The 60,948-nt window shown below is 46.3% G+C and overlaps 2 protein-coding genes, 1 long non-coding RNA gene and 1 pseudogene across 3 annotated transcripts; 3 read left to right on the top strand and 1 right to left on the bottom strand.

Moving 5' to 3' along the window:
- Window positions 1-16,045: 16,045 nt before the first annotated feature.
- On the top strand, window positions 16,046-17,356 carry LOC142001477 (nicotinamide N-methyltransferase pseudogene; annotated as a pseudogene).
- Window positions 17,357-22,660: 5,304 nt separating this feature from the next.
- LOC142001476 (nicotinamide N-methyltransferase-like) lies at window positions 22,661-27,893 on the top strand. Its single transcript, XM_074976732.1, has 4 exons — window positions 22,661-22,692; window positions 23,162-23,310; window positions 26,573-26,780; window positions 27,378-27,893. The coding sequence occupies exons 1-4, from the start codon at window positions 22,661-22,663 to the stop codon at window positions 27,811-27,813; spliced, it is 825 nt and encodes a 274-aa protein (XP_074832833.1). The 3' UTR covers window positions 27,814-27,893.
- A 7,613-nt stretch (window positions 27,894-35,506) lies between these two features.
- Window positions 35,507-44,816, top strand: LOC142001625 (nicotinamide N-methyltransferase-like). The gene is made up of 3 exons (XM_074977055.1): window positions 35,507-35,703; window positions 38,791-38,998; window positions 43,355-44,816. The coding sequence occupies exons 1-3, from the start codon at window positions 35,544-35,546 to the stop codon at window positions 43,779-43,781; spliced, it is 795 nt and encodes a 264-aa protein (XP_074833156.1). The 5' UTR covers window positions 35,507-35,543; the 3' UTR covers window positions 43,782-44,816.
- Window positions 44,817-51,548: 6,732 nt separating this feature from the next.
- LOC142001655 (uncharacterized) lies at window positions 51,549-58,756 on the bottom strand. The gene is made up of 2 exons (XR_012642542.1): window positions 58,272-58,756; window positions 51,549-52,007 (listed from the first exon to the last, which is right to left on the bottom strand). It is a non-coding gene; the product is annotated as an uncharacterized LOC142001655 (long non-coding RNA).
- Between the last annotated feature and the right edge of the window lie 2,192 nt (window positions 58,757-60,948).

Raw genomic sequence — 60,948 nt, 5'->3', positions numbered from 1 at the left:
GCACTCCACCCATACAGCAGGTAGACTTTCCTCCCACCTGTTCCTGCTCCCCAGAGCTCCCTGGGCTGGTGGGAGGGAAAGGGCACATCAGACCTGAGTAAAAGCCAAGCAATGCCCACAGCCTACAAGCACAAGCTATTTCCCTCATCTTGATGTGCCCAGAGCAGCACCTGCAGGGCGGAGGTTTTCCAAAGACACAACACATCTGAAGTCCCCCTATCTTGCAACAGGCACTGGTGAGCTAACTGCCCTGGGTGACTTTGAAGTTCTACCCCAAAAAGATTCGCAACTCGGTGTTCCTTACCAGACTCTGCCTGTTTCAACCTTGAAGCCTTGACGGGAACTTCTACACAGCATTTACAACACACAGTGCTCTGGTTTAACCCCCCAGCTGGCATTGTGGGTCATGCAGCTGGCTAAAGCCAATAGATCCCAAGTGTATTTTGGGAAATAAAATGTATTTAGCTAGATGACAAGGAGGGGTGTGATTTTTCAAGTCCTCCTAACATGATGAAATTACCACCTAATGAGCGAGAGAAAGAAACTGCAATTCATCTGCTGCACCTTTCATGCAATCCTAAGCAGTTATGTCCTCTTGATCCATTTGATTCTTGTTAGTCCCTCCCTCCTTTCTCTCACACAGACCTGCATCCACACATGCATACAAGCAGTGCCCCTTACACAAGGAGTGTGAAATCACTCTCCATGTCAACAAAACACAGGGGATCCCGTGTCCATCGCAGATCAGTATTCTTTACATGATTACAACTCTCTAAATTTCCGTGCACTTGCTCCTGATTTACCACACAGTGGCTAGGAGCCAAGGCAGATCCATTTCGACACACCTTCTCAGTGACTCACTTTAAAAAAGAAAAAACCACCAACAGAAAAAAAAAAAATCTTTAAATTCCTTGTTATTGATAACAAAACCCTCCAGCTTCCAGGAGCCTACAGGATTAGCTATCAAGTAGTAATTGCCCAACAGAAGCCAAGTTCTCATTGATGGAAGCTACCATTGCTCTCTTGTTTTCAATGAATCACTGCCCATTTGCTGCAAATGGGGATTTGGCCCTTAAAACTAGATGCATGCATTGCTATCAGCCTTCCCTGGCTGTTTGAGTGCTTCCCCAGACACTGAACCAAAGACTAATGTCACTAGATAATATAAGCATTTCTCTGCTCTGCAGTTTGCACAAAAGCAGTACAATAGGAATACAATTGAAAACACTTGACAAATCGCGATTCTGACCACTGCAACAATCGAACAGGTCTGTCTGGAGATCAGACTGCTGTGCACATTTGTACTGACTACAATTGTGTTATGAGAAACGCAAGCACAAGTCCTGGTAAACAAAGCAGGATTCTTCTTAGCGAGGTTGTCTCATGTAATGTTACATAAAGCACAGCTACAACTAGGTCCATCTCAAAGGGCTGGATAAATATTTGTGTATCTCTCGGTGTGCTGGAGCAGAGAGTGAATAATGCTCTCCCATTGCACCAGATGAGCCATGACCCCAGGCCATGCTGATAAAAGTAGAAAGTCTATGATGCAACTTGTCTTTACAAAATGCACCCTTGGGAGACAGAACTCACTTTCTCTTTGCAGTAAAATAAAATATGCCACATGTAGTCCTGGCCTTAGAAACCGCACTGCACTTTGCTGAACGTGATGTTCAGTAAGTAGTGAACTATCTTGAAATATGGACATTTCCTGCTTCCCCCCCAAGCTCGTGTAGAGGTAGGGCATGGTCTTCTCCACTTCCTTTCTAAGGTCTGGTTTACCGCTAGGAGTAATCTTGGTTCAATGGTGGGTTTCACTGCACTGTTGCAGCCCCTAAATGTAGCCAAAAGCAAGTTGGGCGTTGCAGGTGCTGCAAACCGAATTGGTGCTTGTTCCTGTCTACATTCAAAGAAGCCCTTCTCCTGCTTGTTCTCAGAGCTGGATCTGAGCATGCACCAGAGAATCCTGAACACATCCACCACCACACAAACATCAGTCCCATCCTCTCCCCTGAGCGTTACAGAGCACAGCCCTCTACAATAAAAGGCAGTCAAACTTGGGGCCAGCGGGCTCAATGACACTTGTACCTGCATTTAAGGGATCACTGCAGAGTGCTTCCAGGAATTTCCTCCTCTCTCAGGTGCAGAGCATGCCATCTCTTCCATGTGTTCAGTGCCCCGTAGCCACAGTAGTTCAGGGTTTCCTTCCAAAATTAGTCTCATTGAGACATGATACCCCTGGCTGGGTCATTGGCAGTGGAGATCCAACCCAGCACCTCTGGATCTATGACTGAGCCTCTGTGACACCTAACAACCCAGCTCTCTTAAGCTGAAAGGCTGTACAGATTCATTACCCTCTTAGTGTATGTATACACACGGATTAAAATAGTAAGGCTGTTGGCGACTGAATGCCTAAAACAGCGAATGCTGCAGAAAAGGAGGTTGGTTCAGGAGTTAAACTAGGAAAACAACTTAAAATTACTTCAAAAAAAGTTAGATGTCTTCAAGGTACCAGGGCTTGATGAAATGTACCCTGGAATACTCAAGGAGCTGCTTCAAGGGGTATTTGAGTCATTAGCTATCTTCAAAAAGTCACGGAAGACAGGAGAGATTCCAAAAGACTGGCAAAGGGCAAACATACTGCCCAGGTGTAAAAAGGGAAATAAAGACAACCCAGGAAACTGGAGTTCTGTGAGCTTAACTTCTGTGCCAGGAAAGATAATGAAGCAAATAAGAAATCCAACTGGAAACATCTGGAAGAGAACAAGGTTCTAAGTAACAATCAGCATGGATTTGTCAAGAACAAAACACATCAGACCAACCCGATATCTTTCATAGATAAGATAATGAGCCTTGTGAATAAGGGGAAAGTGGTAGACCAAGATTTTAGTCAAGCAGTTGATACAGTATCATGACCTCAACAATAAACTCAGGAAAACAATGTAGATGGGACTCCCACAAGGTGGGAGCTCAGCTGGTTGGATAGGCATTCTCAGAAAGTAGTTATTAATGGTTCACAGTCATGCTGGAAGGGTATAGCAAGGGGGGGTTCCATAGGGATCATTTCTGGGCCCAGTTCTGTTCAATATCTTCATCAACAAATTAGATAATAGCTTAGAGAATATGCTTACAGAGAGATTGCAGATGATACCAAGCTGTGGGGGTTGCAAGTGCTATCTGGACAAACTGGGGAAATGGTCTGAGATCAATAGGATGAAGTTCAATAAGGACAGATGCAAAGTACTCCACTTTGGAGGAACAATCAGTTTCACACATGCAAAATGGGAATGGACGATCTAGGAAGGAGTACTGCAGCAAGGGATTTGGGACTCACAGGACGACAAGCTAAATATGAGTCAGTGTGATGCTGCTGCAAAAAAGGCAAAGGTGTTTCTCGGACACATTGACAGGAGTGTCAAAAGCAAGACACCAGAAATGATTCTTGTGCTCTGCTCAGCAAGGAGTGGCCTCAAGTGGAACATCATGTCCAGTTTGGGGCTCCACGTTTCAAGAAAGATTTGGAGAAATTAGAGAGTCCAAGAAGAGCAACAAAAACTATTAGAAGTCTAGAAAACAGGACCTGCAAGGGATAATTGAAAGAATTAGGTTCTTTTAGTCTGGAAGAGAGAAGACAGAGGGGACAAAAGAGCTTTCAAGCACCTAAAAATGTTACAAGGAGGAGGGAAAAAATATTCTCCTTAATCTCTGATGATAGGGCAAGAAGCAATGGGCTTAAGTAGCAGCACAGGAGGTTGAAGCTGCACATTAGAAAAACTGGAATAAATTGCCCAGGGAAATATTTGAGAGCCAGTGAGACAATCATTTGTCAGGGATAATTTGATGGTGTTTGGTCCTGCCCTGAGTGCAGGGGTCTGGATTTGATGACCTCTCAAGGTCCCTTCTAGTATATTATCTGGTCAGCTGTGACCATTTCGCTTCATGGGAAGACTATAAATCTTTGGCCTGTTACTTTCTGCTGCAAGTTCCCTCATGAGCCCTGCAGTGACACAGAGCGAGAGAGCTGCTTATCTCTCACCTCACCCCCATTCCTTAAGCACAGCTATAGCGGTCATTATCTGTTGTACAACCCCTGCATTGCTGACACTGGCCGTGCGTGTGCGTGTGCGTGTGCGTGTGCGTGTGCGTGTGCGTGTGCGCACACGCTTCCACACTGACCATGCCAACATCTCACCTCACAGGCCAGACCATCATCAGGTGTCCCTGACAGGAATGGTTTCCTGTTCCCGTCACGGGTGGCAGTTGTGTTAACCCAAGACACTTGCTACTTGGTTGCACCTATCTCAAGGGTTTACTGTACAACAGCAATGAGCATGGTGTAAGGAAGTCAGACTCCAACAGTGGTTTTTAACCAGTGCGCCAAGAGAACTGTCTAAGTGTGCCACAAAATTTCAGCAATTTCCCTTCACTCTGGCTCTTTCTAGAGCCACAGTTGGGAGGATGGTGCAGAATCGGTGACCCCACACCAGCTGCGGCTCAAGCAGCAAGGCTTTGTGGAGTCACCCTGAGGGGAAATGTTGACCCCACAGGATCCTGATTGCACTGGAAGCCAACTGAAATGCTGCTTCCCAGCCTGAATGAGCTGGCGGAGAGCCCACCCCCACTCCCTGCCGTGACAAGTGAGAGTGAGGGAGGGAGCCTGCTTGAACAGGGACATAGTTCAAATGCTATATCCTGTGTTCAACAGGCTGGCAAGGAGGGGAACCTGCTTTCAGCAGTTACTGGTTTACTCAACATCTCTAGCACAGCATTGAGCAGACTTTGAAAATGTCTGTTCTCAACATTTAAGACTGTATTCTGAAGTGGATGTGAAACATCAAGACTTTTGATCCTTGTTTAGCTTGTTGCAACATATTATTGCATTCAAAGTGCTCTAGTATGACAGTAACCATAGCAGATGTAAGTAAATATGGCATTTATAAGCAACTGATTCCATTGAAAAAAAGTGGGAGTGCTGTGGAATTGTTTGTCTCATTGAAGTGTGCTCTGCTACTGGAAAGTTGGGGAACCACTTGACTAGAAGGTAATTTGTATTGATAGTATCTGGGGTGTCTACCAGAGATCTACCCGGCCTCCAGGTAAGACTCGAAACACCAAACACTTCTTTTCCTTAAATGAGAAGCTAAGAAAGCTCAGTGGGACTGATTCTCCCCTGCCTCACACCTTGAGTTACCGACACCTGTACAAACAACGTTAAACACTAAGGGCTTGTCTATACTTACCAGAAGATCGACATGCTGGCAGTCGATCTTCCTGAGTTTAATTTTGCCTGTCTGGTGAAGACGTGGCAAAAATCGACCTCTCTGGGCTTTGGCCCTCGATTCCTGTATTCCCCCCTATCGCATGGAATATGGGACTTGGACATGAGTCTATGGAGGCTCCGTCTTCACTAGGGAAGTAAGTCGATTCCAATACCTTAATTCTAACTCCACAAATGCCAAAGCTAGAATTGCATATTTGAAATTGACTTATTCCCCAGTATAGACTTACCCTAAAATAGCAGAATAGCAGCCCTTTGCAGCCACTTCCTTCATGCCAAAACTTCTATAAGGCTGCCCCTTTGTGAAGCTGGAGTGCAGACTGGATAGCATTAGGCATCAGTGGAAAAACAAGTCCAAATTCCTCATCCAGCATAGGCCAGACTCAGAAAAATCATCAAGGTTTCCTTATTGTTTTTCAAATCCTCATAAAAAGCATGCACCACAGCTACTGGAAAAATTTCTATTGGATAATCCCCCTGCCCCGCATAACTGAAAATGGCTTTTTAATGAAAGGGGAAGGTGAGAAAAATACCTGGGCTTGTCAAAAAACTGGGGGGAAATACAACTTTTCCTAAAACCTGAACATTTTCAGCAGAAATATCCATTTTTTCCCCCTCAAGGAAAAAAATCCTTTCCCAACCAGGTCTAGCACACAACTGTAACTTTCACCTTTGCAAAATCATCTTGAAACTACATGTGGTCTTGGGTTGCAACACACAACTCCCTGAATGGCAGTACAGCCTTCCACCAATGCTTCCTGAAGGATGTTGCAGAGTTCTTGAGACATCCCCAAGGAGCTGTTTGAAATTTCCCTTTGTGAAATGCAATGCCCTGTCTCCTCTAAAGCAGTGCATCTCAAACTTAAAACAGTCACATTCCCCGATAGGGACTTCAGCCTTACCAGCATACCCCACTCCCCAGTGCCATCCCAGCGCTTATCTCCTGATTTTTAGTAACTATTCTGCTGCATACCCCTTTAAATCCTTTCGCGTAGCCCCGGTGATATGCATACCACACTTTGGGAAATGCTGTCTCTGTTTTGGAGGAAAAGGGGAGGACTCAAAAGAAAGGGTGGCCTCCTTTTCCAAAGAGTGTGCATTAATGGAGATGTTTGCCGCATTTCTCTGTCTGCTTACTTCACACCATTCAGTTGTCTTCTATTGGGCCTTGCATCTCTGCACAGGGATTAGCATTTAGCAGGACCTAAAGTGGTATTTTGTCTGCATTCATCCCTCCTTGGAGTTCCCATTCTGTGCTGGCAATAGGTGCTTGCTAAATATACAGCACCAGTGTGGATATTTCTTTACAGTTAAATATTTTACCCCCTGCATGGGTATTTTTCAGTCTATGCTCTGTAATACAACACAACAAAGGAAGCTGGGTTTTACCTTGGACCTGTGGGAAATCCTTCCCTATGACCTCCAATGTGAGAAGCCCTGACAACACCGGCCTACAAGAAAGCCACTCCCTCACAATAGACAAAAGGGCTGGATCACTCCACTCCTGCTTCCTTTGGTGGCTTTAGCCAGCGTTTTATTTGAGCTGGCAAATCATGATTTTTGCTGTCTCTCTCATCACCCACTCTCCCTCTGACGCAGGGAGAGTGGGACACAGTCCTGAACAGAAAGATAATCACAGATGTTGAGTACTTACAGATCCCCTTTAAGTTAATGGGAGCTGAAGAACTGGTTTGCCTCTGAAGCTCGGGCTGCTTTTAGAGGCCCCTTCTGAATCCAGGGAGTGGGGTTGATGGGGTTACGCACCAGTTTGAGGCGACAAAGAGGAGATGCTGCACAGAGCTCAGATCCCCGAGGCTTGGCGGAGGCTTTGTGTGGTTCCCTGCCTCTCCCTCCACCCCAGCCCCTTAATGACAAATTTAATGCATTAGCCAGTGAACTAACCAAGAAACAAGTTACATTCAAGCCAGCGTAAATATCAAAGTGGTGTTTCTATCAAGCCGGGAAGCACTTAGGAGAAAAAGACAATGGAGCCCTAATGACACCTTTAGTTCAACCAAAGTGAATTAGGGAAAATGGCAATCAGACAGCTACAGCTGAGATCTGAATAGGGCTGGTGACGCAGAGAGATAAAGTGAGAGCTTTCCAGAGAGCAGGCGCTGGAAAGGGAATGGCTCAGCACCAGCCACGGCACAGAAGCGGGAGAGGGTCAGTTCTGTACCACCACCAGGTTGGCAAAGAAAGTCAGGTAAGGGAGCCAAAATGGAGAGGTCCCCCCAGGACCCACTAAGATTTTGCAGCCAGAAGTACCCTTGGGCCCCTCTTTTCTTTCACCTAACTATTTTTTAAATCCCCAATCCACTTCATGCAATTTCACGTCAATAGACTATCCTGGGAGAAACACTGGAGCTGCTCTCTGGGATGAGAGCAGGGGATATTTCAGTCCAACCCATCAAGCACTTTGGATCTGGCTATATTCTATGGTACTTGCTGGCATTCTTGGGAAGCTACAACCTTGGGCAGCCATCCAGGGGAGAAGCTTGTTGCTGCTGAGCTGTGGGGAATCGTGCCACAGTCACTTGATTCTTGTCACCCCACGCTGAACATACGGAGATCAGAGGCTTTGCTAACAGGGCAGAGAAGGGGTAATGGGCTGGTGACAGAAACTGAGTGTGGAATCTATGAACCCATTGATGCTATCAATTCGAGCCATGGCCAGAAAGAAAAGCTTGTGGCACTCAGCTTCCTAGAGGTCTCACTGCTGCCTGACTCAGGCCTGAGATAGCCCCTATAGAGTTAGCCATCCTTCTCTTAGCAGCATCATGCTACCATTACCCTACAGGCATCCTGGAACCCTGCTCCAGCAGGGTGCATCCCAGCAGGAGAAGGCAGTTTCCCCTGGCCCTTTCCAGCAGCAGAGGGAGGGGCCGAAAAATTAATCAGTTCATCGCTCCAATGGGACATGAGGGACAGGTATCCTTCATCCCTCAGTGCCTGAGCCAGGCCAACTATCCGAGCGCAGAACTCTTTCAGAAGGGCTATAAGCAGTGCAGCACAAGACAGGGATAGAAACAACAGTTCTTCAGTTGAACTGACCCCATTTCTCCGGGTTATGTTTCCTAAAGGAGCCACTAGCAGCCTCCATCAGGGCCCAGGCTGGCAGCAGTTTCTGCACCTCTGGCTCCCTAGGTACAGAACTGCAGTGATTATCTTTGGAAAAGACAATGCTTTGGGGTTTGGGCAGGGAAAGGTCCCCTTCCTTCACCACGGCACATGGAATTCTGCCCGTCCATAGTTTCACAAGCACAGTGCACTTCAGCCCTGGGAGTGCTGGCATTTTGCAGAACATTTACAGGGAACCACAGAGAGAAAGAGGTGGTCTGAGCACAGAACTGGAAGCCAGGAGGCACTCAAATACCAGCCCTGCTGTTGATCCCCTCTGTAGATCTCAGCAGGCCAGTCTCAGAGAGAGAGAGAGAGAGAGAGAGAGAGAGAGAGAGACTCATTAGGTGATTTGACACCATAAAGAGGAAATCAGTTGCAGAGCTGCTATTACTACTCAGGTGTTCCTGGGCTCCTAGTTCTTTTCTCAGGCAACACTTGCCCTCTCTCTCTTTCTTTCTCCCTGCCCCTCATGCCTACAGAGGCCCCTGTGCTAGCAGCAGCCGACCTATTCGGAGACCGTCCCTGACCCACAGGCAAGTCGCAGCCTAAGATGGCCCCACTCTCAGTGATCGAAGTCCCTGCTCTGAGCAATGCTTTGGAGGCCCAGTGAACACCTTTGGGCGTGCTCCCGGCAGCCAGGCCTCGAGCCCCACATGAGTGCTGCAGAGGGAGTTGGAACAACTGACTCAATATGTTTCAAGTGGCACTTGGCTCAGGCCCCCATCGCATGTCATCACCTCTTCCTCCGTTCATCTTAGGAGCCCCCTGTTCTGCCCAGAGCATTAGCTGGAGCTGCCCAAAAAATGGCATAAGTGATCACAGGGGTGATTCACCACCACCCTCTGCCAGAGAGCAGCAGTTAATTCCAAAGAAAGAGTTGCCATTACCCAGGCCGGACACATTCAGAGTACCAGCTCCACCATGCCCAGTGTTCTAGCACCACCTAGTGAGAGCATCCCGGCAGCTCCTAAGGTGTTCGGAAGCATGCACACAGCCAACCGGACAGTTACCTCCCCTGGCTTTGTGTAAGGTGCTGGGGGGCTTTGCTCTTCATCCCGCCCCGTTTCTGGCCAGGTCTGTGCTGGGGTTTCGGCCACTGGTGCAGAGCCCCTGACGTGGACACGGTTTGGTTTCATGTCAGAGTAAGCTGCATCAGTGCAGCTGAAATTCCAGTGCAGACGAGGCCTAAGGGTAAGAGGCTTTGTGTCCTCTCCACAGAAAGGCTTGTGGGAGCCAGTCTAGCATGAGGTACCTGTCCTTCTGGGAACTGCACAGAGGTGGCCCCATCACCTCACTTCTCTTTAGCTTTTTGTGAAGATTTTCTCAGGGGGCATGCATTTCAGGGACGGCTGTAGGTCCCAGCAGAGCTAGACAAGAGGTAAAAACCAGATAAACAGTGGCACCCAGATTCTGCCACACACTGTTGGGAGCATTAGCACAGGACCAAAGAGTCTATAGCAGTTTTCCTAGTGCAGATATTTAGTTCCTGCATTGCATACTATTTACTGCCCATATGGAAATTAATCAACTTCATGTGGGAGACATTGCAGTGCTGTTTTCACCAGTGTATCGTACTGGGGGAAACTCACAAAGTGGTTCTTTTTGTGCTTTATCATCAGACCAGGGATCTATTCCCAGTTGTGCCACTGATCTGCTAAGAGACCTTGGGGAAGTCATTTCCTTTTCTGTGCACCTCCATTTCCTTCTTGCAAGATAAAGATGCTGATTGTATTGGCTTACATATCACCAGATGTTGGGGGCTTGTGTTTCTAAAGAGCTGTGAGTTTCACTGTAGTCATCTGAGTCAGTCTGAATGGCAGGTCATAGCTGTGCAGTTCTTGGCACTAAAAAGACTAAGATTTTTGCAAGTTTCACTTTTTAGCTTCCTTTTTTGGTGGGTACCAGCAGGACTGGCTGCACATGCCCTCTGTAAAGTGGGATTCATTTAGGAAAGGCACTTGAGGCCCGAATGTAGGAATAGTTAAAAGTCTCAGAGGCGTAGGCATGTTTCTGTGAGTCGAACACAGCCCCTGCAACCAACATGGCCCGTGACAGCTCTTTAAAAAAATAAAGGCCAATTATATATCTTTTGAGTTTGTAATGAACCTAGAGTTGATGGATCATTTCTGTGCCTGCTGTAATTGCTCACAAGATGACATGTTGGAAATCAAGTTTACCAGCTGCTATGCATTTCCTTTCAGTTTAACATGATCCTTTACTTCCCCTTAGTGGTGAGAAGAGAGAAAGCAGGATGAAAACCTATCAGACTTCTCTGTCCTCCTCTAATACAGTGTCATCAGTGCGCCACACGGCTACAGGGCCCAAGGAGGTCACATGCGGGACAAAAGCCTGCAGTAGCCAGCATTAGAAGGCCTGATCTCTGAGCAACAAAGCAGGACAAAGGGGCCACGCTTGTGAAGACAGAGCACTGAGTGAGACGCAAGTGTTCTGGGTGTGCAATCCCACCACTGCCAGACTCTTTGGTTGAGTATGGGACAATCCACCTCCATTCTGTGTCTCATTTTACTCACACTGGCTGTTGTGATCAAGGCAGTGAAAACCCTCGATGACCTTTTGCAGGGCCTGTGAAACAGTGCTTCGTTTACCTGGCCTATCTTTGCCTTCCACAAAAACCCAAGCTGTGCGGGGCGCTATCCTGGGGGGAGCTCGCATGATAACGTGCTGTGGTATTTGGTTTGTAGAGTCACTCAACTGGTCTAACAACGTATCAATAAAAAGTACAGATGCAGAGAACTTGGCTATTTAAAAAAAAAACCTGGCTCCTCATGGCAGGGCATTTCAGACTTGCCCTGCTGTTCAGGGCTACTTGGAGGATTCATTAGCTAGTGTTTGTTGCAGTGCTTTGAAGAGGAGAAGCCCTTTAAAATACTGTTCACCTGTAAATCGGACCCTCCCTCCCGTGTCCATGTAGTATGGGCTTGGAATAGAATGCAAAAGGCCTACCAAGTCTAGAACCCATTCCTGCTGCTGCCATTGACTTCCCGAAGTCTCTTGCCTTCTCTCAACACCAGGCACTAATCAGCGACAGTGCATGAGGAGCCTTAAATCCCATGGGAAAGAGCACAAGAGCAGAGTAGTCAAATTACAGTTTCTGGAGAGGTTCAACAATTTTCTACCAAAATGCTTTTTCCTGGCAGCAAAATGACTTTCCCATCAAAATAGAATTCTTTGGCAAAGCCATCAGGTTTTGCTGGGAAAAATGAAGACTGAAGCTTCAAACTGAAGACGTTTAGTCACCAAACTATTCCCTGTGAAAATCTGAGGCTTTTACATCTTAATGAAAATTTTCATTTTGTTGAAATTTTTCATGGGACTGAGACAGCAGGTTAGGAAATTTATTCTATGGCAAATTCCCTTCAGCTTTCTTGCAGGGGCAAAATAAAAAAAAGCAATGGGTGTCCCTTATTAATTGATTCCACTTCAGTAGAATTCTCCTTCACCATTAAATGATCACAGACAGAACTGTAATCTTAGAGATTGTCCATAATTACACGTGGGGTACATAGCATGGCACTGAGGTCTGGTAATGGGATTAAAGCTGCTCATATTACAGAAGCAGCTAAGCATGAACAAAATAGACATACAATAAAAAGCATGAACTGCAATGGCAATCACCAACAGAACAGAGAGGAAAAAAATCACTACACGGCCCGAAGGACACTAATGTTTGTCCTTGCTGCCTTTCAGGTCACCAGAGGAAGGGAAGGGGTGGAAGTGAAGCATCACAGAAAGAGACTGCGTTGTCTGGGCAGCTGATGGAGGGAGTGGAAAGGCACCTGAGAAATGCTGATACAACCCTGGGGAAGGAACATGGGAGAGCTCTAGGAGGTCTCATCTAGGCCAACCTCTAGGGCCAAGGCAGGCTTGTCTCCAGAAGGGCACGGTCTAGTCTCAGTGAAAGCGATAGGAGATTGAAGGTTTGATTTTCAAACTGGAACTAGACTGCTCTGAAGAGCTAAGCCTTGCTCTGAGGGCACAGGGAAGAGGCTGAGCAACTCCAACCTCAATGAGGCTTTTTACAGCTTATGCCAGAAGACTTCAGTAGCTGAAGTACACTAAGAAGCCAGGCAGCACCTCTATTCAAACAGCAGCTTCATTTGATAGAGGACTCTGCTCGCCACTCCCAAGAGTGGTGTCTTCTCTAAGGCTTCAGACCTACACATGCTCTGTTTTGAATTTGTCTGTGCCTATTTGGTGGCTCAGAGATCACAGGGCTCCTGACTATGGCCAACGTTCTTATTGACACTTCAGTAAGTAAGTAATAGGGTTCTTCTAGGAAGAACATACATTTGTCTCTCTCCCACGCTGTGCCAATGGAGAACAATGCACACCCAACAGGACAGGCTGCTGCACTCACTGCCAGGACAGCACCTGCTCCTAGTGAGCCTGGAGAATCACTTGCCAGACCAGAGCCCCTTCCCACTGACACATTGTCTCCCTCCACCTCTCTTCCTGGGTCCATGGCCCCCCTCTCACCCCACAGACTGCTGCTGCTGCCCTCACTGCCTTTTCATGGCACCACACTCCAGCCAAGTCACCTGATTTCCCCTTGCAGCACTGGAAAGCCCCTTTGCACCAAGCAGGCCACAATAGTTTTCCTATGTGCTGCCTCATAGCACCTCTCCCTCAGTGACTGGCAGAGAAACCCCAGTCTGTACTCTGCTCAGGGCTCCAGCTAAAAGACCTCCAAAGCCAACAGTCAAGGGCTGTTTCTGCCTGGACATTACTGCTTTCCCCCATCCTACCTTTCTGGCTTGTCTTCAGTGAGTCCACCAGCAAAACCACACCTCCTCTTTCTCCAGAGAACAAGGACAACCACCTCCTGCCTTTATAAACAGTCTCAGTCTAGCTCATTCTCCCTCAGCTGGGCACCCTCATTTCATCAGAGAATTGCTTAACCACCTGATTACTCTCCACTGTGGCCTGCTTTAATTAGCTCCCACCTCACTCTGCATTGACCCTTTCTAGGCCAGAGAGAGGTGATTTCCCCATCACATACACCAGCTTAGTTTGGATGAATAAAGTTTTTAAAGGTGCCCCAGTTATTCCAAATCCCACTGAGCATCCATCATATTCCACGAGTCACAGATTTTGCATCCCGAAGGGGCAACTATAAACATGTAGTTTGACCACCAGCCACACAGCTTCATCCAGAACTCCCTGCAGTGCAGAGAATTATTCTTCTCTTCTGCCTAAGTGAACATTATAGAGTCCGACAGCTCTGGCTGAAGTAAAAGAGCTTAGGAGGGTATCAGTTGCTGATTCATACTTCAAGAAGAATCCAATTTGTGTGGCCACGGTCCAAGAGAAGCTGGAGACCAAATAAGCTGATCACGCAGTATTTTCGTTTCACCCTTAGCCTCTGTGGATCAACTGCCCCAACTGCACAATCCCCCCAAATTTATGTCTACAAATATCCTACCAAGAACCACCATAGGGTGACAGCTGTCAAAATGAGCTCAGCAACTAAAAGCTGCAAAGTAACAATTGATCTTTTTGATTATAAAAACTGGGAGCTGTTAAGGACACTGTGCCTGGGACAGGGGACATTTCCAAGAAAATGACCTGTTTCCCCAAAATATACAGACTGCAACAAAACAGCTTTTCTAACAATATTTATTTTATTGAGAAACATTTGGTGAACCTTTACTGTGACCTCCCTTTGTAAAGTGGTTTGTGTTTGTTCTTTGCTATCTGTGTTCCCTGTAAACTGGGTACTTGGGCTGTGCCCCAGGAGAGATTCAGATGCCGCCTAGCTGATTACCAGAGCCCCCCCAGTGAGCAACATGCATTCCTATTGCTGGTGCACATCCGCCCATGCCTCGGTGCACATAACAAAATTTATTCTGCCCGTGGATGGAAAAAAATGGAGGGAACCCTGACTGCTATTATAAAAAGCCATAGGGTCCAACTAGCTAGGCACTAGCCACATGCGGCAATTTAGCAGATTGAGCCTGGCTAGATGTCTTAAGCAATAAATATAAATTCAGAATAATGGGGCTAGCTCACTATAGCAGTAGACACCAGGGATTAAAAAGCTAATCCTCCCTAGGGATTTCTTGGCTCCCGTCAGGTGCGGCAGCCGACTTGGCTACCACCCCTGACAGGAGAGGTTTCCCCACGCTTAGCTGCCGCCCGTGATGGGAGCAGGGAAACTGCTTCTGTCAGAGGCAGTGAGAATCAGGCTGCTGTCCCTGAAAGGGGAGGTTTTCCTGCTCCTGTCAGTGGCAGCAGCCGAGAGCCAGGCTCTTGGCTGCCCGTCACTGACGGGAGCATGGAACCTGACCAGCGCTGCTGCATTGGTCAGTTTCATGGCTCCCCGAGTTATGGGCAGATAGACTTACATGGGGCTGTGCAAGAATGTGACTTCCACGTAAGTCAGAGGTCTACTGTATGTAGCAAATTTCCCCTTAGCTTTCTCCTGGGAGTGGAAACGAGGCTTTTTTTCAATAGTTCTGTTAGAAACCACCACTGCAGTTCAGTTAGTGAACTCACTTGCCAGCATCTCTTATCAACTATTTAATAGGATGCAAATTTTAATACTGTTTACAAAGCTGTTGGGTTGCAGATGCCAGCTATATTGAATCATTGCATTTTTTTTCTATTATTAGCAATTAGCACAACCCTGTGGACACATTGTAATCCTGGGGATTGTCCTTAAGTACAGTAATTTGTAAAGGGCAAGTGCCTGGCTCAGGAGACAGGTAATTGAATTAGTTTACTGTATGGAAGATGCTCTGAGCGGAAACGTAAATGCAATAAAAAACACATATTATGGTATCAAACTAGAATTAAATAGGGCCCAGTGTTTTTAACTAGACAGGAGAAAATCAGTCATACCTGCTACTTGCAAAAACTGATATTTGTCTTTTGCTCCACATGAATTAATTTATACTTTGCAGGGGAAGCATTTCTGTGATGACACGAGGCGAAGGCCAGTGGTGAATTAGTTCCATGGTGAGAAGCCTTGTAACAGCGTAGTAAATGATCGTTATCAAAGGCACTTCTGCCTGATGTATAATACGGGTTGAATCTTTCTAATCTGCAGTTCTCTCATCCAGCAACATTCATAATCTGACTTGACGACCACTTTTCATGGGTGTGCCCAAGTTTCCTGCAGTCCCACGAAGCTTGTTTAGAGCCACCAGTGCCGGCTGTCAGTATTCTGTGCTGTTGCTTAGTTCTAATTTACCCCTAAATGTCTTCTAAGAGCCAAGTAAGCAGAGGAAGTGTTGGTAAAGCTGCCAGACAATATTGATCTCCTCTCATCCGGCAAATTGTTTGGTTCGGCACCAGTCAGGTCCCCAGGATGCCACACTAGAAAGGTTCAACCGGTAGTATTCTTATATCTACAAAAGAGTACCCACTCCATATTCATTGTCTATGCAGTGCCTACATTGCCATTTTCTACACTGCTACCTGGGGTAGTATAGATATATAGGAGTGTATCTGATAATTTGCACATCAAGAAGCACTGCGAACTTGGCATCAATGCTTGATAACATTGACATCAACAAGCGTTTGGCTCTTGCTGCCAAGAGAAGCAAGAGTTAGCTGATTGCATATTAATACTTCGAGAGCTAAGTATCACTGAGACCAAGTTGCCTTTAGTCCTCAATTAAGATGAAACAAGCGCCAAGCATTCTGTGTTCCAAACCAGATGGGGTGAAAGGGGACACCCTGATTGACACTGGCAGCGGCCCCCACCATCCACCAGCTCCTCTCTGCCTGTGAGTCCTTTAAGGAGATCGTCGCTTTGGATTATTCAGACCGGAACCGCTGGGAACTGGAGAAAGGGCTGAAGAATGAGCTGAGTGCATTTGACTGGACTCCCATGGTGAAATACGTGCATGAGCTGGAAGGAGACAGGTACAGGGGCTGGAAAGAGCAGGTTGCCTAATCACTTGTGTATTGCTCAGTGTCTCTAGGCAGCATCATTGACTTATACTGATCAGCTGGCAGGTGTAACGCAATCTGCGCTGAAGGCAGGCAGATCTTTTGGAGAAAATGAAGAGCAGGAGAAATGTGGTTTTCAGATCTGGTGGGATTCTCTATAGAGTGACCACGGGGTCTCAGCAGCAGGCACTTAGAGGAGCTCTGTCAGTGGATTTTGACACTTTTTTGAGTCTACAATGCACCATGATTTTTTGCTTCAGTTAATTTACCCAGCGGCAGATTTGTTAAAACTCCAAAAGTCAGATGAGGTGGCAGGACAGGGGTCCATGGAGAAAGTAGCCAGTTTTCGTGATCCTAGGCGCAAACTGGGATGAGTTCTGAGCAAAGTGGGGGTGAACTAGAACCTGAAGTTGCTTGGCATTCCAGCAGACCTGAAAAACTGAGCCAGAGTAAAGGGGACTAAAGAGAAAGTTAATCCAAGGTACTACAAACAGACGTCACTCTATCAAACAGTGTTTTCTTCTGATGCTCACTCCTATAGTACAGAAAGATGCTGCAACTGCAGGTAACCATTTGGAGTTCATCCCTTATTGGGTATGTGTATGTCCCTGCAGGGGAAAGGAGGCTGAGAAAGAGCTGAGGTTATGGAAAACCATCAAACGAGTTCTAAAACATGACATCCACAAAAGCAACCCCATGGATCCAATCGTCCTCCCTCCAGCTGACTGCCTGATCTCTTCACCGTTCTTGGAAGCCGCTTTGCCAAGATCAGAACACATACCGCACCGCACTGACGAACATCAGCTTCCTGTTAAAGCCAGGAGGAAGCTTGGTGCTAAGTGGAGCTTTGACCTGCAGTTTCGACGTGGTTGGCCTGAGGTTCTCTTCTTTGGTCTTGAAAGAAGGGAAGCCCTCAGTGAAACTGGCTTCAGCATTCAGGAGTTTGAGGTTCTCTTTCGGGATGATAATACCATCAATGACAGCTCTGATTTCTTTGGGATGTTCTTCATTCTCGCTTACAACGAGGATGCGGTATAAACTGTTTCCCTCTCTGGGAACAGCCTGCTTGCTGCTTTATGATTTTACCTGGTTTTCTTTGTTATATTATTTTAGCTTATGTTTTTGCACTGAATACTTTCAGTAGGCATCACAATTATATTTGGCTATAATGCAAGGAACCTACAGGATTGGTCTGATTAGTTACAGGAAGTCAACAAAAACCCTTGTAACTACTGGCATAGATAAATGGCTTTGCAGTTACTCTTTTTTGACTCTGGGGAATGCGTTTACCCAAATTTTGTGACATCCTGGTAACCACAAAGTACACCACACATAGTGGTTCAGACAAAAGGTAAAGGTTTGAGGATGAGCAAATCAGCATTCATATGTACGGGTATGCTGTCGATATGAAAGAACATGCTTGTCTATAGAGTAAGCGTGCCCTAGGATTTGTCTGGTTGGGGAAATCAGATTTGGGCATGGAAGGTTAGGCACTGATATGAATACTCAGTATACTGTCAGGATCATGTAAGGGGAAAACCACCATGTGTAGGCATCCTTGTTTTAGCTTCACATTCTCTTTAGTTGAGCTATCAGCTGAGGTTTGCAAGAGAACTCAGCTACTCAACAGTTGACCAAAACCACCATTGTCTTGGGATGGAGGAACCTAGCTACCAGACTCATTGGGTGTGCCAGAGACAAGGCTGGTCTTTTGTCTCCCACTCCCAGCTCTCCAAGGAAGCTTACGAGAGTGCAAATAAAAGTGGCATTTGTGAAAGGATGGTATGACAAGAGCCTATAGAACCGTGCTACTGCTTTATGGGTCTGTAGTTTGGAGCTTTGATAACTCTTCCCTTTATTTTAATAAAAGCCTTTCAAACTTGGCTCTCCTCTCAGGGTGAATGTCCTTTCCACCCAACCACCCACCAATGGTCTGTTAACAAAGTACTGAATTCTCTACAGTGTCTCATTCTGTACCGGCTGCAAAGTGAGATTCCTTTCGGGGCTTTTAACCTGGCTGGTATTTGTGAAAAGCAAACAGGTTTAAAATAACAGCAAACTGTACACAATGTCAAAAGACAAAGACTGTAGGGCTGAGTTCCCCAGTTGACCTCAGCTTGCAAGTATACAAAAGCGTTAAAAAGCTGAATGATGCAACTTTTAATACTGTTCACAAACCAACTGGAATGCTAATGCATCTATCTTGCATTTGTTACTACTAACTAGTTCTTCAAGCCCCATAGACATCTTCTATAATCCTAAGGATTGTCTTTAAGGGCTGGAATTTGTAAAATGTGATTGCATGGCTCCGGGGATTCTGAATGGAATTAGGACATCTTGCTTTAGGGAAAAATTAAAAATGAATAGAAATAGAAGCATAATAATAAATAGCTCTGCGGGGGGGTATGAATCCTGAATGGAACAGGCTAAATGCAAGAAGTGATACAGGAAAAAAATCACCAACACCTGGTACCTGGAAACATTAATATTTCTCTCTCCTCTGTGCCCATTACTTTACACGTTGCAGGGGAACAGTCTATATAAGGACATAAGGTGAAGGTCAGTGGTGAATTTGATTCAGGGTGTCAAGCCCTACATAATCTTAATAAGGACAACAGCATCTGTAGGCAAATACCGCAGGGCTGAGTTTCATAGCTGCTCACAGCCTGCGGGCATATAAAAGTGTTAAAAAACAGAGTGATGCAATTTTTAACACTGGTTGCAAAGCTTTTGGTTTGTTAATGCCATCTGCATTGCATCACATTGTATTTTTATTTCTAATAATTACTGACACAAAGGGCATGCCAACACAGAGATAAAAGACCTGTGTCCTAGTTGTGGCCAGCCTGACTAAGATAACTCAGGCTTGTGGGGCAAGGGCTGTGGAACTAACAATCGCTGGATAGACAAATGGGCTCAAGATGAACCCTGGAATTTAGGACATTCCACAAATGCACGAGCCCGATCTTGCACTTCAAACCACATTTGAGTGTTTACATGGGGATTTTTCAGCCCTGAAGTCCTAGTCTGCTTCTACATTCACCCGCTCCCGACAGTGGTGACATGGTAATGAGGCAATTGGAAGCCGGCTAATGAGGAGCTAACATGCATATTCAGCACCTCATTACCATAATGGCCACCCGATATAGTTTTGTGGGAGGAAGGCAATGTCAAAGTGGGGTGCTTATTTCGAAGCTGCCCCCATCTACCCTGTCAATCTCCAGTTTGAAGTCTGCACTTGGAAAATTACAGGGCTGCCGTTATCCTAATGAGGCACTGAACATGTGAGTGTAGAAGCAGCCCTAGTCTCACAAGCCTGAGTCAGCTGCAGGGTTTCATCTCTATGTAGACAGAGCCATGGTACAATTCTACAAACAGAGGGTAGGGATAGGGTCCAGAGTGACCAGATAAATTGGAGGATAGCACCAAAAGGAATCTGATGAGCTTCAACAAGGACAAGTGCAGTCTTGTACTTGGGACAGAAGAATCTCAAGCATTGTTACAGGCTGGGGACCAGCTTGGCTAAGTAGCACAAAAGCATATGGGGATTACAGTGGATGAGAAGCTGGATATGAGTCAACAGTGCACCCTTGTAGCCAAGAAGGCTAATGGCATATTGGGGTGCATTAGGAGAAGCATTTCCAGCAGATCTAGGGAAGTTATTCCCCCCGCTATATTCGGCACTGGTGAGACCACATCTGGAGTACTGTGTACAGTTCTAGGCCGTCCCATATAGAAAGGATGTGTATGTATTGGAGAGGGTCCAGCAGAGGGCAAAGAAAATGATGAAGGGGATGGAGCACATGACTTGTGAGGACAGGCTGAGGGACTTGGGGTTATTTAGTTTGCAGAAGAGAAGAGTGAGAGGTGATTTGACGCCAGCCTTCAACTTCCTTAAGGGGGCGGGTGCTAAAGAGGATGGAGAGAGACTGTCCTCTGTAGTGATGGATGGAAGAATGAGGAGCAGTGGTCTGAAGTTACAGAGCGGGAGGTGTAGGTTGGATATTAAGAAAAAACTATTTCCCCAGGAGGGTGGTGAAGCACTGGAACGTGTAACTGAGAGAGGCGGTGGAATCTCCATCCCTAGAGGTTTTTAAGTCCCAGCTTGACAAAGTTCTTCTGGGTGGGATGATTTAAGTGGGGTTGATCGTGCTTTGGGCTAGGAGCTGGAATGGATGACCTCCTGAGGTCTCCTCCAGACCCAGGCGTCTTTCATTCTAAAGCACAGAAACTTGGAACTGGGCATTGCAGGACTCAGGAGATTAGTAATGGAAATACAACATCTTACAGCTATGGAAAACCTAAAACTGAATTGATGGATAAATGCAATACAAAGTACAGGTTGGGGCATGGTTGCTGGATAAATGAATACAGAAGGTTAGACAGGAGAAAATAACACCTGCTAATGTCTGTCTGTGTCCAGCATTAATTATACAATGCAGAGGAAGGATTTACTCTTTTTTTTTTTTTTAGATTATATGGAGATGCACATCTCATAAAACTGGAAGGGACCTTGGACCATTCATTCCAGCCCCCTGTCCTCTTGGCAGGACCAAGCACCATTCCTTTTTTTAATCTATTTGCCCCAGACCCCTAAATGGCCCCTCAAGGATTGAACTCACAACCCTGGGATTAGCAGGCCAATGCTCAAACCACTGAACGCTCCCTCTCCTGTCACATGATATGATAACGTGAAGATCAGTGGTGAAGCAGACTCGTAATGTGCTGCCCCAGTAGACAATCGATACTGAGGATGCCTCTGCCTGGCGTACAAGAGCATTTATACTTGCGCAAAAAGAGTATTCGTGCCATATATGTATATATCTATTCACCCTGTGGTGTCTAAACAGGGCCAGGGAAAATACATTGGTCCAAGGGCGCAGCTCAGCATTATGTTTGTGAAGAGCCTGGGCCAGAGACAGCTCTGCCTAAGAGCCAGTGTCGGAAACTATGAAATAACTCAGCAGGTTGTTCGTTTAGTAGCATCCGACACTGTCACAATTCCTTCTGCGGACACCAGTTCAGTGACGTAGTACCTTGTACTGTGTCTAACTGTTAGCAGCAATGGGTTGCTCCCAACTAAAGCTGCAGCAGGGCGTCTGAGAGGTCACGTGATGCTGAAGTGAATCAATATGTGACTTTCCTCCTTCTCCGCACCCCATCACCAGAACACTGAGGTCCGTGATCTGATCCTCACCTGATCTCAGCACCCTCCCACCGTGCCTGAAACTGCTGGTCAGTGCCGGAAGGGGTAAGACTGGCATTGTGCCGCTAACTTTTCACAGAGTTCTGCATCTGCTGCAGCTTGCGATTCCTTCTGGGACCTGCCATCAGGCAGAGATGAACAAAGCAAATGGGATAAATGTAAGCCTTAAACCAATAACAAGCTACGCATCTGTAGGTAAAGACTGTCGGGCTTCCCCAGCTGATCTCAGCTTGCAAGGCGATGAAAGCATTCAAAGGGAGAGTGAAGCAATTTTGAACATTGTCTATGAAGCCATTGCAATACAAATGCCGGATTTAGTGCATCAACTTTTATTATTATTGTCATTACAACAAAAGCCACATGATCTGGCATTCGGACAACCCGCTCCTCTCTTGACAGGCATCTTTCAGGAGACCGTCCTGGGGCTGGCTGCCTCCCTGTGGCCAGTGGAAGTGGAGCCAGCTGCCTGGCTGAAGCTGGTGGTGGCAGCTGAGTTGCTGGCAGCCCAGCCAGAGTCAGTTGCAGTGAGGCTGGTGGAGCGTGGCCAGCCGCTCCATTCCAGTAACTGTCACATTTGATTATGTGGCAACCCACGTTCCCCAGGGGCGCCGGGTTATGAAGCTTCTACTGCATTGTTATGTTATTCACTACTGAAGCACATAGACACACAGGACAACAAGAAGTCCTGTGGCACTTTAAAGACTAACAGATATTTTGGAGAATAAGCTGTCATGGGCAAAGACCTACTCGTGCATCTGACGAAGCCGCTCTTTGCCCACGAAAGCTTATGCTCCAAAACATCTGTTAGTCTGTAAGGTGCCGCAAGACTTCTTGTTGTTCTTGAAGCTACAGGCTAACACGGCTACCCCCTGATAATAGACACAGAGGGTAATCCTAAGTATTGGTTTTAAGTGTAGTAAGTTGTAATAAGGGATGGTGTGTTTTAGGGGATTAGTTAGAACAACTTGCAATATGAAAAGTCTTAAACCAAATCCAAATACAGGTGCAATAAAAAGTACCCGCTGAAGTAAGCATCCTGAATGAAACGGGACTGAATGCAGGAGACAAGACAACAGGAAATCACAAACTCCTGCTCATTGGAAACATTAGTCTATGCTCTCTGTTAATATTGCAAGATGAAGAGTTTATATGGTGACACAAAGCGAAGGTCAGTGAAGATACCTTGCAGAGTTTCTGATGTATGTTCATATTAATGCTTCTGCATGGACAAAGTGCTGCTCAGGTTGATCCTCACATGACATCTCAGGATCCTCCCACTGTGCATGTACCCAACTTGTGAATTCTAGAAGGAGTGAGGTCAGCATACTGATGTTAGCTATTCACAGAACTCTGTATTCGCTACAGTTCGAGATTCCTTTAGGGACCTCAAACCTGTGTGAAAAGGAAAAAAGATTGAAAAGGTTTAAACCAATGGAAAGTTGTAGGTCTAAATGTAAACACCATCAGGTTTCAGGCCCAAGAAAGCGTTAAAAGAAAGAATGATGCAATTTTTCAATACTGTTTGCAAAGCTGCCAGAAAGAGTTAAAAGGCCGAGTTCAGATTCAGGGCTACCAGGAGCTGCTGACTGTGGGCAGGAATCCTAGAGGAAAACACTTGCATCTGCAGACTGAGTGAGCATCATGACTGAATTCACCGGAGGGGATGTTTACCAGGCAGAATTTGACCCAAAGGCCTTCCTGGAATATTTTAAGCTTGGGGAAGACACCTGGAGAGATGACTTTCTTATCTTCATCCTGAAACAATACTGTAAAACCTTCGCTTCAGGTATGGCCCGCTGGTGGGATGTGGGACTCATCCCTTGCCTGTCGATTCTTGTCTGTGACACAAAAAAACAGGATATTTAATCACTGCTCCTTTTCACCTGGGCTGCAGTGATGTATCCTGTAGTATGCATTAGAGATTTGGGTTCCATGTTCATTCCTGTCTCATGCAAAATCATGCTACAGCAGTTCATCAAGTATCTCCATCTTGCAAGGGATGTGATGCAGGGCTGAGGACTCTTCAGCTAGTTTTTCTAGGCAAATAAAAAGCCCATTCAATTGGCTAAGTACCATTCTTCAGCCTTTGGAAGTACCAGCACTCACTTGAAAGCTTTTTCCTTCTTCCCCTTTCTGCTGTCCCGCCTTGGGCTAGCATTCAAGACACCTGAGATCTATTCTCAAGCCTGCCATTAACCTTCCCTTGGACCTTAGGCAAGTCACATCACCTCTCTCTGTCTCAATTAGTGATCCTGTCCAAAGTACTTGAGACTGTATTAATGTAAAGCACTCGACAGAAGAGTGAGTTATATTGAATTTTCTAACAAATTTCCCCTTAGTCTTACCCTAGGAGTCTTTTATCAATAGTGCCACCTCTGTAATAAACCACGATGCCAGTTAAATTATTGAATGCAGTTGTTCACATCTCTTATTGGAACATTGAGATTAGTCATGTTTTAATAACTATTTTCAAAACTGTTGCATGAAAAAATGTCAGCTATAATGCATCACATTGTGTGTTTTCTCTTATTCTCATTCCCAGAACACACAGGTTGTAGCTATTTTGGTTTCAAGTCATTTGAACTTTTATCTTGAAATCAATTGTGATTTTTTAAAAAAAAAAAAAGGTCAGAAAAAGCAACGGGAACGAAGTGCCAATCTGAACAGCTGAGAACAATAGCTTCTGCGTTTGCTGCTTGCCGGGCTATGAACCTTTCAGAGGCAGAGTCCAGAGGCTGGGTCAGTTCAGGCAGAGTTCAGACTTAGGGTCTCTGATTGTGGCTAGCACATCACAGGGGGAACCAGAGCTGTAACCACCCATAACACTAGCTGAGCTGAGACCTTGAAGATGCTTGAAAGTTTTAGAGGTAAAGTCTCAGGCAACTGAAGTTAGTGGGAGTTGGGCTGTTGTCTGGAAATGAAGCAGGGTCTGATTTTAACTGGAAAACAACGGAAAAACAACCCAGGGTAATGGAGATGCAGCTACATTTAGCCTGGTGAAGACATAATGAGCCTAAAGCTTGCCCCCCACTATAAGCCAGGAGGTGTAAAAAAACACCTTGGTGAACGTCAGCAGTGCCCCCACCCGCTTTACAGCATCTCAGCTCTTGACAGACCATTAAAGGGATTGTTACTTCACACTACGGGGAGCAGAATTACCCAGAACTTCAGAAATGGATGAAGAATGAGCTGGACTCAGGGTGGGGTGGGGAGAAAAATGTACATGAGCTGGACAGGACAGATACTGAGCTGGAAGAAGCTTGTTTTTTAAATGCTTTCACTACAGGGACTCTGAGTATTGCAAAGCTGGTCTTGATGAAGAGCCAGCAACTCTCACAGATCAAAGGCAAATATTATCAATAAAGAGAGCTGTGTGTGAAAGTTTTCTTGTGAACAGGCTAGAAGAGATTTTAGCACAGGCAGCAGGGAATGCAGAACTGAGCAGGACGTTTGGCTCAGAGGGAGTGTCAGAGTCTCTTTAAGTTACCAGTGGAACTCAGCATCGAAGGTGTGGGAAGAGGGGACGGCTTTGGCAGAGGACGGCAGTGTATTCAAACTGAAATATTGACAGGGAAACCATTAAGCTGCAGTGCTAACACAGACTTACCTAACTGAGGATATTGTTACAAACTCCCACTAAAAAGTTCGGTAGGATTCACGACACATCAGCAACCTCCTTGGGATGATCTGACACCAATTTGGCATTAAAGTTTGGGCTTCACTTCAGCTGACGATTCAGCATGTGTTAAAAACTGATCTGCAAACCAAAAATAGAAAGGGCCCTCAAAGACCCTGAAGATAGATAATATTCCAATAAACACGGTGTTCTTCTAACATTCACACCTCTGTCGTGCTGTAAAGGAATAATAAGCCAGTAAATTTTCAGGTAACCATAATACATGATGCATAAAATCTGCCCTTCTAATGCGTCCGTATGTAAAAGCAGCAAATAACTTATTGTGAGCTAGATTTTTGTCACCCTCACTTCCTTGACACAAACAGATAAATAAATTCTGGTAGGACATTGTAATGAGGCCCGTGCATATATACTACAGCCAGCGGGGGAGATACAGGATGGACATTGGCCAACTTATTTTGACCGCTCCCGACCACATTCTCTGAAGGTCTTTTTCCTGAAAGCCCACAGCAAGGTTTTTGTCTACGCTGGCAATGGAGTGACCAAGCTTTATTTTCCATTCACAGTTAGTTAAAGCCCCCTCCTCTGAAAGACAAAATCTTTATCACGGCAAGTACTAGTGTAGACAGTGCTTTATCAGCAGGAGCGCTATCCTGCCAACAAAACAAGTACCTAGCTGTTTTGTCCAGAAATAGTGCCCGTGAATGGTGTTTACATTGCCTGACTTTTCATGACACACCTCTGCCGATGCAGCCCTATCGCTAAAAGCTACATAATGTAGACATGCCTTACGATACTAGATGTGGTTTAAAGCTGTGGTTCTGATGTCTTCCTGTGCCTTATCATTCAGCAATGGCCCCTTTAGAGACACTCCTCCGTACCTGGCAGGAATCATGTATAGGTGAGAGGGTTGCTCCTGTCTGGAACTTAAAGGGACAGCAATACTGTTTTTGCATCATCTGACGCATCCGTGTGTCTGCAGTTAGACCAAATTTAGCAATCAATGAACAATACTCAAGGAAAAGCACCTTGCAACCCTGGGGTGAAAGGTACTGAGCCAGTACAGAGCACTCTCACATTGTGGGGATAACTGTGATGATAACAAATTAAGATGACAGCTTCAAACATGTCAGTTCCAAAAAGAAAATCTGAATATTATCTGCTACTGTGGGAACTGGACGGTGTCACAATGGGACACACACTGAGTTTTCTCTTGGTTACAGCCACTGCTGCTTGTGGGGGTAGCTCTTGCTTGGACTGGTGGACCCAGGTGTTTGGTTCTTGACTTCAGTGGAAGTAAGAGTTGGTCTTGATGCTACTTGGCCAATTTCCTTTTTACACTTCAAGAACTAAGTTGCATTTAGTCTGGTTGAGATGCAATGAGAACCAAGTATTCTGTGTTCTGAACCAGGTGAGCTGCAAGGCGACACCTTGATTGACATCGGCAGTGGACCAAACATCCACCAGCTCCTCTCTGCCTGTGAGTCCTTTCAGGAGATCATCGCTTCAGACTATACAGACCGGAACCGCCAGGAACTGGAGCAATGGCTGAAGAATGAGCCGGGAGCATTTGACTGGACGCCCGTGGTGAAATACGTGTGTGAGCTGGAAGGAGACAGGTACAGGGGTTGGAAAGAACAGGTTGCCTAATCCCTTGTGTATCGCTCAGTGTCTCTAGGCAGCGTCATCGACTTATACTGATTGCCTGGCAGATGTAACACAATCTGTGCTGAAGGCAGGCAGATCTTTTTGAGAAAATAAAGAGCAGGAGAAGTGTGGTTTTCAGTCCTGATCGGAGTCTGCATATAGCCACCATGAGATCCCTGCATCAAAGGTTTTGAAGAGCTCTGTCAACTAATACTGTCATTTTCCCAGTCTGAAATGCAGAGCAAGTGTTGCTTAAGTAAATACACTGGGTGGCGTTTGGTTAAAGATCCATAATGCAGATGGGAGTCGACTGAAATAGTTTCTGACTCTGGTTGAAAATGTTTGGTGCATTCTGAGCAAAATGTGGGGGCTAGACCTCAATGTGGCACATCTAGAGCATAACCTGTGAAATGGAGACTAAAGATAAAGTTAACCCAAGGTCCGAAAAAAAGGTATCATATTGGTGAATTAAATTTTCCTTCTTATGCTCACCAATAGCATAAAAAGACACTGAATGCAGAAAACCCTTTGGAGTTCATCTCTTATTGTCTATATCTATGTCTCTGTAGGCAAAAGAAGGCTGAGAAAGAGGCCAAGTTAAGGCAAGCCATCAAACGAGTTCTAAAATGTGATGTCCACAAAAGCAACCCCATGGATCCACTCACCCTGCCTCCAGCTGACTGCCTGATCTCCTCACTGTGCTTGGAAGCTGCTTGCCAGGATCAGAACACGTACCGCATGGCACTGAAGAACATCAGCTCACTGTTAAAACCAGGAGGACACTTGGTGCTGAGTGGAGATTTGGGCTGCAGTTTCTTCATGGTTGGCCCAAAAAGGTTCTCTTGTTTGGTCTTAAAAGAGGAATTTCTGAGGGAAGCCCTCAATGAAACTGGCTTCAGCATTCAGGAGTTTGAGGTTCTCTGTAGGGATGAGAATATCATTGACGACAGCTCTGATTTCTCTGGGATGTACTTTATTCTCGCTCGCAAAGAAGCAGCAATATAAATAAATCTCTTGGGGAGTGTGGGTAAAGGAACAGAAGTAATGTTACTAATAAGCATAACAATGAAATTAATGAAATATTTTCTCAACCAATGTGAAACACATTAACAGTTTGCTGTGAAATACACGATGTCTTTGACGAAGCAGCTAAATTGCTGTTGCAGGAGGAACTTCACTGAAGATTGCTTTCCTGCTGAAGAAGTTGCAACTGGAGGAGAACAGACTATTTGCCTTGCTATTTTTTAAAAATTTATTGCAATTTTTGAACAATTATTACCCAGATTCTCCTTTGATTCTTGGTATTTGCCAAAGATAAGCGGCAACGATGTACCTAGCGAAAGGAATGGTTTTGTTCCTATGAACATGCGTGGCCCCTTATATTGGTTTGTTAGATGCTCCTCGTGCATTTGCCTGGTAACTCCTTGAAACTGGCTATTTTATGTTACAAAAAATATGTATTTGTGTGTGTGAGCGCGTGTGTGTGTGTGTGAAAAAAACTGGCCTCAATAAATTTTCCCAGTGAGGATACTCAGGTGAATTTGCTCTATTCCTACCCTGTCCAATGTGCATGTTTTAATGAACGTGGGCCCATAGTTGCTTATCTTAATGTCTTGTTCCCTAGTTCAGGTTGCTCTGGAAATACAATTGTTAAATGGCATAAGACATGATGGGTTTGGTCCACCCAGTCTGCGTTCAAGCAGCACCCTGTCGAGGTGAGAAGACAAATGTAATGTTGTGCCTCCTTCTCTTCCTCCTCCTCCCTTTACCTCCTCATCCTTTCACTGAAAGGGGCCAGTTCAACCCTGAGCAAAAGTCAGAGCAGCTGCAGAGCTGCCGAGATGTTCTGGTCATGACCCCCACCATGGACCAGCCTCTGCCATGGTATCACACACACCATCAGTAAAGCGCAATGTTTTATGACATAAGGTTTTATGCTTTCCACAAAGTGGGATGTCACCAGCTGGACTGGTCAGACAATTCAGCGTTTCCGATAAACGTCTGGATGGACGGCAGTTCTAAGGCTGAAAGGGGCAGTCAGAACATCGGGCTCAAGCATCTGGCTGTGTCAGGGCTCATCATCAGAGACATGTCTGAGCTGTGAGGCTCAGCTCCAGGTCTTAACTGTGTGACTGAAAGTCAATTCCCTTCTGTGAACAAAATGGTGGAGGTAGGCTGTGCTCAGAGCAAAGATCCTTATGGGGAGGCTGGAGGCTGACCAACATGCAGGTTCTATGGGAGGTTTGATGAACTCAGCTTTTAGCTTTCACTCTCCTGACCCCGGAAAAAAATCCCTGAGAACTTGAGGGCTCCTTGGGTTTGGCATTTGTCCCCCTATCTGGTGCATCAGATCCCAACCCTGGGACACAGCAAAGTCCTTTAATCCCAGCTGTTTAGGGAAGAAATGGCTTAAAAGATACATAAGATTTGTTGGGGATTGTTCAATTGTCTAGCAGGGTAACTTGTGTTCTATAAGACAGAGTAATCAAATAAGTGGTCCAAGGTTGATGCCACCTGCTTAATATTTTGCTCTGAATTATTCCAGGAAACGTTTTACACCCAATATAATATACAACAGTGTCACAATGTTTGGTGTTTTTTTCAAGTCTCACCTGCTAGTGGAGTCACCTGATTCTGTGCGAACCCCTCAGCTCTTTTTGGGTGGGGGGGGAGGAGCAAGTAAGTTTCTAGCCCTCCAGGTTGTGGGGGAAAAAAACCCTGAAAACCAGTGTCTGAGTACACCCTACAGGCTCAGCAAGCAAAGAAAATACACCCAGCAAATGTTTCTGATTTTTAAGTCTATCATGACATTTTGGAGCCTTGTGGTGCTTCCATGCTTGGAGTTGGCTTTCTCTTGTTGTTGTTGGGGCTTCCCAAGACAGTCTTGCTAGAGCTACCCTTCCTTAAGTCTCTCTCAAGCTATTCACCTCTTTAGTATGTAAACTTTCCCGCCAGCTTCAACTTTCCCCAGCACTCTCAACAACAGAGGGAGAAGGAGTGTGGAGAGGGAGTGCCCTTCCAGCTTGTACTCAGGTGGTCCTAAGCTCTCATTAAGTGTTAGCTCGCCCTGTGATGGAACACACAAACCAATATACCAGGGCCAGCTCCAGAGGTGAGTAGTCCCTCCACCCATTTGTTAAACTTTTCAATGCTTTACAACACCCTGAACTCAGCACCCCCCAAGCCTGGTACCCCACATAGTTGTCTGGGTTACCTGCCCCTAAATTTAATGTGTATATTCCTTCCAGATTGCTGCTCGCACCTGGACACAGATCTCTAGCTTGTCCTCAGAGCATCAGTCAAACCCATCTATCCGAAAAAGTAACAGGAGAAGAAGTGGGAGGTTAAACAAGTGAACTATAAATTACTCCAGATAATCAGGCAAGGCAATGGGGTTTAGTGGCACATATGCCTACTGCACTTTCTCTGGGGTAAAATGAGGGGTTAAGTATCACGAGCAAAAGCCACACAACTGTTTATATACAAAGGATGTCCAGCCAGTGCTTAAATCAGCCAAAGAGTTCAGTTTCTCTCTTCCCTCCAATGCAGCTGAGACTCTGACCGACTTGAAGTGAAATGGAAGCAGTGCCTCTTCAGACACGAGGCCAAAAATCCCTGATAACTTACTTGACTTTGGCGGCGTTATGCCCCCAGTAGAGAATTTGGACTAATGCTCCTGCTACAGAGTGGCTCCTTTCCCACTAAGCTGGCCATAGACGCATGTCTCATTCCTGGGCTTTGCTGCAGGTTAGCAGTTCCTTTTGCCACTCGTGGCAGAACGGGTTGAGCGGCACAGATTTCGGAGCAGTTGCCTCAGTGGAATTGGCCAGAAGGGTTTTAGGCCCAGATCCACAAGGGGACTTGGGCACTGCAGCATTTGGCATGATGGCACCTAACTTTCAGGTGCCTAGAAATTCCGAGGAACAACATGGAGATCCACAAAGCCCATTTAGGAACCAGGGGTCCCCACCCAATGCCAAGGGAGAGACAGGTGCCTTATCATGGGAGACACCACGGCCAGAACACCAGGCATCGAGCTGTCCATGCGAGATGCTGACTAGGGCAGAGTGCCAGGCCCCAGCCCTTCACAAAGACAGCAGTCTGGGTTGATGTCAAGCTTTGCTCAGTGACCCACAAACAGCAACCAACTGCCTGGAGTCAGGTGGCTTAGGCACCTCATTAGTTTCTTATGGGAATGAGCCTCGTGCCACACAAAACGGCTGGAGGAGGAGCTGCCAGCCCATCTTACAACACTTAGCACCTACTTGGGATAGAGGAGACCCAAATTCAATTCCCTCCTTCTCTGCCAGAAGGGGAGAAAGGGCTTGAAGAGGGCTCTGCCACCTCCTGGGAGCATCCTCCAATGGCGGAGCTATAGGGTGTTCAAAAATGGAGCTCTCTCAAACAGTCTTCTTGATGTTCTACCACTGCAGATAAAAATGAAAGAGTGATTGGACTGTGTGTGTTGGGGTGGGGTGAATTCAGGAGCTCCCACCTCCTGGATGCCCTTACTCTGGACTGAAGAGTCCCTCTCTTGATCAGTCCTTCTTATAAAACTTTGGATAAATACTTAGATGGTGTGAGCTGGAAGAGAACAGGTGCCAAGAGGCTCCTATGGGTCAATGTACTCATATCCACCTTTTTAATGCAATGTAACTATGTCCATCTAGCTGTGGAACCACCACCCCCCATTAGTATGGGTCTTGTTCACAGGAGTGGTTTTTTTATAGGCTGTATTTAAGCACACACAGAACTTCGCTGTTAAATCACAAGAAATTTGTATAAAATACGGCCAGCCCATGGAGTTCCCTGAGGACAGTTCAATTCACTACAGCTGGAAAACTTTAAGGGAAAACAAAGGAGCTGTGATGGATAGGGTTTGCCAGGTGTCCAGTATTGAACCAGGCAGTCCATGTTTGGGCTCCTTGTCCGGTTAAAAAAATCAAAGCATACTGGACATGTAAATGTCCGGTTTTTAATTTTACAATCATCCCTCGCTTTCATGTGAGTTTCTCACAATGCAAAGTTGCAGGGCTCTCAGCCTGCCTGGCCTCCTGCAGCTGTGGGCAGCCAGGCGGGCTAAAACCCGCTTGCCCTGCTCTCTTGACACCTGCACTGGTTCACCGGTTAACACCCCCCCCCACCAGCTCACACCCACAACTCTTCCCCTGTGACCCCAGCTCACCTCCCCATGCATGGGGCTCCGGCTTCAACTCACACATGGGACTCTGGCTCCCAGGCCTGGCGCACTGCATGGGGCTCCAAACACCTCCCCCGTCCAATGCCCCGCACCTGGCTTAACTGCTCCCCTCTCCTCCCAGGGCTCCAGCTCACCCTTTCATGTGTGGGGCTCTGGCTGTCAGCTGCCAGCAGCATACGCAGGGGCTCGAACCACCCTGCCATCTCAACCCGCCCCTGCCCAGGTTCAATCCCCCCTCTGCCCAGCTCTACCCCCCCACCCCAGCTAACCTTCCTGCCCCAGTTCACCCCATTCAATCCACCCACCCCCCTTGTGTCTGGTATTTTTGTGGAGGTCATCTGGCAACCCTAGGGATGGATGTGGCAGACTGTTCAGGGACAGGAATCACTCCTTTGGAATCCTGTAATGAGCCACTCTTTACAATGCTGGCACATTTCTCCACATACGATTTGATGCTGCACAGCCCGCAGGACAAATACACTAAACTGTTTCCTCGAGTTATGCTGGGGTTGCATTCCTGCCACCCCCACACCCCCCAATGCAAATTTTCACACAAGTCAAGGGGTTCCCAGCTCGCCTGGGCGTACAGGAACCGGGAAACTGACCAGCCCACCAGTCCTGGTCAGTTTCCAGGCTCTCAGAGTGGCCAGGAGTGCACCCGCCTGGTTCCCATCTCCCCGCTGCTTGCGGGACCCGGGAAACTGACCAGCAGCAGGGAGACAGGAAACAAGCAGCAATTTCCCATCTCTGCAAGCGGAGGGGAGCCAGGCTGGCACCTGCTTCCCAGCTCTCTGCCACTCCGGGTACTGGGAAACCGCTTCTGTCAGGGGCAGCAGCAAGAGTCAGGCTGCTGCCCCTCACAGGAGCAGCTTCCCCGGCACAGCCGCCCAACTCTTGGTTGCCGCCCCGACAGGAGTAGGAAACCACAGTTTGACTGTGATGCAGTTGGGTATCTTTTGTTGGGCTATGGTGGCACCAATCCCGACAAGCAGAACCTTGCTGAGAGGAACTGTATCTGCACAGTACCTAGAGAGGGCACGAGATGATGCAACGCTGCCCAGAGGGGCTCAGAGCCACTATGAGACCTGGGGCAAGGTTGGAGGGGGGCTGAGAGCAGAAGGGCAGGGCCAAGGGCAACCAGCCCTCAGTACCACTCAGACCAGGGCGCTGCGCCCCACCTACTCCCTGACAGCCACACACAGCTTAAGCAATGCGGCCACAGCATTTTAAAAGGGGACCCAGAGCTCCAGCCACCGCTGCTGACAAAGTACTAGCAATGACAGCCGGAGCGCACACCTCTTTGAAATGCCTCGCCCAGGACAACTGCCCCTTTGCCCCCAATCACCCGGCCCTGTTCTGCTCTGCTGACGCCCAGGGGCTCAGAGAGGAACAAGGCACCACACTTTAATGCTCTTCTGGGAAGCCATCAGGAAGGAGACCCAAACCAGCCTGGGGAGAATGGAGTCAAGGCTCATGGATGGTTGGAGAGATGCTGGAGCTGGGGGCTGTGACGCTGGATGGAATATGGGTGGTCGTTTCCATTATTGATACCAATATTGTAAAATTGGAATGGCTTGTGCTAGATCTTCCATGGAAGATGTCAGTGAAAATGTTCTGATTTGCTGAGAATGATAATGTTGCTTGTATGTTTGTATCACCTTTGTATTGTGAGTTACAGATGTGTCGGGTAGAACTGTGTTTCCACACTTGTTTTCTTCCTGGGTGACACGGCCATACCAATTGGCATCAGCACTGCCTAGTCTGGTCAATGTCCCATCAAGGGTCATCAACAGTACAATGAACTCATTGAGAAATGGCAAGGGATACAACTTTCGATTCAGCAAGGCATGGAGTAAATGGAATAACTTCTGCAAAAAAAGTTCTGAACAAAGGCCAGAACGACCCAGCCAAGTTGAGACTGTCTGGCTAGTATAAGATCCCTTTGTGCCAGCTTTTAAAAAGAGACATAGAAGTCGAAGAGGGCTCAGAGGTTGTTCGTCTACTCTAGGAAATATCAGGTCAGTAGCATGGACACTGTTCAGAGGAGCAGCTGTTACTGACTGTATTATTAAAACATTCTTAGTACATATAGACGCACATACAAACGCCTGTTTTTAAACCAGGAGAGCTCGTCACACAAGTTGGCTAATCCAGACTTGCTTCAGAAACAAAGGGGCTGTGACGCACATGGCAAAATATTCAGAATAGAAATCCTACAATGGGGTATGAGCTTTCGCATGACTTTCTCTGGTGTAAGATTTAATGCTGCACAGCCTGAAGGACAAATACCCTCCAAATCAACTTTATCTAGCCTGTAAGTATTTTTCCCCCAACTTGGAATCCACCCAGCTAGGCCTTGTCTATTACACACAGACCAGTCTACCAGGAGAGGAGTGCTCTTTCATGATGCCTGTAGTGAAAATCACAATGCAGTGCACACGAGATCTTCCTCTGAATGACAACACATGACCTTAGACCTGAGAGTCAAAAGGCTGGTTGGACTGAACGGTATTTTGCTACATGAAGCAGCAAAGGTGTGCGACACCACAGATACCTCTCCATATGAGGATTCTCATAGGCTCCCTAGCTGCATAATTCACCATCAAACATACTGACTCAGGGCACCTAAGCACAGGTGTTGCAGGTCTCAGGCTCCAGGGCAAGGCAGGAGGAGGGCCTAACTCAGATCCAGAAGGGGTGGGACCAAGAGTGGAAGAGGCAGGGCCAAGGGCCGTCAGCTCTCCGCACAGCCCCAACCGCAGCGCTGCCCCCACCCACTTCTTGACAGCCGCATGCAGCCAGGGCAGCGCTGCTGTGACTCTTCATAGGAGCCCAGAGCACTGGCCACCACCATTGCCAACGTAGCAGTGGCAGTGGAAAGAGTTCTTGGCCCTTTTGAAACACCAGGCCTTGGGGCAACTGCCCCCTTTGCCCACCCCATCAGTAGGCCTGGTTGCATGCGACTGTGACCTACCCTGCAAACACAGCATAAGCACAAGCTAACTACAGTAAACGGAGAAGTCTGGTGAGGCCTTAACTCAGATCAATTTAGTGGCATGCCTTCCGTAAACAGGGTGTCTGTGAATACAACTGCTGCTAAACTTAGGAAAAGCATGAGCCATGCCTGGTGTAAAGGAGAAAAATACATATTTCAGCTATCTACATGATGAAGGCCTTTTAACATACATAGCCACATCTTTTATTGCTCATGAACCTCTTTCCCATACCCCAAGTTTGCAAAGTAACTCACGAGCACAGTTCCTAATGCCTGCATTTTGTATGCTGAAGCTCGCTTAGCAGTTTTGCCTGTGCTTCACACGATGGATTTCTGCAAGCTGTAGTTTCTGTCCCACTCTAACTTAATACAATGGGTGCAGACTCAGAAAATCTCACAGCAGCTGTAGGTTCTCTCAATGTGAAAAATGTTTCAGTGAAAATGAAAGTGAAACTTGCAAGTATAAAGAGGGATTACAGTATCAACCGGAAGGGCTAGGCGTCTCAACTTTGGACAGAGACCAGAGGCTGTTTGTTCAAGATGGACTCTCCAGCGAGTTTCACAGGAGGAGAAACTTACCAGAAAGATTTTGACCCTGCAGTGTATTTGCAGACATATTGTTCCTTTGGTTCCAGTCTTTGCCCAGGGAATGAGATTCTGGAATTAATCTTGAAAACCCTCTTTAAGATATTCATTTCAGGTGAGTGCAGTATCCTGTGAGTATATAAGGCAGTACAGCTGAGAGATCTCAGCTTTTTCTCTGCCCTGCGATTGTGTGCTTGTTTAACAATATTGTCTCTGAAGGGAAACAACAAGGATCTATAAAGGCAGAAAGGGTTTGGGGGACAGGGATGTCTTTCTGCTCATGGCATGTCTGCGGCAAACACAAAATAAATAGTACCAAGAGCATTTGTATTTGTGAGTTGCAAAGTCCATGATGGTTCGGCGTGACATGGGGGTTGCCATGTCTCCTATCTCTAGAGCTACATATTCAAACTAAGCCACGGAAAGTAGTTCTGTGTATGCCAGCCCCTTCTTTTTCTAAGTGTTGGCAGTTTGTTTTAGATACTTGATTTTCCTATTAAAATCCAGGTGTCAGAACAGTGACCATCTTAGCTCTGGAGAGGTAGGGGCTGGAATAATGGGAGGGGCTGAGGGTCGGGAGTGAGGGGATTGGAGGAGACTGAGAAAGCAGCGCAATATAGGGGCCTTCACCAAGCCAGGCATTGTGAATTCAGGATTAGCGTAATAAGCGTACTCCTGCTTAGGGGTGAGCTGCGTTGGCAGAACTGTGTGTGGTACAGCCCAGGGGAGGAAAAACAAGTAGGAGTTGCAGTTCAGGAATGAGAAGGGACAGCAGAACTGAGGGCAAAGTCCAAGGCTGGAATGCAGGGAGGCTGACAGCCTTGCCCAGCCCTTGGGCAAGGTGTGGCGGGGGGAGGCAGAGTGAAGGTTCTGGTTTCATGTTCCCAGAAGGGCTGGGGCCTTGGCAGTAAGAAATGGGGATGAAAGCAGCCAGCCCTTACTACTCCCCAGAGCATGCTGGGCCACAGTCCTTAGGACTGCCTGGAATGTGCCGCTTGGCTCTCCAGCAGTGATTTAAAGAGCCTGGGATGCCAGACACCACTGCTGCCACAACAGCAGTAGTGGCCGGGAACCATGGGCCATTGTGCAGTCACGGTCCCCAAGGCAACTGCCCACTTTGCCGCCCCCTTCCCTCTTGTCAGTGGACCTGCTGGAATGGCAGGATGGCAGCGGGGAGCCATGTGCGTCATCAGTTCCACACTTTCATGAGAATTAAAATCACCAGTTCGGATGGACTGGAAATTGCAGCTCATAAAAGGACCATCTGCCCTGATTGCTGGCCCCTCGGAATGGTCAGCATCCCAAGCTGAAGCTGTCATCGCGGTTACGCAAGTCGTAAAGCCTTTAATATTACAAAAAGTAAAAAAAAAAAAAAAAAAAATCAAATCCCGCCTCTTCATAAATTGATCTGACTTCTCTGCTACAAAAAGTAACAGATGGTGTTAGCTGGATTCTAAAATGGGAAATGCACAAGGAGTTACGGATGTTACTGTCCACCCGAGAGAACTTCTCCATGGCATCTTGTAGCACAATTGGGCTCGTAGCTGAGCAGCGTACAAGGGCAGGTCTACACTACAGTGGAAGTTCGAATTGAGGTTCACCGTTCTAGTTACGTTCATTGAGTAGCTGGAGTCGCCGTACCTTAGTTCAAGCTTCTGCACCATCTTCACTGAGGGAGGTCAATGGGAGCCTGCACTCCTGTCAGGTTCCTTTTCTCCTAACAGGGGCTGGAGTACCAGCACCAATACAGGCACCTTGTAAGTTCAATTTAGAGCATCCCTATAAGGCACACTAAATCAAACTCTGGAAGCTCCACCACAGCAGGACCCACCTTCCCCGTTCTCAAGATGTACCCTAACTTGGTTGTTCTGGGTTACCTTTTCCATTGCTGGTATCCCATTCTGGTTTTCAAGTCGTTTAATCTAATCAAGCACTGATTTTAAAGCACATTCCTGATTGGGGTGTGAGATCAGCTATGATAATCAGCTGCTATAGAATCACTACATATTATTGTAAGAGTACGTGGAATCCCCATCTGAGATCGGGCCCTGGTGTGCGTTATACAAACACATAGGTCAAGAAAAGTTCTTACCCTGAAGACTTTGGAGACTGATGTTGGTTCCTTACTCTCAGTTCCTAGACCCTTATGTAAAGGGCAAAATTATTTAAAAATATATTGATGTAAGACTCATTTTTCATCAAAGTGATGGAACTGATAATAATGTAAAAGATAATTACCTGATTATTCAATGACTAATGAAGTAAGGAGCTGGGTCGAACATGACAGAATTAGCCTCAGGTCATCCCAAATGACGCATCCCGGCCATCATTAGACTTCTTTTGAAGGAACTGAGGCATTCCACTGGCTGACATGAAGCTTTGTTACTGCACAATACTCCAGCTCATATTACTTATTTGGTTATTCAATTCAGTAATTAATCATTTAAATGTTTATTACATTCAATCACCTGCACTTAGAACTTCTAAAAGAATTAATCTTACATGGATATATTTTGAAATAATGGTGGCAGTTAAACATACAGCTGGGAACAAAGGACAGGAAGCTGGTACCACAATCAAAGAACTATCTTCAGCTTAGTCAGAGAGTTTGTAATGTAAATGAACACAACGTACAAAGTCAGGATTGAGCGGTAGATGGAGTTTACCACCCGCTTTGGGCTGCATTCCCAAGCAACCCGACTCCAAGAAGACCAGGACCGGGTCTTCTTGGAGTTGGGTTGCTTGGGAAAGTCAGAATTGTTGTCTCTGTTATCTCGAACATGACAGAATTAACCTCAGGTCATCCCAAATGACACATCTAGGTCATCATTAGACTTCCTTTGAAGGAACTGAGGCATGCCACTGGCTGACATGAAGCTTTGTTACTCCACGACCTCAAGTGACTTATTCAAAGTCTCACAACTTGTCTGTGGCTGATTTCCTTAGTCACTGGCAAATGCCTTTACCAGAACACACCTCCCGAGGTGGTGAGGCTGTTGCTTGAGGAGGATTCCACTTGACATACCATTCACAGGAGGCATCAAAGAAGCAAATAAAAATAAAACAAAAACAAACAAAAAAGCCCAAGCAAAAAATCTCCCCCATCCTTCCCCCCAAATCCAGACCAGCACCAAGTACAACATCTCCTCTTACAGACATGCAGTGTGTCGATGTAAACTCTTTTCCCAATGTTCCAAACCAGGTGGGCTGAAAGGAGACACCCTGATTGACATCGGCAGTGGCCCCACCATATACCAGCTCCTCTCTGCCTGTGAGAATTTTAAGGAGATCGTTGCTTCAGACTACACAGAACAGAACCGCCGGGAACTGGAGAAATGGCTGAAGAAAGAGCCGGGAGCATTTGACTGGACTCCAGTGGTGAAATATGTGTGTGAGCTGGAAGGAGACAGGTATGAGAGGGAGATCTGGCTATTGATGACCCAGTCAGAGGAAGGAGGTCTTACCACTGAAATAAACTCCTGCAGGAGGGGACATCTTTCTAGAGTATGATATAAAAATGCAATCACAAACTGAGTAGGATTCCCACAGGCTGGCGTTTATGACGGGTGCAGGGGAGGTGCAGGAAATGGGAGCTATCAAAAGTGTTCAAGGATCGAGGATGTGTGGAAGCTACCAGCGGAACCCTATAGGTCATGTGTTGCTATTATTGGTCATACATATTAGTCTATTACCTCTATTACCACAGCACCCAGGAGTCATAGCATTGTGCCAGGACCCCCTTGTGTCAGACACTGTTCAAACATTGCAAAAAGAGGGTCCTTGGCCCAGGCCATGTGTGCACCAGACCTTAAAGTCAATTGTAGATATTCAATTCTAGCTATGGGAATTGCATAGCTGGAATCAACGTATCTATGATCAACTTATCTGGACATCCTCACTGAGGAGGTCAGTGGGAGAATCTCTCCCATCAACCTTGCTTTCCCCACCCAAGAATGAGGAATACAGGGGTCAACTGTCATTCCTTGGTAGTTCAATTTCACACATCTCCACTAGGCACACACAGTCAAACCTCAGAAGATCAGTCCTAATTGGGTCGATTTCCCGGATAGTGTAGATGTACTCCCAGAGAGCTTACAAACTAAATTCCACACTACTGAACTGAAATAACAATTCTAAAATGTATTAATGCTTTGAAGTTCTCATTCACCTTCCCTCTCCTAAGTACGGCCCTACTGGGTAAGACTGATGATCCAGCTAACCCATTGTCCTGTCTTCTGACAGTCGTCAGAGCCAGGTGCTCCAGAAGGAGTGAACAGAGAAGGGCTATTTATCATTTGATCCATCCCCTGTTGTCGAGTCCCAGCTTCTGCAATTCAGAGGATTAGGGGTACCCAGAATGTGGGTTTTCATCCCTGACCAGCTTGGCTACTAGCCATTGAGGCGCCCATCCTCCATGAACTTATCCAGTTCGTTTTGAACCCAGCTCTAGTTTTGGCCTTTTACAACATCCCCCAGCAATGGGTTCCACAGGTCGATTTGGTGTTTTAAAAGCACTAGTGAATTTAGCTTCATAACAACTCTGGAATGTGCCATCATATCCAGGCAGACAGACTGGGGACAAGATGAGTGAGGCAATATTTTTATTAGACCAAGCGATTGGACAGAAGTTCAGAAGTTGATTTAATAATACTAGTAAAAAAAAAAATTACCTCACACACCTTGTCTTTCTAATATTTTGGGACCAACCTGGCTATAACTCCACTAATTCAACAGATGAGCAGGCATTTTTGTCCCCATTTTAAAGATGGGCAGACTAAGGTGCGAAGATTAAAAGTGACATGCCCAAGTTCACACAGACAGTCAGTGGCAGAGTGAGGACTAGCACACAGGTCTTTGTTTTGACTACATGACATTGCTCCTACCACAAATGGGAAGAGCTCAGTGTATGTCTTTCAAAAGCATGCAAGGAGGGATTTGCAACATGAATCTAAAATCATATTGAAATGAACAACCAGGACAAAAACCTTTACAAAAGCCTCCAGTTCTAATAAACATCTTTCTATTCAGCATTACCTTTACCATGGTTTCATCTTACTCATTAATTTCCAGAAATGTAGTCCTGGGTGTGACCCCACCCCCACACATTCATTCTGGCTGTGTCTACATCTGTGTTCCTCTTTTGAAGGAGGCATGTAAATGAGAGCACTTGAAAATGCAGATGATGTGCAGATTTATATATCTGGTACCTCATTTGCATATTCTTTTGAAAGAAGAAAAGCAGTGTAGATGCAGCTTTTTTGAAAGGAAACCCTATCTTCAAAAGAAACCTTCTTCCCTTTTTTTAAGAAGCTCTTGTGAAAGAATATGCAAATGAAGTATTGGATATGTAAATCTGCATCTCATTTGAATTTTCAGTTTCCCTCATTTGCATGCCTCTTTCAGAAGAGGAATGCAAGTGTAGACACAGACTCAGAGGAGTGCAAGCGGTTACTGCCCACCATATAAGTGCAGCTGTACAAACACTGATCACACTCCCACCTCTCTCATTTCATCCTTTCATTGCTCTGGTTGAATATGGGTCACTCGTTGTATCTTGCTCTTTGGCCAACCCAGAGAATATGGAGTCCTCTCACTTTTTAGATTCCTGTGGCGGTATGGTTTAAATAGAAAACCGAAGCCTGGACAACCACACAAATGGAATTTCCCAACAGCCCGCAAATGTCTGCAAATTTCCACTTGGGACCTAGCAGCAGCCTCTCATGGGACCTTTTAAGAGCTTGTCTAGAATAAAAAAATTCTAGTTAGTGTGGATAGAAAATTTGCTGGAACAGCGCTGTTGCCTTTACACTGGTCTGCAAAGGGCCATGGTATGTGAATGAGGTACCACAACTGATAAAATAATAAAACAGTTGTTTTCCATAGAGCAGCTGTATCTACAGCGATGGCTTTTCACCAACTCCTTCCAGAGCTAACCATCCATGTAAACCTCTGACCAAATATTTGCATATGCATCTGCCTTCATGTTTTCAGAGCGCAGTGAACACTTTGAATGAATTTGTTTCAGGTGAAATCTACAGCAGTGGAAATCTCAGTTCAGGAGCGGTGCCAGGCAGGAAGAGCAAGGATTGCTGTGGTTGGGACTGGGGGACATCAGGAAACTGTATCTGTGTGCAGAGGGAGCAGAACTGGAACAAGAAAGGGAGTGGGGGTTGGGTCAGACAGGAGGGGCACCAGCAGAGAGTGGGGAACAAATGGAAGCACGCCAGGGAAAGGACCTGTTGTTCAGAGATGAGATGCACTGGCAGCATGGAATTGGTGGGGACAGGACTGACATAGCAAAGGCAAGAGAATGCAGGTACAGAAAGAGGGGCAGGGAGAGCCCAGAACTCGAATAGCAGCGGGGTCGGTTTAGCAGCACTGTTAAAGGGTGCAGCCCAGGACTGGACTGAGCTGCGCATTACGGGCATGAGTTTCCACTTATCTGGGAACTTATACAGCCCCCTTTGCCGTAACGTTCCACAGCCTCCACGTCCTCCTCCTGAAGTAAGTGCAGGCTCTTCCCCGCAGTTACCCGGGGGGGGTGCCAAGGCAGAGAGAGACTATGCCACTTCTTCAAGGCTGTGCAGGAGGATCTGTGGCAGAGCACGGAACTGAAAGCTGATTTCCAGGGTTGTAAGTTAGCAAGTTGAGTACTGGACTCGCTTCCTGCATTGATCAGAAGCTGGAAGATGTGGATGCAAAAAGAAAATGCTGAGCTGTCCAAAGCTCTGCCTGCTCTGGCTCACAAGTAGGGTGACCATCCCGGCATCCCAATTTATTTTGCTAAAGGGACTAATTTCCCTGTAGTCCACATTTCCCCCCAGCGGCTGCCTCCCACTTCTAGCTCCCAGGCAGCCAGGGGGAGCCAGGACCTGGACCAGCGCAGCTGCTGCCCAGCTTCCCCTGGCTCAGGGGAGCCAGGAGCTGGACAGTTGCGGCTGCCGCCCAGTTTCCCATGGCTGGGGGAGCTGGAAGCCAAACCGGCACGGCTTGGGGGAAGCCAAGAGCTTTGCTGGCGCAGTGGAAGCCCCATTCCCTGCACCCCAATTCATGGGGCAGTGGAAAGCTGCAGCTGCCCCCTGCAGGCAGCGAGCACCTCCCCCCGCCCAAGCAAGGTGGCAGCCTCCACAGGGAAGCCACTGCCTCACTCTGATATAAGGTGAACATCCATCCCATTTTAGCCAGGATGGCACCATTACCCCGGGTCCCATACAGTATTTGGCCAGGGAAGATACGATCCCCCTAATCAGAAGGAAGGGAGAGTCACACCAATGGCATTTCATGCAGCAGTACCAGGGTTGCCAACCCACAGAAATTTCATTTACAGACAAAAATGGAAAAAATTTACAGCCAGACACATTTTTTCACAAACATAATTTTTACACTATATTAAGGTGACATAACGGTAAACGATATTCAATTACGTAAACTGCCAATGTGCTGACACTTACTTGGTGGGATATTGTAGATGATAACATCACTTGGATCACCTGATTTATGTTACGTCACTTCAACCATTGAGCTAAATAAACAACGAAAATGTCCGACGTTGGCTGCTCTGCAGTAAAATGGCTGAAGCACCACCGAAGAAATTTAATTGCTATTTTCTGAAATTTTATTGCACTTTTACAAAAATGTATGGACATCTCAACTTTTTTTACAGCTTTTAGGGACACATCCCATTTTGGCTAATTTTTTACGGACTGACTGTAAATTTATTGACGGTTGGCAACCCTGAGCACTACCCAATGTAACATTTCTTGCAGGGAAAGGTGGGACGAGAAGGAAGAAAAACTGAGAAAGAAAGTCAAGCAAGTTCTGAAATGTGATGTGTCCAAATCCAACATCCTGGCCCCTGTGTCTCTGCCCCAAGCTGACTGCCTGCTCTCCACATTATGCCTGGAAGCTGCTTGCAAAGACCTGAACAGCTATCATGCAGCACTGAAGAACATCAGTTCTCTGTTGAAGCCAGGGGGTCACCTGGTGATGGTGACAGTCCTGAAAGAAACCTACTACATGGTAGGCCAACGGAGATTCTCCTGCCTTTATCTGGAGAAGGAATCCGTGGTGGAAGGCCTGAGAGCAGCCGGGTTTGATGTACAGTATGTTGAGGTGACTCCAAACTCTTCTGAAGGCACACTGGCAGATCTTGAGGCTGTGATGAGTGTGGCTGCATGCAAGCAGCCTGCTTAGCCCTGCTGGAAATGAGCAGGAAGGAGCCTTGGTGTTAAGGGTAGGGCTGGGAAAATAGTGCCGAAAACAAATATATATTTTGGTTGCATGGGGCGGGGCAGGGAGCTGTACTGAGTGGCAGAAGCATCTGGGTGCTGGGGTAGGCGCTTCACAGGGCTGAAGTTGTGTGTGATTTTTGCACTGGCATCAATAAAAAGACACAGCACAGAGAAGGGGGTCATGCAACCCAAGGAACTCTTGATGCTCACTGGCAGGTGGCACAGGGATGCCTAGATGCAGTGGGATCTCCTGGGTTCATCAAAGGGGTCCTGTAATGTCTCTATTGAAAGCCTCAGTCACACTGATCATTGTAATCACTGCAAGATGTACCTATGGCCAACAGCAATTGTTATGGATATACATTAAAAATCATGTTCGTAGGACTGTGAATTAAAGCAGTTAACCAGAAGACAATTTGCAAACCTCTGTCGTGCGAGACAGAGAGGTGTGTGTCACTATGGCTTGTCTCCTGCAAACTGAGCCTGGCGTGATTCCTGAAGGGTGCCTATTTACAGTCTAAGCAAAATTCTAACCAATTGGTGCCAGGGGCAACAGGAAAAAAATAAGTCAGCAAGGGTTATCCTGTGTAGGAGTAAGACAGTACACTTGTGAAGAAGAATGCATTTTTTGCGGTTGAACCCGCATTTACTCCCTCAATCTGTGATGTCCGCCAGCACTGCAGGATTGATTTCTGAGAAGGGAGCTCAGCTAATGTGGTTGAAAATTTGGAGAAAAGGATGTGGGGTGAGCTCCCTTGGCGGGGACAGGAGAAAGCCTTGTTAGGTGAGTGTAGGTGCTCAGGCTCACATTATAATTGTGTTGTGTATGTAGCCATTTGTCTCCACTATTCTTATTTCTGCCACTGGAATTTCTGTTTTGATAACAAACATGTTCCTGTTTGCATGCTGCATATACACTGACGTGCTGCGTGTTGAGCTGAGTGGTGATTCTGAACTGAATCCTGCAAGCTGGTATGTGCTTTGCAGGAAGAGGGCACGACCTGTCTGAGGCCTCTCTGAGGACTTGGGGGAAAATATGCAGTGATCTGTAAGCTGTTCCGAGACAGAGAGGCCTCTGAAAGGTGCTCGTGGTGCCAGTTTCAGATTACCGGCACAGACAAGTCTTCCCAGGAGGGCAGGTAGGGGCAAGGCACGCAAACCCCTGGCTCTGCTGGGGAAATGTCAGGCAACAAACACCAGCCATCCCATTCTTCCAGCCCCCCGAGCCAATCCAGGGCTGCTCTTTATACTGTAAAAGCTTGATGTCCAGCATCCCTATGGAACAGGGATTGGCAGATAATCAAATCTGCCTGTTAGTCCAGGGGACCACTGGCTCTGTTTGTCTGACCCTGACGAGGGGGGCTGCACCGCTCGGAAGGGCTGCAAGGGGGAGCTGCCCCTTGCTGCCAACCCCAGCACCACAGTCAGCCCCATTCAGCTGGCTAGCAAGTTGATTATCCCAAATGGCAGAGCAGGAGTACTCTTCAATGGCAGGACTTAGGACATATCTACACCCACACAGCTACTAGCATCACAGCTGTGTCCATACAGTGATGTTGCTAAACGTCAGGCAGTGTAAACAACCAGAAGTCCTGTGGCACCTTACAGACTAACAGATATTTTGGAGCGTAAGCTTTCGTGGGGAAAAATCCACTTCATCAGATGCACTCATGTCTTTGCCCATGAAAGCTCACGCTCCAAAATATCTGTTAGTCTATAAGGTTACACAGGACTTCTGGTTGTTTTTGAAGATACAGACTAACTGGGCAACCCCTCCGATGCAGTGAAAACAGTTTGTTGGTCTCTTTGCAGATAAAAATCTTCCATCTTCTAGGAGCAGCAGTTTGCTTAGTTGCCAGGAGAGCACTCCTGCAGACAAAGCACTGCTTACTTACCAAGGCAAATCTTTTGTCCTTAGAGAGGATGGGGGTGAGCCCCTGTGAACAACAAATGTTCTGTGGCTGAATTTGCCAGTGTAGCCAAAGCCTTAGATTTGCTCTGAGCAAGCCTGGGAAGTGTTCAGGGCATGAGCAAGAGCACTGGTCTGGGATGTCTGAGAGGGGATCAAGAAAAATCAGATCGTACGGGCTCAAAAATCACTGCCCAATCCAAGATCCAGTCATTCTTTGTTCATTCACTCTGAACAAATAACTTTGGTAATCTACAGGGGAAGCAGGTGACTCCCTGAACTTCTCACGGTCTTACAGGTCACTCGTCCAAGCACAGAGCTGCTTAGTCCAGGAAACCTGAAAAGGTCACAGTATAGCACCTCTCAGCTCGCTCAGTGCTTCAAGTGTGCATCTGTCTGTCTGAAAGAGTCACAAAACAGCGTTCCCTATAAGTTGGGTGCTTGGGCAGCTTCACAAGAGAGAATTCAGACACCGCCCAGCTGAACAGCAGAGCACCCACAGTCAGCAGCGTGTGTTTCTATTGGGGGTGCACATCCATACATGCCTTGGTGCACATCATAAAATTTACTGCACCCCCCTGGATGGAAAACAGAGGGAATCCTGGTCACAAACCCCACAAGACATGGTGTCACTGCAGGATGCACTTTTAAGCACTGCTGCTGGCAAATTACCATCATTCTGCTCCTCCTCCCACCCTCTTACACACACACACACACACATTTTCATGCTCTTTCACGGATGGGCTGCAAGTCTTGTTGACAGCAGAGAGGTGGATGGCTCCAGCAAAGCCCTCCCCTTGTAGTCAATCAGTAGCAGATGGTCCTTCTCAAGTTACAATGGCTATTTTGTGGAAAAAAACCACAATCCCACCCTCCAGCAGGACTCTTGCAAAGCAGTCTGACCCAGCCTGGTAGAATCCGGAGAGAAACTATAGCTTTGTTGAGAACTAGTTGGACCACATCCACCGGGCGTGCTGGACTGTATCTGAACATGGCTGTCATTAACTGGGCTCGGTTTCCTGGAAATCAGTTACAGGAACAATGATTAGCCTGAAAAGAAACAGCTGTATTCAAAAAGGCAGTCCCATAGCACTTCAAAGACTAACCAAATAATTTATTGGGTGATGAGCTTTCGTGGGACAGACCCACTTCTTCAGATCACAGCCATACCAGAACAGATTCAATATTTAAGGCACAGAGAACCAAAAACAGTAATCAACCACTTCATTACTGTTTTTGGTTCTCTGTGCCTTAAACATTGAGTCTATTCTGGTCTGGCTATGATCTGAAGAAGTGGGTCTGTCCCACGAAAGCTCATCATCCAATAAATTATTTTGTTAGCCTTTAAAGTACTACTGGACTGCTCTTCTGTTTTCATAGTATATAGACTAGCACGGCTTGCTCTTTGTTACTATTCAGCTGTATTCAAAAGAGAGACTGGGCCTCCCTTTCTCCATCTGTGCAGGACTGTTGCTAGGCAGGTCAGGTACCGGGCAAAGAAGCATTAGTGCTGGAGAGATAAGCCAGATAGGCAGCCCTGGAGGGTCTACTGACGTTCTCTCACCTGTGGAAAAGATACACGGTGAGCCACAAGACAAGTTTTCCCAATGCATATAATCCTCTCCTTCCTGCCTAAGTACTGAGAAACAATCTGTGCTAGGGCACCCAGCCAAGGAGGCCATGGGCTTTGAACATTTGCTTGTTTTAACTGGACTGACACCCATCAAACGACTTCACAGAGGGGGCCCCCCACACAGCAGCATGTGGTTACTACAGAGCTGAGGCAGACAGAGGCATACTAGGGAAGGACTCCTTGGTCCACTCCTAATCCCCAGAGCCAGATACTTGCCGACAAGGAGGCTTTTTCATGAGGTTAATCAGGCCTGCAAGGGCAAGGAGCAGCCCAAAATGGTTCCCGGGGTCAGTAAAAATATTACACGTCTTTCATGCCTGTGAAAATGCCCTTTCCAGAGAGTGCAGGGGGAGGGGTCAGCCCCCCGCAGACGTGCACACTAGCACTCGTGAACTACAGTAACAGTGGAAGAAGTTTCATTGGCCTGAAAATCATGACCAAGTAACAGGAAGTGGGAGCCTTTGCTGTACAATATTTTTACCTAAGTCGGGACTTTGCCACACAGAGTAGGGGCCCTAGTTTCTGATTACTGAAATTTGCTCTCAGGAAGAAAAGGCTTCCACACACTTCCTGGCGCATAGGAAGAGTGATTGCAACAGGGACACGATGTCTCCATCCGAATGTTTACCACAGAAAAGGGGCCCCAACAGAACACAGGGATTTTCCACCCTCGGAAAAAAATATGTTGTGGAGTGAAAGGTTCTGAGAAGTGCTGAACAGAAAACGGAACTGAGGCTGCAGACTTGACACCGATTAGCACATTGCTCTTAAAAACACGCGCATTTCATCTTACAGTAAAAGCATTGCAGAACAAACATACCGAAACCCCTAAAAGATGCGTGCTAATAAGCTTGCCAGAGATTACGAGGGCTCTGGTTGATAACAGCGCATCCAACCATGGACAACAGCAGGAAGAGTTTTACCGAGGGATCCTAGGTGCTATTCTTCCACTGTATAAAAATGAGACCAAGGAGAAGGAGTCTCTCAGTGAGACAATAAGCATCCTTGCATATTGATTGAAAGTAAGGATTCTGAATGGAAAAAGCCCACCATCCTGTCACTGACTCTGAACTTTGGAAGCTATAAACATACGGCAAATGTTTCTGCCTGTCTCTTGGCAGATATCATGATGGCCAGGCATAGCCATGCTTTGTACAGGCAGCTGGACTATCTGCTGCAATATTCCACTCTGTGCGAGCACTTTAACCTGATCTTTTTTTTTTTTCGTTGCCCTGGGCTTCTCTCACAGGCTGCCGTGCAAGAAGAGTTGGAATAATGATGTAGCTGCATCAAGTTGATGGTGAAAAAATGGTAGTGTCTTTATTTCATTTTTACCTTTCTGAAAAGATGTGGGGTTTCCACATACGCCCAACCCCTGCTGTTGCTCTTCCTGACCTGTCTCTGTCTCCTCCTGACTCTGGTATGTCTAGGCTGAACATTTCCCTGATTTCATGGCGTTATTTCCAGCAAATGACCATCAAACTAAGGAGGCCTGCTTAGTTTCCTTTTCAGAGCCTGGTGATTATGTAGCCTCCCCCAATTACAAATTACCACTCTTTCTAAACATGCACAGTTATTCTTACAGTAAAAGCATTACAAAGCAAACATTGAAACAGAGCTGCTCCTAGAGGTGGGCAAGCCAGGCAGTCGCCCAGGGCTGCTGCTTTCAAGGGGCCGCCAAAAGCCCTGCACTGCCCGCCCTCCCAGCTCTGGACCAGCTGCTGCCACACTGCCCGCACTCCCAGGCGGCTTCCCCGGTCCCGGACCAGCCCCTGCCACACCACCCACACTCCTGGGCGGGAGCTCTGCTCCTGGGAGGCCCCTGCCCAGGGCTGCCAATTGACTAGGAGCGGCCCTGGCTATCTCTCCCAGGGTCTCCTGGGACCCAGCCTGACTCCATTGTGCCCTTTGTCCTTATCCAGAGAGATGTCCTGACAAAGAGAGAGACTCCAGATGACACCACCATGCCCATCAAATCTAACTAACCCATGAGCATCACTGGTATGAGAAACTAGCATCTTCACAAATACACAAATAGTCCCATGTGCTCTTTCCTTCCCCTCCTCCTCCTTTTTTCTTTCCAAACTCTCTCTTTGCTATCCCTCTGCTTTTTCCTGAGGAGCAAATATGCTGTGCTCCAAGTCCTAAATAAGGGTGGAGGTGAGAGGTGGGTGAAGTGTTGAACTGGGGAAAAGGGAGGGCTGCTTCTCAGTGATGGCCTGCTCCCCTGAGAGTGATTGTACTATTTATTATGAAACTGATATAGTTATAGCTGTGGCTTACACCACACTACTAATAGGAGGAATAGGATTACACCCAAGAGGAAAAGAAACTCTGCCTGGGGTTTTTCTAACTCCCAGTAGTTCTCTAAAATAGCCCGCGGGTTGGTGGAACTCATTGGCTGTTATCTATCCCAATTTCTAAGAGCTGTTATCTATCCCCAAAAAGTGTGAGTTTCGAGTTTCAGGGGATAGGACTTAAGGATTAATAGGAGAAAGTGAGGTACACACACAAACAACTCTCTGTTCTGTAGAACACAAAGGTTCAGTAGACCGCGCTTCCCAGCTGAGGCAGCTTGCTTTCAGAACTTCCTGGTCATTGGGTCAAAGCCCTCTCAGGGATCCTGGGGTGTCTTTGCCTCAGCCTTACACGTGACCCTTACAGACTCATAAAACTAAAGACAAACACACAGCAATACACATAGCTATGGCAGGGTATGAAAAGAAAAGCCAGAGATAATGTGCAACTGCTAACTTTTACTTACGTAGCTGAGCAGGTACAGGAACAAAACAAAAAAACACTGCATCTGGGTATCTAAGCTATACCGTTACAAATTTCATTGTGGTACCAATAGGTTTTCACACACTACTCTATTTAACTCATGAGCAGGTGGGAGGAGTGGTGAAGGGTGATCAGTCCTTGTCGCAGACAGCATCCGGTCTCTCCAGGATTCGGGAGTTCCTCCTCCTCCTTACTTTGTTGCCCCCTTTTATGATCTGCTGTTTGCTGGCTCCTCCCGAGGCCTGACACATCACATCCTGGTTGCTTCTGCTTCTCTTTGCCTGCAGCCCCTCTCAGCCCCCTCCCCATTTTACCCAACCATACATCCCATACTCCTTTTTCCCTTTTAAGGTATGCAGCTGGCACCTCTGGGCTGCTAGGTCAGAGGCCATGGCTCTTTTCTGTATAGGGTTTTCCTGTTTGTCAATTTTAGACCGGAGGGTGGGGGAGGGCTGGCTGCAGACAGTGCAGTCTGCAAGCACTTCAGTAAATTCCATTGCTAACTGGGTTAGACTTTCCCAATTCACTTGGTTCCTCAGTTCTTGGTCTGGAGTTTGTGGTTTAGCCTTTTGTGCTAAGGCACATTTCCCTATCACAATTTAAAAGGGTCTCTGGACCCTGCCTCCACCGCATGTACATCACCGCGTTGTTCAAGTGCCCATGCCCGAGCGTGGCCATTCACTTAAGGATCACCAGGTAATTTTGCACATTTCCCTTCAGTCTAAGGCAGGGGTCTGCAACCTGTGGCTCTTAAAGGACTTCTTTAGTGGCTCCAGACACAAAAACAGCAAAGTAAATAAAACCCTCCTGATTATTTTTGATGAACAGTGAACATCTAAAAGCCCAACAATGAACAACTCACATCTCAACAGCAAACAATACGCAATCTCAAAACGTTGGACAGATCCCCCCATTTAATATGTGGAGTGCATTGTGGGATACGATACCGTATCTGTGTTTTGATTGTATCAGAGAGGTTGACGAGTTAGTCTGTATCTTCCAAAACAACCAGACATCCTATGACACCTTATAGACTAACAGGTATTTTGGAGCATAAGCTTTCATGGGCAAAGACCCGCTTTGCCAGATGCATGAGTGGGGCTTCCAGAGGACGGTCTAAATATATAAGCTCACGAAAAGGGGGGAGGTCCCAATCAAGAGGAGGACCAGAATTGACAAGGTCAGCTGAGTCACAAAGGATGGGGATATTTCGTGACACTTGTTACTGAATCTTTCCTAAAAATTTAAAAGCCTCTTCAGTGGTGTGTTTGACATGGTACTAAACACACTGAGATCTCTGCACACCAAACCCCAAACGCTGTTTAACTCCATTTTCTGTTACATGGTCACATTAACATCTTTGTCTCTTTGAGCCTGTCCATTAATACCAACTCGTAGGGAGACACTTGTATACAAGTTCTTTTTATTGCATCTTGTTACAACAGATTTGCATAGCCGGTAGAGAAAAAAAAAACAGGTTAATCTGAATACAAAAGCGCAAAGCGATTAATCGTGGAGAAATGCCTCGGAAAGGACTGGATGCGGCCTGTATATGACGCAGCTTTGGGGCAGCAGTCTCAGTGGTGCTGTGGACTTCCATCTGTGGCTCTTTGTGCCCAGCTAGCTCTTCATGTAGGGAGGAAGTCTCACACTGGATCTGGATACATGGCTATGGCCCAGCACTGGTGAGAGTTAGAAGCTGACTCTGGTGTGTATCACTTAGCACTATACTGCACTGCCATTATGACAATTACAATGATGATAAAAATGACTCCTATGGCGATCCCGGCAATGTTCAGTGTGCGGGCGGTGCGGGAAGCTTGGGATGCACGTTCCATGTCACCTGTCCCAGAGGCATTCTCGGCCTGGAAGGGAAGCAGAGCGCGCCCCATCAAAACCGTTATTTAGATTCCGGGCTCATAAAATCTCCACCCCAAAAGGCACCCACCCAAAGCTCCAGGTGCCACTGACATGCACAAGGCCACAGGCATGACAAAGAAACACACAAACAGCAGTTCCATCCAGGACTGCTAATGGGGGATGAGTGTGGGGTAAAGGTCTCTCATCAGCCCTGGCTGCATGTCTGCCTCTCACCTAGCATTGGTCATTTATTAACAGTCACATGACCAACATAGCTTAAGTCCATGAGCGCAGAGGTCCACAGATCAGTATCCTGTCTGTCCAGCATCCAGTGCCAGATGCTTTACAGGGAATGAACACAACAGGGTGATTACTGATCAATCCATTGACCTGGTGTCTATTCCCAGCTTCTGGCAACTGGAGCTTTTGCAATGTCCAGAACGCAGAGTCGCTTCCCTGACCATCTTGGCTACTAGCCATTGGTGGACTAATCCTCCAGAAACTTACCCTGTTCTTTTAGAACTCAGCTCTATTCTTGGCTTCTTACAATATCCCTGGCCAACTAGTTTCATTGGTTAATTGTGTACAGTGTGAGGAAGTACTACTTACTTTTTTAAACTTGCTGCCCACGAATTTCATTGTGTGAAAGGGTAAATGCAACGTGGCTATTCACTTTTTCCACATCCTTCATGATTTTAAAGACTTCTATTAGGTCCCCTCTTAGGTGTCTCTTTTCTAAGTTTAGAAGCCCCAGTCTTTTTAACCTCTCATCAGATGGAAGCTGTTTCATATCAATAATTCTAATGTATCTTCTTCTGAGATGAGACAACCAGAACTGCACGCAGTATTCCAGAGGTGGGCGCACCATTAATGTAAAAAGTGGCATTATGATATTTTCTGTCTTTTTATCTATCCCTATCCTTATGGTTCCAAATATTAGCTTTTTTTGACCACCGCTACACATGAAGCAGATGTTTTCAACAAACTATCTGTGATGACGCCAGGATCTTTCCTTCCTCATTGCACTCCTCCACCCCACAGAAATCTTACCATCAGCTATTTCAGCCTTTAGATCAGTGGTTCTTAACCTTTACTGCAGCCTGCATCCCTTTGGTTCTCAAAATATGTTCTCGCACCTCTTAGCAAAAATCAAAAGGCGATGAGGGGACATATACACTTTTAAATGAATATTAAATAGATGTAAGTAGTTTTACATTACTACTCACCACAAATAATAGGGTTAAAAACCTGAAAATATTTTTGTTTGTATATTACAGTAATCGTTAAAAATGTATAATGTTAATAAACACACAGGTTTGATGAAACAAAGTAGTTGTACTTATATGCCTGTGCTAAATTTGCATTTTCAATGATTTACCTTCTAAAAAATCTGGCATATCTTGCACCCCCACAAAGGGCCTCACACCCCCCCAGGGGGTGCATGCACCCCAGGTTAAGAACCACTGCTTTAGATGATCGCCATTGAAAGGGATGGGCCTTCCAGCATGCCAGGAAGTGGAGTTCCCTGTCAACTGAGCTCTTGGGTGGTCACACAGGAGAGATTCAAGCACTGCCTAGCTGATTAGCAGACTGCCCACAGACACCAACAGCTGGTAGTGTGTGCTTCTATAAGTGGTGTACATCAGCACTTGCTTTAGTGAACACAAGAAAAATTATTCCACCCACTGATGGAAGAAAAATTAAAGGGAACACTACCGGGAAGGATCAGCAAATGCTGTTGGAATGCAGCTACCCTAGGCACCAATCTGTCCCTGTCACAACGGTGAGCACCTCACAATTTCAAGTGAATTTATCCCCTCAGCACCCTGTGACACAGAACGGTAGCTATTGCCATTTTACAGCAGGGGAACTAAGTCATAGGGAGTCAGTGGTGCAGCAGGGTTGAAACCAAGTTTCCGCTATCGGGGCGAGCGCCCCAGCCATCGAACCATCATACGAGGAAGCAGGATGCGCCAGAGGAAAGGGGATTCAATTTCCAGAGGAGGTCAGTCACATGCAGGATTAGAGCTGGTCAAAGAATTGGTGGAGAACATTAACAACCTCTCACCAAAATTTCTGTGATTTTTGGGAGACTCCTTTATTTTTAACCAACTCTATTCAGGCTGTTCCTGTCATACCCCGTTTGCTGAATCACACACTATGGAGGTTGCCACTGGCGGAGGAAGGGAGAGTAGGATATTACAAAGCAGAAATGCAATCATTACATCACCACAATAAAAGAAAAGGTTAAGAGACTCTGGGGGTTTTAATAAGGATTTTTTATATGTAAATTTGACAGGCCTCAAGTCTAAAACCCTGATCCTACAGTGACTTAATGCATACACACACCTGATTAAACCCATTTGTGGAACTACTCATATTCATAAGCAAGGTTCTGTGGCACCTTACAGGATAACAGATTTATCAGGGCATAAACTTTCCTCGGTAAAGCCCACTTCATCAGATGAGTGAAGAGTGGGAGTTAGATAGGCAGGAGTATATACATAAGAACAATAAAAGGAGGACTTCTATCAGAGAGGTAGCCAAGTTTGTCTGTATTTTCAAAAACAACAAGAAGTCCTGTGGTACCTTATAGACTATGATATTTTGGAGCATAAGCTTTCATGGGCAAGGACCTGCTTTGTCAGATGCCTGAGTGGAGTTCCAGAGGAGGGGCTAACTACATGGGCTCGTGAAAAGGAGGGAGTCCCAGTCAAGAGGAGGGCCAGAGTTGACAAGGTCAGTTCAGTCAGGGAAGATTATCAGTAGCTGATGCGGAGGTGTGAACATTAAGGCTACATCTACACTACAGAGATCTTTTGAAAGAAGCTCTTCTGGAAGATCTCTTCCAAAAGAGCTTCTTTTGAAAGAGTGCGTCCACACACAAAAAGGGGATCAAAAGAGCGATCAGCTGTTCCGAAAGAGCATCTGCACAGCCCCTGCTCTTTTGAAAGATGGGCCAGGCATCGAAAATGAAGACTGTTCTTTTGAAAGAAGGGCCCTGCAGGGCGTCTACACACTTTTTTCTTTTGAAAGAAGCTTTCGAAAGGGGACACTTCCTGAAACTGGAAAGGAAGAGTGATTTCGAGAGGAGCACCACATTCTTTTGATTTTCTTTCAAAAGAATGCTTTTTGCATGTAGACGCTCCATGGGGTCTTTTGAAAGAGCCCCCTTCTTTATAAACATCTTTCAAAAGAACTTGCTAGTCCAGACGCAGCCTGAGAGAGGAGAAACTGCTTTTTCTCCTCTCCTCTCTTGATGTTCACAATGCCACATTAGCTGCTGCTAATTGCCCACATCTTCCCTTGCTGAACTGACCTAGTTTCTCCTTTCTTGATGCTCACAATGCCACATTAGCTACTGACAATGGGCCACATCCTCCTCGACTGAACGGACCTGGTTTCTCCTCTTTTGATGTTCACAACTTCACATTAGCCGCTGATCTGCTGTGACTGAACTGACCTTGTCAATTCTGGCCCTCCTCTTGATTGGAACTCCCTCCTTTTCATGAGCCTATCTGTTTAGACCCTCCAATGGAACCCCCACTCGTGCATCTGATGAAGAAGGTCTTTGCCCACAAAAGTTTATGCTCCAAAATATCTCTTAGTCTTTTAGGGGCCACAGGACTTCTTACTGTTTTTAAAGAAGGACTTGTCAAGTGTCTGACCAGTGTTAATGAGTCTAAGTTAGTGTGGATGTGTTTTATTCGTAGCATTTGTTGTGGAAATGTAACTATCCAGAGAAGGGGAATTGCCTTTGTAGTCTGTGAACCAGTTAAGGTCTTTACTCAGTCCAAAATTGATTGCACAGGATTTGCAAATGAACTCCAGCTCATCTGTCTCCCTTGGTAATCGTATTTTAAAGTTCATTTGTAGCACATGCAGAATTGGGGCTTAATGCCCTTGACTCCACAGAACAAATGTGCATAGACAGAACTGGGGGCATGCCATTGTAATATGACTTATTTCACCAATGTTATGCCTCCTCTTTGTGAGTGGCCTGCAAACTGACGGGCTCTTGTTTCCCTGGTTGAAGTTATTGGGTGGATAGTTTTGTGAGTAAGTTGTGGTGGCAGTATTGGGAATATGATCCACACGTTTTCTAAAGAATTCAGATTTCTGGCTTTTTAAGGCCACTCTGATATTATAGTGTAACAAAGGCCAAAGAATTTCACCCAGTCATTCCTGCTCGGGAGGAAACTGCTCTTTTCATTACACAAACAAACAAACACCATTGAGATGAATAACCTGTGGCAGAACTAGAGCATGACTCTTGGGAAGTAACGGAATAACTTTGCAAAGACAGTGGATTTACCACTTCCTTCAGGACGTCGTTCAAAAATTTAATTCCCCCCCCGCAAAACCACTGAGTTTCATTTCCTATTCGAATATGTCTAACGATAGCAGCTTCCAGAAACAGGACCTTGTTCTGTCTCTTTCTGCTAGCCTAAAGATAACCTTAGTGTCAGATATCTTTTCCCTCTGTAGGGACTGAGGGCAGATTTTAAATATTATGGAGGGTTTCAATGGGAATAAAGTCTCTAGTTGCTTCTGAAAAAATCACACTAGGCAATTATCTGTATCTGTAGGTGCTTGAATACATGTGAAAATTTGGCTGTTAGAGACCATGAACATAACAGCTTGATACAAGAGAATAGGTGCTATGGAGTCACTGCCAGTTTCATGAGCTATTCCTTCCTTTCAAGTCAACACCTGCAAAAGGAACTTTTGTTTCCATCACTGGAATTAAATAAGGAGAGTATTCTCTCCATTCAGAAAACCCTAACCACCCATAAAGAAGCAAACCCAGGCATACAGAAAGACTGATTCTCATAGGTAAATAACCAGAGATTAAATGCCAAGGAAGGGCTCTTATTCCTTGGGAAAGAATGTGAGATCACAACTAAATAAATTATCCTCAGCACAGTTATAACAGCAGTAGATAACAACAAGCAGAAGCCCTGGGTTAAGAGCAGAAAATGAAGGTGATTGGGAATCTCACCTCATAGGCTCTCTGACTTCTAACCTTTCAAATGCCTTTAATCCTCTTCCCCTCCTCTCATTCCTTCCTCAAATTCCACAGCCATCTGCATCATGTTCTGGTGTACGGGAGGGCCTCACTTGGATGAGGGATTATTACTCCTTAGCCAGATGGGAGAGGCTAATGACATATTAAGCAATGATTTCTAGGGAGAAGCAACAGATCTGACCATGCAACTTTCACCTGCCCTCTCTCTACTTGCACAGTCCCTGTCAGAGACTGGACACGTTGCCACTGAAGCCCAGCCACACACACTTCTTTGCTCAAAGCATGTACATGGTTAATTAAAGTGGAGCCAGCCTCCTCTTCCGGGGGATCTGTGGTGGTAACACTGTCATCCCGGCATATTTACTTCATCTATCAGTGAATCTCTTAGGGCAATGACAGCTTCAGGACACCACTTGGTTATTGCTCAGAAGAAAATACACCTCAGCTGGGTAGCTCAATAAAATTAAAAACCAACCTTAAAAGACAACGGTTTTAGGGAGAGGCATTTGCCTACTCTGCACATCGGCTCACTGACTGATTTGCCTATAGCATTCAAAATCTTTGGGAGCTGGGAAAAAGAGAACTAATTTTTCGCATAGTTGTCAAAAAGCAATTCCTAGTGAAAGAAGCGTGCTGTCGGGAACTGATAGCTTCTGTTTATGCCCAGAACTATCATAGCACATCCCTGACTGTGAATCTACCTATACAGGGTTAGCTGTGTGCAGACAATCCACAGAAGAGAAGATTAAGTATGCATAGGTCACAATAAACCTTAATCTCAATAAAATAAATCTGATTGCTCTAGGGCGCAGGGCATTTGCTACTGTCCCAAAGAGGCAAAATGCACATTCTTAAGCCAACGGTCAAAGCAGTGGACACAGAAGTCTGTGCTGCATGTCTGCACGTACCAGGCATGCAAACAGCTCACGTTCCAGTATGTACAAGCCTATCCCTTCACCTACGCACACAGACAAGAGAAATGTTTGGAAGCAACAATTCCTGTCCTTGCACCAAGTAGCCCTAGAAAACTGCTGAAGGAAAATTGCATGATTCCCTACAACGTCTGGGAATCAAATCCAAATGTTTCAACACCTTTAAATTCAAAATTAGAGCTAGCTTCTCCAATGCTCTCCGTAACAGACATTGTCAGTTCATTTTTGTAAATCAGAGTTCTAAACTGTGCTCCCAAAACCCCCCAACCACACAAACAAACAAAGAGTAAAATAAATAACAAACTTACTCTGAGAGAATAGACCAGAGCAGCTATTCCCAGTGGCAGGCAGCAGCACAACAAGTTAAAGATAGACAAGGCAAGATAAGTAGGGACCTGTCTTTGAGCTGTCTCCATCTTCAGAAGCTGTCCGTTTTATATTTTCTAGTGCTGGAGCTAGGACGGCTTTGAAGAACAGCAACAGAGTTTCCTCTGTTAAATCTTGCAGTGGGGGAAGGGGAGTCAAGCATGCACTTGCGTGCAAGGCTGACAGCCCTCTTCCTCAATTCCATCCCGTCAACAACAGGTTCAGGTTGTAACCAAGCTATTCTCCTGTTTCATATTGATTTCTGTGATAAACTAGTAGGGCTATGTCTACGCTGGTACAAAACTTCAAAACGGCCATGCTGATATGAACTGATAGGAACAGGGTGAAGTAAAAAGGGTAGTGATATTAAAGTACTGCTGCAGCAGCCCTGAAATATTGGCCCAGTATGGACTGGTAAAAACCACCAGTTCTTACCAGGATGCATGCTGGCCCATATGGCTCCACTTTCCCTTCTGCAGGGGCCATGGTTTCAGAACTCAAGAAACTTTCTTTCTGGGATTTCTTCTCTAGAACTCTGTGAGATGGAGTCTTCTGACACCGAACTAGGAAAACACAGAAGTAACTGTGGAGATATGTTGTGCTTAGAAATTTGGCAGATCCCTCTTTCTGTGAGCTTGGCTGGCTGCAAGATTCAACTCCCAGCTAATGGCTGCTATGCTCTCCTATATCACAGAACAGTCTAGATTAACTTTCCGTAGCAACTTTCAATCCAAAGTCCTAAACAAGCTGTAAGCGCTCCAGGCCTGAATTCCACGCAGGAAAGTTGTAAACAATTGGAGCAGGCCCCATCTGAACTAGGGATCTGTGCAGGTGCAGCTCCTCATGGCCGAGTAAAGCCCGAGGAACATCTTTGTGCGGGAATCCAAGGGTGTGCTTTGTCTCTCTCCTACCTTTCACAGCCAAGCTGCTCCTACGTGCCTCCAGTGTGATTTGTGTGCCGACCCACCGCCAGCACACTCCCCTCTCTGGGGAGGGACTCTTCCTTTTCCTATGATGGCAGGGCAAGAGTACGAGGGTGCCCCATGGCAGGCAATGGATTGAGAGCGGTGTGGGTCCAAGACAGGGAGAGGAACAGAAGTGCTAGTGGGGGGATGCTGCTAGTAGAGGGTGCCCTAGCTTGGGGGTCACTTGGGCTGATTCGCAGACAGCTCAGCGGGAGGTTCCGGGGCAGAGGTTCAATCCCCTGACACTGCCCCCCCCCCTTTAACTTAAAACAGCTGTTAAATATTTTAGGTGGTTTTACATGTCAGTGTGGGACGTATGGTTCTACGAGATCCCTTTCCCCCAAAAAAGGTTTAAGACTTAGTTTGAATTATTTTCATTAAAACTGAACACCCTAACCCCTCTGAGGAATCAGCAGACTGGAGTTCCGGCACCTTTTTTTCTAGGGGAAAAAAGCACTGAGTGGAATCATATGATATTCCCACTCTGGGACCAGGTTGCAGCCCCCTGGTACTAACTGTGATTGACTCTGCAGCAAGGCCACAGCTACGCCCAGCTGGCAGTATGTGTTTCCATTGGTGGGGTACATATGTTTTTGCTTTGGTGCACATACAATTTATTCTGCACATGGGTAGAAAAATTAGAGGGAACACTGCCAGTTAGTTATCTTCCTCACAGAGCCCCCTGGAGAATTAACCCTTATTCACTCTTTCACAGAACCTCTATTCTCCAGGTCAGCTTGTCTTGCTGATAGCGCTCAGCTCCTGCCACACCTCCCTAACCCCCCCTGCTTTTCCAGGAATCTAGTCACTTTCTCCACTGTTTCTAGTCCTTTACTTGTGGTAACTCCCAGCTTTGGCAAAACAAGGTTTACAACTTGTTGGAGGCAAGATCCTCCTGTTCTTTTTCCAACATGTGTTTGGCTGCTCTTATTTGGGAAGACATTCTGAAGCTCTCCTGCACAGATTCCAATTGGCGTATTGTAGGTACATAATCAACATTCCAATATAAGTTAGCCCAATACAGTCATCACAGGGGAGCTTCTAATAACTCAGCACACAATAACTCTCCATAACTGACCTGGCCACACACTGTACAGTGTTCATAAAAGTGCCATATACCAGCTCCAAGCCTGTCCAGACAGACGATAACCTTTTCCTTAATCAGATGAAGCATTTCTCAGAAAGACAGGGATTTATCAGCTGCAGCAGGGCATGGGGAACAGGGAAACTTTAGCCAGAAAACACATGGGAAGAAAAGAACCCAGTTAATACAGGGATTTATTGTATGGAGACTTAATCTCTTTCTTCCATGAAGTCATATACCTGCAGGGCTTGGTGCACAAGTAATCTCTAGAATCTGCTGCTTAATGGGGAACAGAGAAAGAAATTACACATTCCTTTCCACTGTAACACCAGTGATTTTTCAAACACGGCCGCAACCCTTTCATGTCTACTGTTCCTATCTAAACTGAAACAGCAAAGACAGACATCCTGACTATTTCCAAAATCCAGTGCTAACAGGAGCAACTTCCCAGGCTCCTGCCTCAGAAAGACAAGGCTGCATTGCGGCTCAATCATAACTAAAGATAAGACACAACATCCTCCCCACGGCAGAACCCACAAAACAGGGGAAATCAAAGCATGAGATGACAAA

The sequence above is a fragment of the Carettochelys insculpta genome, chromosome 25 (assembly GCF_033958435.1).
Source record: "Carettochelys insculpta isolate YL-2023 chromosome 25, ASM3395843v1, whole genome shotgun sequence".
Classification (NCBI taxonomy): domain Eukaryota; kingdom Metazoa; phylum Chordata; order Testudines; family Carettochelyidae; genus Carettochelys; species Carettochelys insculpta.
Note: the sequence above shows the minus strand (reverse complement) of the source record. Positions and strands in the feature narration are given on the sequence as shown.

Coding starts and splice junctions, on each gene's coding strand:
- LOC142001476 (XM_074976732.1), top strand. CDS start 22,661: ATGAAGAGTTTATATGGTGACACAAAGCGAAG. Junction 23,311..26,572: donor CTGTAAAACCTTCGCTTCAG/GTATGGCCCGCT, acceptor GTTCTGAACCAG/GTGAGCTGCAAGGCGACACC. Junction 26,781..27,377: donor TGTGAGCTGGAAGGAGACAG/GTACAGGGGTTG, acceptor ATGTCTCTGTAG/GCAAAAGAAGGCTGAGAAAG.
- LOC142001625 (XM_074977055.1), top strand. CDS start 35,544: ATGGACTCTCCAGCGAGTTTCACAGGAGGAGAAACTTACCAGAAAGAT. Junction 35,704..38,790: donor CTTTAAGATATTCATTTCAG/GTGAGTGCAGTA, acceptor GTTCCAAACCAG/GTGGGCTGAAAGGAGACACC. Junction 38,999..43,354: donor TGTGAGCTGGAAGGAGACAG/GTATGAGAGGGA, acceptor CATTTCTTGCAG/GGAAAGGTGGGACGAGAAGG.